General features: G+C 50.0%; 3 protein-coding genes across 3 annotated transcripts in view; all 3 read right to left on the reverse strand.

Moving 5' to 3' along the window:
• Positions 1–23,267: 23,267 nt before the first annotated feature.
• On the reverse strand, positions 23,268–31,195 carry LOC308657433 (keratin, type II cytoskeletal 71; the record flags this gene model as incomplete). Its single annotated transcript, XM_081309127.1, has 9 exons — positions 23,268–23,479; positions 24,235–24,269; positions 24,903–25,123; positions 26,206–26,331; positions 26,509–26,673; positions 27,006–27,101; positions 27,556–27,616; positions 28,263–28,477; positions 30,749–31,195. 9 exons carry the CDS (start codon positions 31,193–31,195, stop codon positions 23,268–23,270), a joined length of 1,578 nt encoding a protein of 525 aa, XP_081165253.1.
• A 10,697-nt stretch (positions 31,196–41,892) lies between these two features.
• LOC308657432 (keratin, type II cytoskeletal 74) lies at positions 41,893–49,619 on the reverse strand (the record flags this gene model as incomplete). The annotated part of the gene is made up of 9 exons (XM_081309126.1): positions 41,893–42,086; positions 42,548–42,582; positions 43,037–43,257; positions 44,858–44,983; positions 46,539–46,703; positions 47,197–47,292; positions 47,830–47,890; positions 48,287–48,501; positions 49,149–49,619. 9 exons carry the CDS (start codon positions 49,617–49,619, stop codon positions 41,893–41,895), a joined length of 1,584 nt encoding a protein of 527 aa, XP_081165252.1.
• A 12,194-nt stretch (positions 49,620–61,813) lies between these two features.
• LOC308657418 (keratin, type II cytoskeletal 72-like) overlaps positions 61,814–70,866 on the reverse strand; it is a gene marked incomplete at its 5' end in the record, with an annotated part of 12,477 nt that continues 3,424 nt past the window's right edge. The window contains 7 exons of the mRNA XM_081309109.1: positions 61,814–62,352; positions 63,072–63,106; positions 63,709–63,929; positions 65,913–66,038; positions 66,629–66,793; positions 67,509–67,604; positions 67,999–68,059. Coding sequence (XP_081165235.1) covers positions 62,162–62,352; positions 63,072–63,106; positions 63,709–63,929; positions 65,913–66,038; positions 66,629–66,793; positions 67,509–67,604; positions 67,999–68,059 — 895 coding nt within the window. The 3' untranslated portion in view covers positions 61,814–62,161. The remainder of the gene's footprint in view (positions 62,353–63,071; positions 63,107–63,708; positions 63,930–65,912; positions 66,039–66,628; positions 66,794–67,508; positions 67,605–67,998; positions 68,060–70,866) is intronic.

Consider the following 70,866-nt stretch of genomic DNA (forward strand, 5'->3'; position numbering starts at 1 on the left):
AAGCTAATTTCCAGAGAGTGATGGAGGACAGATGAGGCTGGACATCTGAGGAATTTTCAAGAGGCCAGTTTATTTAAGCTATAGCGGTTCAGAGAGGCGAATGCCTAAACATCTCGGATGATTGCATGATAGTGGGAGGAAACATATTATTTGTCCCATAGTCTTAGGCCAGACAGGGGTTTTACAAGTTTTTACCAAGAAAATAGAGGTAAAATCTTTTTGCACAACAACCTTGATGGCAGACTGTATCCCATCTTTTGTCTGCAAACCTGGCATTTACAAGAAAGAGGAAGCTTCAAACCACAGTGCTCTCTGCAGAAGTCCCCCTGATATTCTGTTGACATTTTTTTGTAAAAAAAAAAAAAATCTTTCTGACAAAAAGAGAAGCTTAATTATGGCAAGGGTCTTTTGGAAAGGGGCACCTGGTCTGCTTAAAGAGAGTAAGTAGCTGCTTAGTGACAAAGCTTTGGTGTGAACCCAGCAAGCGTGGCTCCAAAAGCCCTTGTTCTCACCATGGAGGACACACAGGTTGTTGGTGCATGACTGTAAAGAGGGCTGTTTCCGTGGAGGTTCTGGGTTCTGGCCAGCCTGTGAGGGCAGCAAACTCAGAGGGCCATAGCTGCCACTCAGCAGCCAGTGTGAGCCAGCTTCTTCCCGCAGCCCTGAGGAGAGGGACTGCTGTCTGAGAGTAGAGATAAGGGGAGACTTTTGGGAATCCCCCTCCCCTCTGCAACTGCCAGAACCCAGGGGGAGGCAGCAAAGCAGGGATAGGCCTTCAGGGGATTGGAGTCCTCCCGTAAAACACCCCTGGGCGTGAAGCTGGGGGTCACCTACTGCTCTGGCTCCAGACCTGGGGCCCAGGTCCAGATGCCTCCTAGAACATTCTCTTCCAGATAGCCAAGAAGTGACCCCAAGACCTCAGAAATGGTCCAACCCTTAGCCATCCCTTCCATTTCTCGACTCTCCAAATCCTACAACCACTTATGGCCAAGACACCCTCATAGGTCCTCCAGAACTTCCCTCAGAATGAGCAAAGGTATGAGATGGGATAACCCAGCACCTGGGTGTGACTTGGCATTTTTGGTCTTTGGAATCAAACACACCTCCCAGGGCCTCACAGAGACTCGCCAACTCCTTGCATGAGGCTGTCCCACTTAGAAAAGAAGCTAACCCCGTTTCATTCACATTTGCACACAAGACCTGAGTTCCTTCAGCCCTTTGAAGTGAATGGTTATGGAGTACTTACCTGTGCCTGGCTCAGATTTGACACACTTTGCCTTACTTACTACTCCACATTACCCATAGGAGACAAGTACCACTGCATTATTATCTCTTGTGAAGCTCAGAAGGGAATAGGCCTTATCTAAGACCACACATATATTAAGTGTCATGACTGGAATTGGAACCAAGGTATAGCTTCTTCCAGAGCCTGCTCTCAACCAGCACCTGGTGGGGATGTCAAGGGGACCTGGAGGAGCCCAATAACCCTATAATCTCCATCTGCAGCCCCAATACCAAAGCTGCCTCAAATGGCATCCCCCCTAAACAAAAATAGCACATCCTATGCAAACCAGCTTTGAGACACACTTGTGGGCCCACTGCCTCCTTCTAACCAGATCACCTCCTCGAAGCCCAAGCCCCACCATAAGGACCCCCAAACCACTGCGCCCCCTGCAAGATGAAAGACTCCCTAGATCTATGAGGCCCACTACACTCTACTTGCCTGTCTGCCTTCCCAGGCAGCGGCCCTGCCAAAGAGTGAACAAAAGCTTCATTCACGATGACCCTCCCACCCTACCTGCCCTGCTTCCCTGCTTAGCTGCCCGCCTCAGAGTCCCAACTGGTTTCAAAGTCTGCCTGAGGTCTTGTTCCACCCATCAGCCTCCTCATCCTCCAGGCCCTCCCAGAAGGGATAGCCTCAGTGTCCAGAGCTGGGCAGGCACTCAGCAGCCAGACGACATGACTTGTCCAGTCTTCTTGGGCAATCTCCAGCCGCCAGCTGACCTGGGCATCCCCGAGGGCTGGGCCCCCTCATTCTGGCGTCAACCATGGCCTGCTACAGGTTGGCACACTGCCCTCAGCAGAGAACAATAACACTTTATGGTCTGAAAGGCCTCAGACATAACATGGCTCCATTGTTTGGAGTCTGAAAAATGATCTCACGCTAACCCTGAGAACCAAGGTTATCCCCAGTCCCTTGGCAAGGTGGAGGCCTCCTTTGCTCAAGAACGTACAGTAGCTCCCACTGAGCCCAACTCCTCGTTCCTCTGGGCCCCCTTCCTTCCTATCCTTCCTTCCACCAATGATAGGAAGAATCGTGGCCCTCAAAGATGTCTGCATCCTTGTTCCTGCAACCTGTAGATATGTTAGGTCATATGGAAAAGGGGAATTAAAGCTGCAGGTGAAATTAAGGTTGTTGATTAGCTGAACTTTAAATAGGGAGATGATCCTGGAGTACCTGGGTGGGCCCAGTATAATCCCAAGGGGCCTTAAATGTTCAAGAGGGAAGCAAGAAAGGAGGCTGGAGTGTTGCCCTGTGGGAGGAACTTGACCTGCTGACTTTGAGGAAGGGAGGAAAGGCACATGGACCGAGGTCTCTGGGCAGCCTCTGGAAACTGGAAAAGGCCAGGAGGCAGATTCTCCCCTGGAGCCTCCAGGACCTCAGCCCTACCAATGCCTGACTTTAACCCAGAGAACCCTGTCCCAGACTCTGACCTCCAGATCTGTGACATAATAAAATTGTGTGGTTTTATCACTGACCCTGGGGTCATTTGTTCCAGAAGCAATGGGGAACCATCTCTAGATCCTTATGTCTCTCCAGATTCTGCTTCATCAGAGAGAGAGAGAGAGAGAGAGAGAGAGAGAGAGAGAGAGAGAGAGAGAGAGCGCGCGCCTGGTCTTTACCCTCCACACTCAAGTCACTTTCTTCCAGCTTCAAGGTCACTTCTTCTGCCCACCCCTGAATTCTTCTCCTCATGGCTCACTCCCGCCCCTGAATGCTACCCTCCTGCTAAGTTCTACTGCTGATCTCCCCAGGTGTCACAGGCCCCACTTTGTTCCACCAGGCCCTTGCCTAGGTCTAGGGAACAACAAGGAGCAGGCTACCCTTGCCATTTACGAGGCTCCTCAGCTGGATGTGTGTCTGCTGCCCTGGGGTCTCTATGCATTTGGTGCTTTCTCTGCTGGTCTCAGACTGAGAACCCCAAGTCTCCAGTCTGGTACTGACCTTCTCTCCACACCCCTCCAAGTTCCCTTATCTCAGGGGTCAGCAGCAGCTGTGCCCGAGCTGATGTACAGGCTCAGTTCTCCTTCTGTGTGAGGGTGAGGAACAGGGGCTGGAGGGGGACCCACCCTCTGCAACCTCTGATAGGAGTGAAGCATCCACCTGAGGTTTTGCCACTAGTGGTGGGTCCAGCCTCCTTGGTGAAAAGTGTCCCACTTTGCCAGTGTCCTCACTTTCCTTGAGGAAACTAGTCTCTTAGCAGCTTAGTAACCTCATTTTGTGACCAAGTGAGTGTCGATGACAGACTTTGTCCCCTCTATGTTCTCCTTCCATCATCTGCCACCACAGTTTCTCACCCTGGTGAGGCCAGGAAGGCAGGAGGTCTATTTGCAGGGACAAGTCTCTCCTGGAATATGATACCTGTCTGGCATCTCCCTGAGGATGTTGACCTGGTGGAGAGACGTAGGTGTTCCCAAGTGGAACTGCCCCTTGTGGGAGACAGTGGAAACCAACTCTGCCCCTCCTTACCCAAAGAGCCCCAGAGGGAATGGGCTCTATCCACCTTCCCAAGAACCATTACCTTCTTGTTGGCAGAGCATAGCCCGCTGCCCCCTCCCATGTTAGAATGTGCACAGTTTCCTCCTTGAGGAGAAAAGGGTCTTGCCTGATAAATTGGTGACTGTCAGCTGAGAGCACAAGATCATGAGCTGGAAATAGCTCATGAATCCCACCCTCCACTTGACTCTATACCCTCAGGAGGGTTCCCACACCTGCATCCTCTCCATAGGCCCGGGGGATGAACGTGGCCGATCTTGACTCTGCCCCTGCAGAGGATAGTCCCTGAGTGGAGTGATATCTTGAGTTTGCTCCCTGAGGACATCATCTAGCATGGATGTTCTAATACCCAAATATTAGGCTCAGATCAAATTGGGGCCCAGCTATGAATCAGCTGGGCAAGGCCTCTGAAGACCTGCAGCACCATGAATTCTCTGCCTCAGTCAGACACCTGGGGTTGTGTTCAGCCTTGGGTTGGGCTGCAGGCTGGTCACATAACTGGTCTTCTCAGGTCCAGCCTGCAGTTGTTTTCTATGCGTAGGAATCCTGAGCTGTCCTAGGCGCCATCGGCATCTAAAACTAACTCTCCTGAGGGCTAAGAGAAGGACACCTCCTACAAGGTTTCCTGGAGTCTGTACTCCGTACTCTCATTCATCCTGGTCCCAGACGCAGAACTTGCCCTTTGATTGGCTTCGTAAGTTTCTCCCATCAGGGGCAAAGCTGCCCTTCAGAGACAATAGCCAGCCAGTTACCTGGTCCCAGACCTCAGCATGGGGGTGAGAACAGTGGTTCTATCTCCTTCCCCTCCTCTTGCCATACTACCTGGGAGCAAGGGGGTTGGGAACCTGGCCCTAGTCTCTCTAGACACCAGCCGAGTGCTTCGTTATGAGCCCAAATCAGCCTCCTCCAACATCCACTTCTACATCATGGTTCTGCTCTGTGGGGCTATGCAAAAAGCAATTGGTCCTTCTTCCCCTTTGACACATATTTCAATGTTTGGGGACATTTCTTAGCCATCACCCTCAATTCCAAGGACAGTGATTCTGAGGGATGATAACATGGTCAGACTCCCAGCTACCTGCACTGCAGTGTCTGCCTTCCACCGCTCTCTCACAGCCCTCTGGAGCAGTGTGCCACCCTCCTAGCCAATACCCCTGGCCTGGGCCTGTTGGCCTCTCCAGAGGGTGCCCCTTTGGCTTCATCTAATATTTATATCATTCTTTAAATATTTCCAAAGCTACGTCATTTGAGTGCCACAATTAGTATTTGGCCCATATTTACAGACCACTTGTACTATTACTATCTTTTGTCGTTTCTCTTTAAATTAGCTATGTGTCTACCTAGTATAATTGTTTTGGAAGAAAACTTTGTTAACTACTGAATTACACCTTTCTTAAGGTAGATCAAAATAACTCCATGTGAAATAGTCTGTGACTCAGCCTGAGAAGATGTCATGTGCCCGCAGTGCTGTGTGTCCCCTTCCCGGAAACACTGCTTTACCATGTCTCCACTCACATCTTCCCCTCCCCAAGCCTTTGCCCCTGTCTCCTGCCCAGCAGGCTCAGGTTTCCTCTTTGGGGAGTCCCGAGGAAGAGGATCCTCTGTTTCCTGGGTCCTGTGTTCACTGTCCAGCCTTACGCTAAGATCTCAGCCTTCTCTCATCAAGCGAGGGTCCTCCTCTCCAGCACTCAGGAGAAGGGTGGCCTGTGGGGGAAGGGTCAGTGTCCAGGCTCCTTTATAGCCAGGAATATCCAGCTGCAAACTGGGATGGATGGTAGGTACCTCTGGCCCACGGTCAGGGAGGTGGCGTGTGTGCTTCTGTAATTATACGACCGAGTGTGTGAAAACCACAAATGAGCACCTAGAAAGTCGAATTACAGTCCTTAGAAGGTGAGAGAGTGAATGCAGCTAAGGCAGCCTCTGAGCAGGCAGTCAAAACAACCAGGCGGTAGAGGTGGGGGGTGGCCCAGGGGTGTGTCGGGAAGAGGATGGTGGCTGAGGAGCACCTACCCCACCTGCCGTAGGGAGCCCCTACTAGGGCTCTAGAAAGCACGCTCAGTGACCCTCGGCAAGACCCAGGAGAAACTCCTGGAAAGCACCTCACCTCAGGGCACGCACCTCTCCTAATTACTGAGCCCCACTTGGCCCCAGTGGGGCCCCAGTTCCTGCCCAGTACACAGTGCTGAGTCTAGATCACCCACCCTGCCCATCCCAGGCCCTTGTCATTGATCCCACACAGAGTCCCCAACTCCTCTGGGTGTCCTAAGGGCTCTCACTGCTCCAAGACTTGATTCTGTGACATTAGGTACCAGATGTGAGACCTAAGAGACAGAGAGGAAACTGTACTCTCTGCTCTCTTTACCACCAGGGTGGCAAAATGTAGGCTCCTGGCCGGAGATGCTAAGCATGTCTCATGGTCCCTCTGGCCCTTTATTTATGTAAGATGGGGATGCTCATAGGGTTCTTGAAGAGGATTTAATCAGGAAATATCTTTAATGGGCCTCGTCATGGTCTGACACAGAAGAAGCCACTGATAAGCGATAATTATTCTCATTTGCCCTACTTTCAGTTTCTCCCATTCCCATCTCCCTGATGGGTTCTGACCCTCTCCTTTCCTATGTCACCCTTCTGTCCTTTGACACTTAGAGCTTGGCCTAGGTGCCAAGTTCTTCTCTGGATGTTCTCTGTGAGTGTGGGTGCTATATCCACAGGGCCCTACCCCAGATCCTCCCAGATAGCCTCTACCCATGGAGTGAGCTGTCTTCAGGGTCACAGTTTACCTAGAGCTACACCCACTTCTAGAGCCCCTCAGTGAACTACAACCCCAGAATTCCCTCCCAGAGACCCCAGCCCAAGTCTAGGTCTGCATAGGCCTTGTTGGGTGTGTGGGAGACCTTGCATTTTGGTTTTATATCCCCCATGGGGTTTCTCCTGGCTGAAGTTAAGTTTCCGTCTCTCTCCAGAAAAGCATCATGGAATCCTTTACCCTTCCCACTCCTCTCCAAAGGGCACCAAGCCAAAGGGCGTCAAAGTCAAAAGTTTTCTCAACCAATCTCTGCAGGACACAGTGTCCACTCACCTATTCCTGAGTCCCCCTGCCAATCAGCACCCGCCACATCGCCAAAGCAACCCTTCTGAAGCCGAAGCTTGCAGGCTCAAGCTGCTGCTCTCTTCCTTTCCTTTTCTGTTCTCTCTCCTTTTCTTTGGGCAGCCCCCCAATAAAATCTCTTGGTTGAATTTCCCTCGCAGGTGAGTCACTCACCTCGCAGGCCTCATCCAGGTCTAATTCCATCTTAAGACCAGGAGCCATCTCGCATCACAAAGTCATGAAAAGTTAATTTCTGTTTTGCTATAAATTACTGGGATTTCTAAACTTGTTTGGAATTCCTTGAACTCACCCATGCCTGGCTTTCCCTGACCAGATGACAACCCTCTCTAAAACCTTAGTGGCGTCTCATAAATTCTGATGTTGGGATCTGAATTTACTCCCTACCTTGAAATATCATGCCAGGTAGATCATTAACCTGCTATCTGCCTTTGTATTATGCTTGTCAAAATCCTGTTAGCTGTAAGTTCTCAAGACATCCCCCTTTGCAAGTTTTTGTGCTCTAAATCCTTGTTCCTGGAAAGCTGGGGGAGGGGGCTGGTTTCTAGTGTTTGGAGAGACAGCCACTGATCAGCTCTCTTTGTGTACACAAATACAAGCTTACTTTAATTTGATTTAAAGTTGGAGTCGGTGGGTGGTCTTTTCTTTAGTCAGCGTTCAATACCTCCACAGAGCAGATGGCCTCCCTGGTGAGCACAGCTCTAGGCTATGTGCAGGCTCTGCTTAGAGCTTAGATGTCTAACCTGAGGACAAAGCCAGGGGCCGGCTTCCAGCTGAGAGCTGGGATCTCCATCTGTCCCGCTATGATCAGCCCTGGGAATGTGAGGAGCCCAAGAATAAGTACTCCATTAATGCCTGGACTGCCAGGTGGGCCTGTGGAGACCCAGAGCCTGGGCCCAGGAGGGACAGAAGCACCCCTGCCTGGAGACCTTTGGGAAGTGGAGCTTTGTCTCAGGGTACTGACGGGTGGAAGCAGCCTGGGGCTGCCTGGGGCTCTCGTTGCTGGGTTCTGCTTAGTGCTTCGGGCCCCTTGGCTTGAGGACTGAGATCCAGAGAAGAAGTCACTGGGCTGTCTCCCAAGGACACGTGAAGCAAAGCTGGGCCCAACTAGACCCTTTCTCAGAGGTAAATGGAAGCTAATTGTTCCTCGCCTTTCAGGCCTCATCCAGGTCTAATTCCATCTTAAGACCGGGAGCCATCTCACATCACAAAGTCATGAAAAGTTAATTTCTGTTTTACTATAAATTACTGTGATTTCTAAACTTGTTTGGAATTCCTGGAACTCACCCTTGCCTGGCTTTCCCTGACCAGATGACAACCCTCTCTTTTTTTTTTTTTTTTTTTTTTTGATGGTTTTTGTTGGTTTTGTTTACTTAGGATTTTCATGATATCCACCTCATAGTCCCTGAGTTTTCTCCGGATGCACTTTTAGAGTCCTGGGCCCAAACATCTTCATATAAGGTAAAAGACGTTAGGCTTGTTTTCATCAATGATTAGCCTAGATCCAAATATTAGAAACAGTTGCTGTCTGGTATAACCACATGAATGTGGGAATTTGGACATAAGGCACAAATGACACATATCCTTATCCATGTAGAGTCACATAGAACCACCCAGCTAGCTCTGTGGCCTTGGGAAGCTATTTTAACCTTTCTGAGCCAAGATTTCCCACCTGAGCTCCTGGCTTAGTAGATCTCTAAATATTTCCCACCCTTAAAACTGGTACATGTCCTCTTTACTCTTCCTCTTTCTGAAGTCACACCAGAATCTCTTCTTCCCCCAACTTTGCATGTTGTGGGTCCTTTGATTTTGCCTTCACCTTTTCTGATACTTGGAATTACCTTCTCCCACTGGTTTATCTCTTTAGAAGGCCATTCTTTAAAGTCCAGTTCAAATGTCACTTCATCTAGGAAGCCACCACCCTCACTCACCATACTGGAAGGTCCACCTTGGCTATAAGGGAGGCTGAAGCTTCACCAAACCCAACCCTCTCCTATAACAGACAAAGAAAATAGGCAGTGTTTTAGGGACAGAGCCAGATCTGGAACCCAAAGATCTTCTGATGTTGCTACCTTTGGGATCTGCAATCCTCAGGTCACCATTAGAACTTGTGAGCATCTACACCTCCTTTAGACCAAATTGAGGGCCAGAATCACACTGTGTTCATTTTCTCTCTCTCCTTTCTGCATCAATGCAGACCCTGTGTCAGATGGGACTGCAATAAATGTCTGTTAAGTTTATCAAAGATACATTCCATTTGATCCCTGCCCCAAACCCAGATGTCCCGTTTGAAGACCTGCCCATGTCTTTATCTCTGACCAGCGTTGTGATGGAACAAGGTCAACGAGCTTGTAAGAGCCCATTGTTAAATTACCAAGAATATTATGAGCTTGTTATTAGCCATAATTAAAATTAATTATACAACTACATGAAAAACAAAGAGAAGATATGCTTAAAACTTATCACTTTCTAATCTGACTACACTTTATTATCATCCACATTCCTGAGATAATTTACATCCATTAAATCTATTCAGTACAAATACTGTACAATAGAAATAATGTACAGTAGAAATGCTGCTCATCTCTTCCTATCTCTGTGATCAGTGACATCATATTGGTAGCTTGAAATCATCATTGTGAAAATATTTACACCAAAGGAAATTGGCAAATACTACGAATCAGAGCTTCGTATTTATGTTTGTTGATTATCGAGAGCTGCACTTGTCCATGTAGCAAGCAGAGCACTTGAAATGTGACTCATCCAAACTTAGATATGTAATAAATGTATATATATGCTAAATTTTGAAAACTTAATGTGGAAAAAAGAATGTAAAGTACATCATTACATTTTTATATTGATTATAGCTGAAATGATATTCTGTATGTATTGGGTCAAGTATTATCTATTGTTAGAATTAACTTCACCTGTTTCCTTAATGTGGCTATTAGAAGAAAATAATATCTACGGCTTGCATTGCATTTCTATTGGACAGCTCTGTCTAGATTTATTTCAGACATGGTGGAAGGTTAATAATGTAGATTAAATTTAAGTGTGTTTTGTCTGCCGCCATTACATTGTGATAGTCAAAAGGAGTTTTTGACAAAGTCGTCTTCCAATACACAAAAATGATTATCCCACTCAGCAAAGAAGTTATTCACATCATTGAGGAACAAAGCTAAGGTCCAACATTCACCTTCATTGCTGTACTTTCATCTTAATTGTTAAAATGAAAACATGAGCCAACCCCCATGTGGGAGCTGTACTCATTTGTCAGTTGCAACCACAGGCTGGCTGGGGATATAGGTTTGGCAGAAAAACAATTGAAAGTATTTCATGAGAATCACATGACTTTATAGAGTTTGCAATAGGGTGTATTAAATATTTTGTTTTCTGTAAATTTTTGTACATACATATGATTTTGTATATATGTACATATATATACACATACAGGTGCTCCTCTATTTATAATGGGGTTACATCCCATAAACTCACTATAAGTTTAAAATATTTTAAATAAAAAATGCATTTAATACACCTACCCTATCAAACGTCATAACTTGGCAGTGAAGTGCACCAAAGAGTATCAGCTCCTGGTCATGTGGCTGACTGGGAGCTGCAGCTCACTGTCACTACCCTGCATCACAAGAGGATCTATGTTAATCACCTTTCTATTGCTGTGACAAAATATCTAAGATAATCAACTTATAAGGAAGAAAGGTTTATTATGGCTCTCAGTTTGGGAGATTTCAGGCCATGGTTGGTTGGTTCCTTGGGGGGCCTATGACAAGGTGGGAATGTGTGATAGAGAAAGACTGTTCACCTCATGGCAGCAGGAAAGCAAGAGAAAGAGAGGAAGGGGCAGGAGTTTCAGTATCCCCTTCAAGGATGTCTCCTCAAGGTAATTATTCCTCCCAGTAACCTAACTTCCTCCAAGTGGTTCCCACCTCCAAAAGGTTCCACCACCCCCCAGTAGCACCACAGGCTGATGACCAGGCTATAACACATGCCCCTTTGGGGAATAGACAAGACCTAAACTACGGCAGCATTGCTATATTCACAGGCCTGTCACTAGGCTGTGAAAGGAGTAAAATTTAAAATTCAAATTATAGTTTCTACTGAGTGCACATTTCTTTCACACCACAATAGAGCCAAGTCAGGGACTACCTGTATATGGTTGGCAGTTTTCCAGGGAGCTGATTGTCGAGCTCACCAGCACTCTTGAGTTACCAGCACCACACTGTCCCCAGCCCTCCGGCTACCCCTCAGCTCACTCCCCAGGTGCTGCTCTTTGTGGCACTGGCAGACCAGCCCTCTGCATGCTTCACTCTCCCAGTCTGCAGGACCTCCAGATGTGGAGCCAAGGCCCCTCCCCCTCCCCCTCCCCTCCCCCTCCTGCCTTTGTTCCACTCAGGACACCTTTTACTAGTCTCCCTCACCTGCCCTGGCTCCTGTCCAGCTTCTAGTCACCCACCCTGGAAAGTCAGTTATGGTGCCACAGAGATTTTTTTCCTTGGGCTTGGCTCTTAGCCCAGTTCGCCTGCCTGCTCTTGCCACTGGGTCGTGACTGCTGCCTCACCTGCCCCCAGATGTCAGTTGGTGACTTCGTCCCCAGCCTGTCTGCCAGCCATTCTTAGCTCCATCAAAGATAGGCTTGAAGCAAGACAGAGGGGCATCCAAGCCACAGAGAGGGAACAAGGAGCCTGGGGGTGGGGTTCAGAGCAATGGGGACCTGGCTTTGAGGGTTTCTTGTTCTCACTGTCACTGCAAGCCCCTCATTTAACCTATAGCAGTTCTATCTGGACTTGGCACAGGAAAACACTTCCCCACCAGGTTGTGCCCACCAGGGACCTTGCGGGTGAAATACACACGCTGACCAAGACTACAACTAGCAATCTTGTTAAAGCAAATCACAAACTAGCAGCTGTCCACATCAGGAGCATGGAAAGGTTTTAGGGAGTAATCCAGGGGGTGGGTTCAGAGAGATGCAGAGGGGGAGTTGCGCTGTGATGGGGAGAGATGGAGAGGGAGACAATGGGCTGTAGAACTCTAGATCTGGGAAGGCAGTTTCTGAAACATGGGGCAAAATATATTAGTTTGGGGCACAAAACGAAGAGGAGATGAGCAAGCATCCTGGTTGCTGGGAAATGTACTTAGGACCAGGGTCCCCAGCGAACCCTAAAAATTACCGATAGTTCCCTGGATAGCTGTCATTGTATATAATAATATTATTATTATATTGTAACAATACATTATTCTAATATTATAATTATAATACAATTATAGTTATTAATATTTATATATTAATTAATTGTATAATTTTGCATTAATTATCATTATTATAATTATAGCTAGCATTTATCAAGCTCTGACTCTGTGACCGACATTCTTTGTCGTGACCACAGCAATGCCAGGAAGTGGTAATTATTCTTCTCACTGTTGTCACCATCCTCACTTTTACAGAGGAGGAAGAAGACACAGAAAGGTGGATGGATTGCTGAGAGTGGCAGCCCTTGGGGGTCAGGGGCCAGAGACCAAGCCCTCGCTACCCCCAACGCTGCCTCTGCAGGGTCAACCTGTCCACAGCCCCCACTGGTCTTGTCACTGCTGGCATTGGCCAGCTCATGTCTTTCTGTATTTTTTCCCTCCACTGTTCCTTTTGGTGATTTTCTGAACTTCATGAGTTGACAGTGTGGTCCTATTCCACTGCTGAGGCAGGGACACTGGGATGTAAAGATTCAACACAATAAAAGCTGAGACAGGGCCAGTCATGAATGTGTTGCCACTCATCTGGAGCAGTTGAGGGGACACAGAGTAATTCAGGTGGTTTTCAAGAGGGTAACTTGACCCTCCAAAGGACTGAACTCACTCAGAGAGCATGTATGTTTTTCCTACTGCCAAATTGTCCCTTCCTTTTATGAAATGATGAAGGTAGTCAGTGGAAATTGCTGCATTTTTAGTGTCCCATTTTGGAGAAAAAAAGACTGGCTTCCTCACCATCAGGTTTGAAACCTACTTGATGGTGGGCTCAGGGTCTGTCCCTAGTGGCCCAGTGCCCCCCTGGGGCTTGCTCAGCACGCTACCTGCATACCTGGATGGGCTGGGGCAGGTACTCAGGTGCATCCATGCTGCCTGAAGACTATGAAAGATGCTCAAAGGAAGTGGGCCAGCTGCCTCCCACTGAATTGGGAAGATGCCCTCCTACCTATGACTATGGATTAAGGGGCCCAGACCCGAGGTGATGTGGGGCTGGGCTGGACATTCCAGGGGAATGCAAAGGGGACATCCTATTCAGAACATGTGATGTGCTGGGCACTGTGACGCATGCCTGTAACCCCAGAGGCTTGGGAGGCTGAGGCAATTTAGCGAGGCCATAAAGCAACTCAGTGAAACCCTGTTTCTAAATAAAATATAAAAAAGGGACGGGGATGTGGCTCAGTGGTTAAGCGCCCCTGGGTTCATTCTGCAGTACCAAAAAAGAAAAAAGAAAAGATATGGTGTCTCCACCAACCTCTTTTCCAAACCTTCCTGAGCCCCCATGGGCCCCTCTCCCTAGTTCCCCTTCTTGCTTGGGGGGAAAATGGAACAAGAATCTTCCCACCACCCACCCTGTCTCATCCACCCTGGGGCTGTGGATGCTATGATTCATCCACCTTCTATTTGTTTGGGGAATTTTCCATGACAACACAGAGGTCCCTCTCTCCTGATTTGGCCAGTTCCCAAGACCATCAAAGGTCTATTCAAAGTCAGGATGGAGGGAGGGCCACTGGTTCCCAGAGGAAGCTTGTCTCCCAGTTCTCATGAATGCAAAGAGCCCTTGGGTCGTCTCTGCTCCTGAAATGTCTGTTCTGTGGCCCCCTCCTTCAGTCCTGGGTCCTCCCCTCTTCTACTAATACTGGCAATGAACCATAATCATATTCAAGTCTAGAATGGAGAGAACCAAAACATAGCTCAGAAAGAAAACTGGACTTGAAGAAGTCTTGTGTCCTTGAGCTACTGTTGTGAGGTCACACTGAATGGGGGGCCCTAGGGAACTGGGCTGCTGCAGTCAGGCTACAGGACCTGAGACTCTAGGCTTCTGGGAAGGCTCAGGAATGAAGGGTATGAGGCAGCTTTCGGCTGAATGAATGATAGGGTGCAAGGTCCTTATAGCTGGAGGGTGGAGGACAGACACAAGGCAGAACTTTCCTAAGGCCCAGATGTAAGTTGTCTTCAAGGAGATGCCTTCTGTCAAGGCATTGCAAAGCGGCCACACTTCAGCCTCCTCATGAGGTATAAAAAAAGAACAGCACCCAGAAGAGGTCATATGCTGGAGTCGCCTCCTTCCTGCTCCTCTGGCTCCTTCTCACTGGTCTTGGGTCTCATTTTGGCACTTCTCCTCTCAGAGCTCAGTTAAAATGCTCTGGCCAGCTTCAGCCCTTCTCTTTCCAAGAGCCCCCCCACCAGCCCCACTTTGCAGCCCACCACCATCCCCTCCTCCCAGCCTCCTTTGCGTCTCCCCTCCTGTTGGCTCCTGCTCAGGCCAGCGCTGCCTCCTCAGCCCTGACCACTTGGACCAGGGCTTCAAGGGGAGCAAAAGTGTAGCTGGGAGCCAGGCACTGCCCTGACATCCCCCATCACTGACAGGATGTGCCTCTATGCCCAGAAGTGGCAACTGGCCACAGCCTCTGCAGGCAGCCTGCAGTAGGAGACCCGGGGAAAAGTGTGCCCAGCCCAGTGCCCAGGACCTGGAGACAGAATATGCTAGAAGTTCTAACAGAAAATGGGCAGGGAGCCCACAGGGTGTCAGGGGAGGGTGAAATGGGAGCAGCTGGGTGGGCAGGAGCGGTCCTTTCCCATCCTGGAAGGCAAGTGGTGACGTGGAGAGGGTGTGGGTTTTGGAGAGACAGACCTCACTGATCCTGGCTCCACTTGTCTTGGGAATAGAACACCCACCTCAGAAAGATGACGCAGGTGCAGTGGGCCAGCCCCGGGAGGGCTCCACAACATCAACTCCAGCCCACTGGCTGGCACTCAGGGCCTGGGGTGCAGGGGGCGGCTGTGGGGACACGGCCTTACAGGTGCAGAAAGGAGGCGAGCAGCGTCCTTGAGAGAGACCTTCAGCGCCTCCTTTGTGGGACCTCTTTTGTTCTCTTCACCCCCCACAGGTGACCTGAGGGTGCCCACCTACATGTCTATGAGCACATGACACAGTCGCCCCAGTGGTCCCAGCTTGGCCGCTATGTCTTTCTGGGCCAGCTGTGGGCTGCCTGCCAGTGAGCTGTCCCTAGGGTTGGCTCTTATCAGTATCCACCATGACAGCCTGGAGTCAGAGCCCCGGAGGGAGGGGAGGGAGGGGAGGGAGGCCACCAGGCTGTGCTGGGTGCCATGGTGTGCCAGGCAGGAAACACAAAGGAGACAGCTCAGTCTCTGGCCACTGGTACTAGGAGAGCTGACTAAATGGACCAGACAAGTGAGATGGACAGAAGAGAACTCTCTGTAAGCAAAGGGTGCAGTGTCAAGCATCACAGCCCTTCACTATCTACTTGAGGAAGGGACTGTGCAGTGAACAAGCCAGAACCACTTTCCTCTTCTCTTCTCCTGTAGTCATGGCAACCACAGTCCCCTCTCGGATGCTTCTAGCCCTGCCCTTGCCCATCAGCCCCATTCCAGGCTTCCTTTTTCACAACCCATTCCTGCCCAATGGAGCCATCTGGCTGCTTCTAGCGTGTCTTGGACCAGTCTCTACCTCCAGCCCAAGAAACGCCCCAGCATCTCCATCACACCTAGTGGTTGACCTACTGACATTTCAGGTCCTCTCTGTTGCCAGAGATTGGGTGGAAGGTTCCAGGCTCATCCCAGGTATGGGAGCCTGTTTAAGTGACCCAGAGCCTAGCTCTGGCTCTTCGGGGTGGGACAGAGCTCTATGCCTGCAGCACCCTGAGGCTCCCATTCTGGATTTAGCTTCTGTGAGTGCCTCACATACTTCTTCCATTTGCACCAGTTTTTTCTCCATCTGTACCCTCCCAGAGTGGCTCCTCTTTCCTGTAGAACCAGAAACTTCCTGAAGGCAAGGACTATAATTCAACTTTCTCTTTCTCCTGTGCTCATTCGACAGAGCACAGCTTAGCAGGGAGGTGAGGAAGGCAGCACAGTGGGACGGACGTGGAGGTAGGACTTGAAGCCTGCCCATGACCTCTTACACCGCTGGGATCAGCTCCCTTCCCTGCCCCTCACTCTTCACCCTTCCATTCCTCACCACCAAGCACTGAGCACATGTCCATGCCTTTGACTCAGAAGTCGAGAGTTTTCTCAGTGCCCCACCCCATGTCCCTGTCAGAGTTCATCCTACCCTCAAAAATCCCTTGATCCCATCACTAGTCTCTTGCTACATTTGATAGCGTTCAACCTCCCTCTCTCCACCAATTCTGTTCAGTAGCCATGTTCTACATCCCATCACCCTTTACCTTCTACCCCTTCTTTCTCCTTCCCTTCATCTTCAGCCAACCTCATGCCATCCCATCCTCTGCCTTCTTGCTCAACTCCTACTTCAACCAACTCTCTCATGAGCTTTGGACAAAGGTTTTCTACCCATACCCATTGCTAAATCCAAAGCACTCTTTGCACCTTGCTTGAGTTTTCTGTAACGTGTCCCTTGTACATTTTCCTCTTGAACCTGAAAGGATAAAAGAAACTGAAGGTAAAATGTAAAGGACTAGGTATTATAAAGTTTCTGAACTGCACACAGAACCTGAAATTCCTGAGGCAGTTAAGACAATGCCCGGTACTGACCATTTAGTTGTTAAATAACCTTGACCCTCTGCAGTTTGGCACGTAGGCATTCAGGGCCTAAACCAATCAGTTTGAATGTACCCCCCTTCTTAGGACTGACCTATCACTCCCACCCGACCTGTTCCCGCCAATGAATGTACTAATCATGTTTGGGAATTGTTGTTTGATTTTCCCGAGGTGTATGGTGATTTGTTAAAGGAGACTGTGATGTATGTAAAGCCCCTGCCCTCCCTAAAAAGTGTACTTAAGCACTGCTCAACCCCTGCTTGGGGCTCTTGGGCGCTCTCCCTTCTTGAGTGAGCCTGGAGCCCCAGCGCGCTGGATTGGATCCTCAATAAACCCCTTTTGCTGTTGCATGAGCCGGTCTCTTGGTGGTCTCTTCCTCCGACGTTCGCCGGACCCTTACAAACCTTTTTTCCATTGTGGGTTCCCCAGTCCCCCTGCTGTTCTCTAGCTATTGCTCTGACCTCTCTGACTCAGTCTGCTTTGCTGGATGTTCTTTCTTCACCTGCCTGGGCCCCCAGGCTCTGCCTAGGCAACTGAATCACTTCACCTTGCGCATGCTTTATCCACAAATGTTGATGCCTCCCAAATCCAAACCCAGAACTCACTTATTTTTTTAAAACAATAAAAGTACTTGATTAAATCCCTAGAAGTCAAAATCATACCATGACAGCCTTGATATGAGTCAACCAGGGAGTGGAGTCAAGCCGTGTAGAGGGTAGGGATGGGCGACATGACAGATCAGAGCCAGGCCGGGCTGGTCACGGGACCCAGCCTCAGGGGTCATTGTGATAGGACACAGCTCCTGGCAACTCAAGCCAGCACTTGGCAAGCTCTGCAGCAGAGCACCTGGTGTCACCGAAGGCCTCCCACACTCTCCATGAAGCAGTTGAGTTTCTTTTAACTCAACCACATACTGAACACTTTTGTCTGACTGTGTTATAGCACTTGGACTCAGGATATCCCCCAAAATCATGGCCCTTCCACAGAAGCTGAACCTCCTCCTTGATTCCCCTTTACTATGAATGGTGTTGGTGTTCACCAGCCACCTAAGCTGGATGCTTCAGTGTCTTTCTCGATTCCTACCCCTTCACCACCCACGCGCACTGACATTTGTGCCCTTGTGTAGCTTCCACACACCGGGTAAGGCTGACTTGCATAACCAATGAGATATTGTAGAAATGACAGTGTGACTTCCAAAGGCCAGGTCATGAGAGTCATTGTGGCTCCCCCCTTGTTCTCTCTTGGGTCATTCACTCTGGACACTCCAAGAGCCCTATGGAGAGGCCCACATGTGAGGAGCCATCTTGAAAGAGGCCCCTCCAGCCTCTCAGGCCTTGGCATGAATGCAGCCCTGGTTAATGCTGGACAGCAACAGCATAAGGACTCTGAGACAGAACCACCCAGAAGGGCTGCTTCTGGATTCTTGGCCCAGAGAAACTCTGGTGTGGATAACGTAGACTATTATGCAGCACAGATAACCAGCGGTGTCTTCTACCCCTGTGGCTTCCCCCATAGCTCTTCTGTCCTCCTTTCCCCTGGTCCTGTCCCTCACAGTGGCAGTGTAGAATATGTCTCCTGGTGGTCTCAATCACTCTGTGGCTCCAGCCAGGCTTCTCACCTCTGTTCTCAGCCCCTCCAACTCACCCTTGAGGAAGAGTGAGATTTCTGAAAGATAGCTCTACTCCTGTTGAAAAGGATTCCCTCCCATCTCCGTTTTATAAATCAAGTTCAAACTTCTCACTGTGGAGCAGGCATCTGTGAACCTGCCCCATCTCTCTTCCCAGGTTCATTTCTACTGAAGGTCACTGTCAGTCATTCTGAGTCACTGCCAACTGCAGCTTCAGGTCACCTAGCCTTTGTTCCTGTTCTTTCCTCTGCCTGCTCACCTCTCCCTGAGCTGAGTCCCAGACTCATGAAAAATATTCAACTGCCCCAATGGGGTGGTCCAATGAAGCTTAAAGGAAAAGGAGACCCAAATCTGAAAACCCTGCTTCAGATGCAAATGGCCTTCATTTCCTCTACCCAGGGTTTGTCTCTCTTGGTGAAATCCCCTGCTGGGTCTTTGTAACTAATTTGGGGCAGAAATAGTTAAGTTATTGGAGTATTCCATGTTCTCAAGTTGGAAGGGAGCTTGGACATTATTATCATCGTGTCCTTTGCTACTCAAAGTGAGGTCCCTGGACCAGCAGCATCAACACCACCAGGGAGCCTGTGAGAAACATAGACTTAGGCCCCACCAGACCTGCTGAGCCAGAAAGGGCTTTGTCACAAAGAAGATTCATATGCAAGGTGACGATTAGGAAGCATTGATCTTGTCCAAACCCCCACCCACCTCTTGATCCCCTAAATATCTGTTGAGAAAAATTGATTCTGTTCTGAAACACTCCAGCATGGGCAGTGGCCTGTCTCCCAAAGCAGCCCATGCCACCTTGAGCATTGTCTATCAGGTCCCCCATTGCAAAGTTCCCCCATGTTACCCATGTCTCCAGCTTTTTCACTTCTCATCTCTGACTACTTCCCTATCATGCCTCTCAACACCTACAACCAGTACCCTCATAATCCACCCAGACCCAAATCCCATAGAAAGCCATTCAGAAGGTCAAGTGAGATCCCATTACTGTGAGTTTTTCTTAATCTCTGTTTGGTGTCTTTTAGGTCTGGATTTTAACACTCGCAGCATTTTCTTTTTCTTTTCCGTTTTTTTTTTTTTTTTTTTTTTTTTTTTTTTTTTTTTGGCACCAGGGATTGAAATCAGGGGAGGCACTTAACCACCAAGCCACATCCCCAGCCCTTTTCTTTCTTTCTTTTTTAAAATTTGTTTTAATTAGTTATACATGACAGTAGAATGCATTTTGACACATTGTACGCCAATGGAGCACAATTTCTCATTCCCAGCCCTTTTTTATATTTTATTAGAGACAGGGTCTTACTGAGTTGCTTAGGGCCTTGCTAAGTTGCTGAGGTTGAGTTTGAAATTATGATCCTCCTGCCTCAGCCTCCCTAGTCGCTGGGATTATAGGCGGGCACCACCATGCCCGGCACTTAGAGCTTTTTGACCTAGAGCTGTTGTAAGATAAAGGGAGCCCAACCAGAGAGTGCTACAGAGTGACCTTGGTCTTGTAGGTCTTGTAGGCCTTGGCCTCCTTCCCCTGGGCCATGTTCTCCCACTGGCATGGGCTTTCGATGAAGCAACCAGCTCAGAGAGCTAGTTGTTGTTCATGGACAGGAAGCTGGACATGTCTGAGGCCCAGGCCTGCAGTGTAGCACCTCCTGCAAGACAATGGGACACTCAGTCCTAACTGAGACTCTCCTAACTCCCTGCCTTAGAATGGCACTTTATACTTCAAGGCCTTTGCCTTGATGGTCCTCATACTAGCTGGGTTGGCTGGGCTGGCAGGAATTGTTGTGACAGAGGCCTAAACACAAGGCACGATGGCTTTAGGGTCAGAGAGTGGGCCGGGTTCCTTCGCATGCTCTTTCTGAGGTTCAGTTGTGGCACCTCTGAGTGGCAACAGAGCATAAGATTGCCCAGCCCCTGCACACGGTCCTGGAGGTAGAGGAGATGGATGCAGCAAGCATCAGAAGAAAACCAGGCCATGCCTGACTCAGAGAGCACCCTAAGTCCCGTGTCCTCCAGGGAGAGACCAGGACTGGCTCCACTGCAAGTCCAAGTCCCAAGGCCAACCCTGGTGGGCTTCTGGGAAGATGGTCCTATGTCTCCTCTAGGGCTGCTACTCCCCCCACCTCCCTGGGTTGCCCCCCTCACCTGCATTTCCCTCTCCACCCCACTGAACGCCCTGTGTGTTGGATAGCACCCAGCTCCCGAGAGGTTACCAGCCTCTACTCCTGAAGCTTCCAAGATCCCTGTGCGTCCCATCCAACCTGGGGACTTGATCCCCTCTCCCCTGAAGGGGCCCGGTGTGGTCCTAACAAGGGTGTGTTGAAAAAAGCACAGGGTGACTTTAGACAAAGGCCTTGAGTGTCTCTATGTCACAGTTGCTATCCTGGTGAAATAAACAGAGCAGTTCCTGCTGTGCATGACAGAGGCCACCGCACCTTGGAACCTCAGGGGAGTGCCAAGTCTCTTCCTCATTTACCCTGTGGTTGGTCTTCTGGAAGCTGCCAGGTGGGAGGGGCAGGCAGGTGGGAGCACTGCCTAGGACAAGCTCCTGTCCAGACTTGTGAGGGGAGCCGAGCCTGCTGCTCTCTTTCCTCCTCCCTGTCAAAGGCAGGCAATAGGCAGGGTACCTCAGGGGTCCCTCCAGCTGGGGTATTTGTTGATAGTCAGGGACTCTGACCCTCAATCTTTTATGTGTAAAATGGCAGTAGCAAGTCCGTCTGTCCCAGTGCCATTCTCAGATAATGGTGTGACAGTGCTTTGTAAGCTGCAAAGTGACAGGTAGGCACCCACCAAAGGACAAATTCACACTGTCACTTCCTCTACCAGTGACCATGCCGGGCACTCCTCATCTGGCACTCTGTTCTTTCCCTCTGGATCAAGACACAACCAAAGGATCCTTAAGGTCACAGAACCACTGCTCTTGGCAGCCACATTCAAGTGACCATGGAGATTTGCTAGATGTAACACAGTGGCCTCCCTGCCTTTGAGTCCCTGTCACTGTTCCTTTGCTGCAGTGCCCTGATTTGTTCCCCAAATTGTCACCAAATCCTGCCTGGTCTGTTAGCCAGCTGAGTACTCTCATTGGGGAACCTGCCACAGGCTCCATGGGGGCTCCTCACTGCCCCTTGCAGGAAGCTCCACTCAGTCTCTCTGGCTCTAGAAAACAGACTCAGATCCCAGGATCACTCTCTCCACCAAGAGAACCATGTGAGCTCTGGGATGGTGGGAGAATTCTTCATTCCCTGCCCAACTCTGGATGATAAACCAGACACATTCAGAGAAGCCTCTACCTCTAAATTTGAGAATCTAGCTATTTCTTAAAGCCTTTATTGATTGGAAAGTTCTTCCTGCTATCCCATTGCATTCCTTTCTATTGTAAAGGGAACAGGGGAGCAGAAGCAGTGAGGCATATATGAGGTCTCCACTGGGAAATGGCAAGGTCTGTGCCCACTGCTGGAAACACACATGCACATGCACACACATGTGCAAACACACGTGCACACACTCCTCACGCATCTTGCCAACTGAGGAAGCAAACTTGTCACTGCTTACCCTCCCCCACCTCCACCTGCTGGCACTGGCTTCCAGCTTGAGGCCAGCAGGGGGCTTTGGCTGATGGCTGCCTACTGGGTGGTAGGGATTTCGAGCCAGGCTCTGTGGACTTGCTCCAAGCCACAGTCACTACCTTGGATGTCCTAGCCACCAGCCCAGCCCATTTGGCCCTTCCTCTGAACCTCCACCTCCATGGGCAATTTGGCTTCCTCTTGCTGGTCTCTGTAACTGAAACCCTAACCCCTGCCCCAAACAGCCCCATTAGCATGGCTGCCCCGCAAATGGCTTCTTGCCCACTGGCTGTAGAGACTCTGGCTTCCCATCACCCACAGACTCCCTCCCCCTCCTCTCCCTCCACCTCTCTCTAACCAGAGACAGAGCAGACCTGGGGAATCTGTCTGTCCATCCTTCTTGCCCTCCTCCTCACAAGCAGGACTGGCCATCTTGTCAGTGGGTCAACAGGAGTGTGTCTGGGGAGGTGCCAGCTGCACAGTCACTAAAACTTGTAGCCTATCCTGACCCTTTCAACAGAAAGCCACCAACCAGGCTGCATGCACAGCCTTTCTGTACCTCGTCCTCCTTCTCTCCCAGCCCTCCTCTCAGACTGTATTCCACACTCCATTGCCTATTGCCTCAACCAGGCTCCCTCCCCTCTGTCACACACATGCTCAGTTTGTTTTGCTGCTGCTCTGCAGAGAAAATCAAACTACAAATACAGGCTGTGTAGGCAACACGGCAGTGCGCTTATGTGCCTGTGTTGCATGTATGCATGTGTGCATATATATGTGTGTGTGTGCATGTATGTGCACGCTCACGTGAGCATCTGAATTTTGGCACATATGTGCACTTTGAACACTCAGAGACCAAGCCTTCAGATTGTGCTGTTTATTGAGATGCAACAGGAAGGGTCTTAAAGAACACAGAAGGAAACCGTGTCTCCTCTTCTCTGTTTGTGAGTACAGTGAAGAAGGAGACCCAGAGTTGTGCTTGGTCCCATTCAGAATGAAGCATGGGACTGAGCGGGGAGGTAGGGACCTGGGCCACTCTTGGTCAGTTGTTCTCAGTCCTCTTTCTCTTGAACACAGAGCCACATCCTAGCGGAGGCAGGAGCCGAGACATAAGCCCAGCATGTGAGGGTGTTTCCATCTGAGGCCCAGGGTGGTGTTGAGACAGAGGCTGGCAGAGGAGGAGAGGCTGGAGCAGCTGGGGAATGGTGAGTCCGGGGGTGTGCTGGAAGGAATTGCACTGGGCTTGGCCGTCCAGACCTGTCCAGGCTCAGCAGGCTCAGGCAGAAGAAGTGAAGCAATTAGCCAAGGCCAGAAGCAGGGGTCAGGAGCAGGACCAGCAGGGTGGAGGAGGGGTTGATGGGGGTGGAGCACAGCGTGGAAGCCAGAGCTGGGGTCCTGGGTGATGGAGGGCATGGCTTGCCCTCTTTACCGACTGCCTTTCTTGGAGGGGGAGCTCAGGTTAGAGCCCTTCCCCAGGGTATCCTTGTAATCATTGGCACTGCTCCGGCTCCTGCTCTCCCCACCGCGGACACTGCACACTCCAGAGATGCAGCTGGTGCTGTTGGCAACATAGCCGCCGCTGACTGTGCTGGGACGGAAGCCGTAGCCTCCACTGCCACTGGTGCTGCTGATGATGGCTGCAGAGGGAGAGCCAGGCTCAGCACCCACTCAGGCAGGGCTGGGGTCTCCTCTCCCCTGGACACACAGGGTTCTTAGGGGCCTAGCTCACAGCTGGAAGAATATTCCAAAGGCACCTGACCCCACTTCCTGTCCTTAGCTTTCTCAGCTTATAACCAGTCTAGCTAAGTTTTGCCCTATTAATGCTCAGAGGCCCGTCTCCTCGGTCCAGGCACCTGTGTGCCCACCTGTCCTGAACACCCACTCACTGCCCCTCCTATTAACCTCTTTGCTAATCCTCCACTCTCCAAACTCTCTCCCCTACTAGGGAGAGACAGAAGATCTCCTATGTTCTGGTGTGACTCAAAGCCCTGCTGAGAAAACCAGAGATCCAATACTATCAGCTTGATCTCCAAGATCCCCGTTCTCTAATATCCCAGCCCAGGTCTACTTATAATTTGCAAACTCAGCTTACCAAGCCTCACACAGACCCATGCATCATAGAACAGTCCCCCCACCAACCCCGTCTTTGGCAATAGCCATCTCTTGCTGCCATCCCCTGGGAACAGAGAGTCAACATGATAAAGATGAAAGAGACCTGGGTAGGCAGTCAGGACACCTGATCTCTGGCCATGGGTCTACACTCTGGCTTTGGGAACTCAGCAAGCCTTTCCCTCTCTGGTTCTTAAGCGGCTTATCTGCACACATGAGGGGTGACTAAGGTCCTTCCCTGCCTGCACAGTCACAATTTAAAGTCAAGCACACAAGTACTTACAGATGCTGACAGGGGAAGGATATTCTCCTGACATCCTGTTAGGGAGAGAAGTGAAATAAGAGCATGTCATCCATTCCAGTCTTCAGAGCTGCTATCCCCCCTGGACTGATGTAGGTTTCTGAGCCCAATGGATACCTGTAGAAACTCCAGTGCTTCCTTGACACAAGCAGAACCTGAGAAGCTTTGGGGGTCATCCCTGAATCTTTAGAGTAGCCAGGCATGACCTCAGTCAAATAATAGTTTGCAAGAGGTGCCAGTGTCCAGCCCATACACAGAGCTTCCCTTTTCCCTAACTCACTGGGGAAGCTGGAGTGGCAGGCCAAGCACACCTCCAATGAGCTCAAGATGCACCTGGACAGGTGAGGAGGATGGAACAAGAAGAGCTAATAGAGGAATGGGCTTAAGGGGCAGCAGGATGTGCCCAGATAGACCCAGGGAAGTTGCAAGGATTGAATGAGCTAATCCACATAGCACTGCCAGGGATGGAATAAGAATGGTATGAGTGGATACAATATGGATGGTATTATTAATTACTATTGTTATTTCTATCACCCACCACTCCATCACTTCCTGAGAACTCAACTTTTCTGGATAAAGATCTTTTCGGTTTTTCTCCTTTGGTTCTTCCCAAACCCTCGGGGGCCTCCTGCTGGAGCATGTCCACCCACCTGCACTCCTCACTCTCCAGCAGCTTGCGGTAGGTGGCGATTTCCATGTCCAGGGCCAACTTCAGGCTCATGAGCTCCTGGTATTCACGCATCATCCGGGCCAGCTCCTCCTTGGCCTGGTGCAGGGCTCCCTCCAGCTCGTCCAGCTTGGCCCGGGCGTCCTTAAGGGCATTGTCCCCTCGCTGCTCAGCATCCGCAATGGCTGTTTCCAGGTTAGAAGCCTAAACAAAGAATTAGAGAAGTTAGGAAACTAGAAGGAGTCATCATCTCCATTCAAATCCTTCCCATTGTTTAAGATCTCAGGACAGAGATGCCCACCTCCACACCCCTGCTCTAGTTGGAGAAGGGTCGGAAGTCCTTCCTGAGATCTAGCTCCATGCCCTGAACTCAGATGTTTGTGGTGATGGAAAATCATGCATCCTGCCCACCTGGGATGGCAGCCATCTAAGCACCACTCAATTCAAAGACATTTAGAGCCATATTGTTTCCAGGACACAGAAGGAGTAAGAGGATTGACTTTCTGCTTTTGAGTTCTTCAAGGTCCCAGAGGAGAGTGGAAAGAGCATGGAATAGGAGGTCTAGTCTCCTGGTCAGGAGATCCTCATTAGAAGCACAGCTCTACCACTCACCAGCTGTGCAACCCTCTCAATCTCTCTGGGCTTCAGTTTCCCCATCTGTAACATCAGGGATGGTAACTAATGCCCCTCAGAGTCTTCATGAGAATTAAGTGTGAAAAAATGATAGATGCTGCTACTATTTTATTACAGGTGTGCATCTTTGTCTTTATCTGCTAATGCTGAGGCTCCTCCCATATTCCTGGGAGCCACCTGGGTAAATCCTCAGTGGGTGTTCCCTGAGACTATTTCTCCTTCTCGGTCATTAAAACAACAAATGTTTATTAAGTTGCTATTATGTGCAGACATGGTGCTGGAATCTGGGGAGGGACAAAGCAGCCAGCTCCCTGCCCACTTTCAGTGTAGTGGGGGTGGGAGGACAGGTGTCAGAAAACTCCAGAAGGTATGAACCCGGGCAGTGAAGCACAGACACCTGGAGAGCATGTGGCTGTTGGAGGAGGTCCCAGCCCAGCCTGGGGGAAAGGAGGCTTCTGGGGTGACAGAGCTTCAAAGCACAGGTGCTTGGAGTAAGAAAAGAAGTGCCCCAGAGACCCTCCAAGTGTTGGAGGCAGCAACCTCCTTGGTCTCCTCTCTTTGTGTGGCAGAGATTGGGAGGCCCCGGTTCTCAGTCAACTCACTTCTTACCCAGTTAGCTCACCTGCCCTTGACCAAGGGCCAGTGTCCCTTACCTGCTTCTTCGCATTATCAATCTCTGAGCGGAGTCTCTGGATGAACCGATTGAGCTCTGTGATTTCATTCTTGGTGTTTTTGAGGTCATCTCCGTGTCGGCCAGCTGCCAGCTGCAGCTCCTGGAACTAGGGCCCCAAAGCAGAGTTGCAGATGAATATGGGGAGCTTTTCCAGGTTGTGGATGACATGGGACCAGGGCACAATGGACTCTCACCTGGACACTGCCTCTGTTCTGGGCACCATTAGGCCCCACCCCCATGCCTGCTGGTGTTGCCCACCCAGCCCAGCCTCAGCCCCGCTCACCTTGGTCTGGTACAGGGCCTCAGCCTCAGCCTTGCTCTTCAGGGCGATCTCCTCATACTGGGCACGGACCTCGTCAATGATGCTGTCCAGGTCCAGGTTGCGGTTGTTGTCCATGGAGAGGATGACAGACATGTCACTGATGTGGGACTGGATCTGAGCCATCTCCTGCAGGGGAAAGAGTGGTCTCTCAGAAACAAGCTCGCCCAGGCAAGGTGAGCGAGTTGCCAGTGGTGCCAACTTGGAACCTGGAACCCATGTCTGTGGGCAAAGTCAGTTCCCTAGGGGTCCAAACAGATTCCCACCACCATGGAGGGAGGCTGGACTCCTCCCTCCCCCTGCAGAGGATGGAGGCTGAGGAGCTTCCCAGAGTTGAAGTGGGAGATAGATGACTATCTGGAGGTCTCCTGAGAGCTGGGCCTCTGCTACCCCAGCCCCCAGAGCAGAGTTGTACCCACTGGCTGCCCTCAGAAAGAAGTAAAGTGGAGAGACAGACTTACAGCCTCAAAGAGACACTTGGAGAACTTGATGTCCTGCTCCATGGAGTCCACCTTGGCCTGGAGCTCTACCTTGTTGGCATAAGCTGCATCCACATCCTACAAAATGCCCGATCATCTCTAGTCACCATGGAGCAGCTGGGAAGGAAATGGCCACCCCAACCCAGGGGCCCCCTTAGGGACATAGACGCCCTCCCCTCCTGGTGGCTTAGGGAGAAGGGGATAGAGGAGCCACGCCTCAGCACCCTACCCCAGGAGAACCCGCTCCACTGCAGGAATACAGGAAGGAAGCCCTAGCCAGGCTACTGTCTGAGGCACACCTGTGGCCTCTGGGCCAGGTGCCATGAAGCAGGGGAACTCCTTTGGTGTCAGGTCGTGTCATGGCGGCCCTCCCTGGCCCGCCCTGCTCTTCCTGGACAGTTTTTCATCACAGTCCCCTGCCTTCCCCTCACTATCTCTGCATCAGTTCATTCTGGGGCAGGTGGCAGAGCATGCTGCCAGCTCAGCATCCCTGGGACAGATCAGCCCCCAGATGCCGGCCACCTTCCCCTACCTTCTTGAGCAGCACAAACTCATTTTCCGCAGCCGTCCGCCTGTTGATCTCCTCTTCATACCTGCAAGAGGCCACAGCTCATTGGCTCATGCATTTCACAGAGAGCCCCTTGTTGTGCCCAGAGAAGACCCTGAGTGAGGAGCAGAGTGCCCGTTGGAGGGCGTAGGACTGGGAGGCCACAGAGGACTGGGCAGTGGGAACAGCTGGGCACAGAAGGCTTCCTGGATGAGGTGCATGCAATCAAGTTTGGAAGAAGAGGATCTTTGAAGATCCAGCTTAGGAAATGAGGAAGAAGCTTGTGGAGCAAAAGCCCTGTGGGAAATCTGAGAGGAAGCACCAAGCAAGCTGCTCCCCAAAATAAGGGCAAAGCATTACAAATGATGAAGGGCTCCTGGGAAGAGCTCTAGGGTTGCTCCTCAGAGCAGGCTGGGACCCCGCTCCTACTGATGAGGACCTAGGAGCTTGGAGAGAATGTTAGCGGTTGACCCAAGGTTTCCCTGACCACTGCCCAACTAACTGGACATTTGCCCTAAGTGCCAGGTCAGAGGCTGGGGGGCAGGGAGCATGTTTTTGGAGGGGGATTCTATTTGGTATGATCACAAGCTCTACCCCACTTTCAAAAACTTTAAGTTGGGGTGACCACCAAGGTCCCTTAGAGGGACAGGGGCTGGTGTCCAGGAAATGACAAAGGGTCCTTCCTCACTCACCTCTTCTTGTAGTCCTCCACCACATCTCGCACATTCCTCAGCTCCGAGTCCAGCCTCACCCTGTCCCCAGACAGGGTCTCCAGCTGCTTCCGCATGTTGCTGATGTGGCCCTCGAGGATGGGCTCCAGGTTGTTCTTGCAGTTGTTCAGGTCCAGCTGCTGCAGCAGCTCCCACTTGGTCTCCAGCACCTGGTTCTGCTGCTCCAGGAACCGCACCTGGAACACAAAGCCAATTACTGGGGAGGCCCCACAGAAAGAGTCACACCTGTCACTCAAGGACTTGGTACAAAGCACCCTTCCTGCATAGTCTCCTTCGCCTCTCACTACAGCCACATCAGGTGGGCGAATCACAGCTCTGCTCAATGGAGAGGAAACTGAGGCATGGAGAAGTCTCACCTCTTTCCATAGCCGCACAGCTTAATTTCTGGCAGAGTCCAGAATTGAACCCAGACACTATACACTATCCATCCAATCGCCCAGAGCCCACCATGACCAAACCAGTGCAGGGCATGGGTGTGCCTGGCAACAGTAGGACAGAGCAGGACATCTTTCTGAAAGGCTGAGCTTTCTGTAGAAGGGAGTCTCCTTTTCGTTTCATCACATGTCAAGGCTCAATGATGCTTCAGCCAAAGATATTTAAAGTTCCTCAGTCAGGCCCAAACTCCATCTTTCCTTCTAGCCTCTCTCTTCCCCCTTTGTCCACCTTCCCTAGAGCAAGCATGGCAAGTGGGACAAGATGGAGAGATGGAGCTGGGCCCCCACTGGGAGTCTGATCTATATTCACTCCTGTTGTATGATTTGGGGGATCCCGCTTTCAAAAGGATATTTATCTTGATCTGTTTACTGTCTAAATAAGGTTGTGTTCCCCCAAATCACAACACAGGACATGGGAACACTGCCTGGGATTCAGCGTTGAGATAGGACTATCCACCAGTTTGTCTCTAGAAGGTCTTCTAGCATTTGTTTTGGTTTAACCAATCCTGAATTCTTCGTGTATTTCCCCAAGACTGAACCACAGAGCGAACCCACGTATGTAGGACCCCAGAGTATACATGCACACCATGTACCCATCTGGGTTGCTGAGAGGATTTGCCCATCTTCTCTGGCAGCCTGAGGTGAAGGGATTGATCTCCTCCTGGGACTAAAATTACTCTGGAACTGTCCAGGCTTTGTGCCTCCTTCTCCATGGGAACAAGACTATCTTCCTGTCCACCTTTCTTTCAATATCTCCAGAAATTCCCCCTCCATAGGATTCAACTAGCCCAGCCAAGTGTCAGGCCATCAGACCTCAATCATCAGAACACCTTGATCTTCTAGATAAAGCTTGGAGGACTGAGAAGCTGCAGAGCCAGCCCTGGCACCTGAGGCTGAGCAGAGGGCAGGAGGGACCCTGCCAGGCTGGAAGGCAGGAGCAAGGTCAGCTCTAATGGCCACTTGGCCCAGACTTGGACTTGGGCTGCCCTGTCCTTGGTGCTTGACTGTCATGGAGCCGCCAGAGCCCTCTAGTCTCCTCCCCTGGATCTGGAGGTGGGAGGCTGAGGGTCCGGTCTTGCCTTTCCCATCCTCCAAATGGCCCTGGGCATGGCGTAACCTCCCTGCCTTTGTTGACTCATAAAAATCCAGGAGTCTTTCTGCACTGGAGGATCCCTTGAGGTCCTTCCAGATCTAGGATTCCTCTCCTGCCCCCCAGCACCCCTCCCTTAGCTTCTAGACATTAAAAAGATAGCAGTGATAACCACCATTTGGGGAGTATTTCGTATGTATCAGGCCTCGTGCCAAGATACTCACGTGTATTTTCTTTTCTAAACCCTACACAACCCCAAGAGGGAGGCCATCATCTCCACTTTAGAGATAAGGAGATGGAAGCTCAGAAAGGACATGCAACTTTCCAAAGCCACACAGCTGGTCACCAACGGGGCTGGGGCAAGGCCAGGCCTGACTCCAGAGACGATGGAAACCTCTTCCCCATGGTCCTGTTCTGCCTCTCAAGAGGGTCCTCAACTGAAATAAATGCCCATGACAGAGACATCCGTGAATGCAGAGGACCTGGAATGACCACACACCAATGCCTCTGGTCCACTGATCATGGGACTAAGGGACAAGGTCGGCATGGCACAGGAGGAGGACAGGCAGGTCCTCTACAATTGGCCTTTCCTGATCACAGCCTGAATGACCCTAGGCTTAGCACAGGCAGCAAGCTGGCCCTCAGGAGTAAGAACCTTCAGATCTCCTGCCAGTGCTCCCATCAGCCTCTGTCAGTAGAAATTGCCTCTGCCTCTGCTTTCTCTCTTAGAGGACAACACCGAGAATCTTAAGGTACTCTAACACAGGGACTCCAAAGTCACCCTGGTGCTGGAATATACCTGCCTTGTGCACAATAAGTGCCTCTTCTTATCTAACCTCAATCCTTCTGCTGTAACCAAATTTCATGTTCAAGAAGGGAAGAGCAGAACCATTCACAGATTCCCCAGGTCCTAGCAGACCCACCTTGTCGATGAAGGAGGCGAACTTGTTGTTCAGCGCCTTGATCTGCTCCCGCTCCTGGGCACGCACTTTCTGGATCTCGGGGTCCAGCTCCACGTTGAGGGGGGCCAGGAGGCTCTCATTGACGGTGACCTGGTGGATGCCTCCGGGTGGGCACACAGTTGGGCACATAGGCCCCAGGGCCACACTACCAAAGATGCTGCCAGCAAAGCCACTGGCCCGACCTCTGCCAAATCCAAAGCCTCCATTCTTCCCACTGCCACTGGCCACGTTGAGGGAAATGCTCCGGGTGCCTCCCAGGCTGTAGAGGCTCCGACTGCCAAAGCCCCCGCTGAGCCCTTTGCCCCCTGCCCTGTAGGAGGACGAGCTGCCCCCAGAAAGCACTGCCGAGCAGCCACTGAAACCCCCCTTGGAGGCAGCTCCAGACTTGCAGGTGAACTGGCGGCTCATGTTGCTGGTAGAGATGGAGCGAGGACGCAGGAGGGAGGAAGGCAGAATCCCGCTAAGGCGTTGCTGGCTGTGCTGAGGACCGGCAGGTGCCTTTATATATGCTTGGCACTGGGCTTGTGGATGGGCAGTCAGGGCTTAATTCGTGGGTTTGGCCTGCCTGGGAGCAAGAAGTCATTTTCTCTATGCTGAGCTAGAGATCAGGCCCTCCCTACCTCTGAAACAACACGAAACCTTCAAATTGCTGGGCTTGCAAGCCTTGCTCATGTAATTTGGGTCTTATCTAATTAACCTGCTGTTATAGGGTAATTTGCCCCAGGCCTCAGCCTCTCCAGGGGGGCGTCACCTGTACTTCACCATCTCTGTTCTGATTAATCTTCTCTGGATGGTTGGCTTCCTCCTGGAGGCTCAGGAAACAGAGAAGGGATGCACTTCCTTGAACAGGGCTGGCCACCTTGTGTCTGGGGGCTCCAACCATAGCTGTGTCCGGAAAGGGGAAGATCACTCAGGTGTTCTCCCTCCCCAGCATCCCGGAGACATAACCCACAGAGAGCAGCAACTGTCTCAGCTGGGGATGGGGTGGAGAGACCCTGTCCTTGCCACGTGACATGCGCAGCCCAGGTCAGAGCCAGCCGTGGGCACATGGCAGCCAGGAGCTTCTATACCAGATGTTCACACTTCTCCAACATGGCAGGTTGGGGGTTAGGGCAGGGGCAAGCCCTTCATGCACTGAACAATGAGGAAGAGGAGAGGAGGATGGAGCTGGGCTGAGACTCTGCTAGAAGGCAGACAGAGAAGTCAGCAGCCAGCCCGTGGCCTGGGGATTTCAAGGAAAGATTCCGGAATGGTCCATTCCACTGTTTCTGTCTCTCTTACAAAGTGTATCTGCTAATGAGGCTTGGAGCTACCTGTCCAGGTATCACCTGTCCTCAGCTGCTGTCAACATGAGCTCAAACACATGCTGCATGAGCTGAGAAGGAAGCCCCATGGGGCCCTCCCCATGGGTCCAAGCTTCAGAGAAGGCCCCAGCGGGGGTGACGCAGTGAGCGTGATGCCAACCTGCCAGGCAGTCCTATGGTGCCTGCCTGTAGGCTCTGCCTGCTGCCCCTCCATCCTGGGTTACCGGATCCTGTGATGGGTCTTAGTCCCCTCATGATCACCACAGTGGGCTCTGCCCCTGGAGATTGCCCTGGCTCAAAGATCCCTGCCGGGACCCCATGGTGGTGTGACACTCTTGGCTGGCTGGGACACAGTAGGGAGGAGGACCCAGAGACAGATTGGGTTGGGTCTCTCTCTCCCTTGTTTTGGGTAGGCCTGGAATCCATTTCCTTCCCCTCCTCTGCCTCTCTTCCTCATCCCCCCCGCCCGCCATCTTGCCTTCATCGTTCCTACTGAATCCATCAGCAAGTCTCTCTCCCTCTTTCCACCATCTCTCTCCATCCCTCTTTATTCGATCCTTTCCGTCTTCCATATCCATCCTTCCCTCTCACCCCATTTCCTGCTCTCCTCCCAGGTCTTCTGGGACTAGCATAGCCCAGGACTGAGCTCTGCTCACCTCCTCAGCCCTTAGCCTGTGCTTGGATGTGTGGAAGGACGGTGACTCTGTGCTCAGCTCCCATGATGTACCTCTAAGGCCACACCCCATGCCCATCTTACTTTTCCTCTGTAAGGATGGAGGAAGCTTCTCCAGACCAGAGCCCACCAAGTCTACTCCTCCCCCTCCCCCTCCCTCCCTCTCTCCCTTCGGCACACCTTCCCTTAGGACCCATGGTGTGCCCAGAATTATGCCCAATTCTGGCAGCACAGAAGTTTGTGGGATAATGCCTTAGGCCTCCTGGGCCATGATCCTGGCACGGTGTTCCTCTGTGCATGGTTTTGCTGGCTGTATGTTTCTGTGCCATGCATGGCAGCATCCCAGGCAGCCACCAATGCCCTGCAGCTGCTGCCCCTGCCCCATCGCACAGCCCCCTTCCTTGCTGCTCCCTGCCTGGCTAAGGACTCCTCACCTACTGGGCTCACCTTCACTTTGCCAACCTGCTCCTATCCAGCCCAGACCCCTTCTCTCACCGTCTCTTCTGACACAAATTCCTGGGCTCCTCTGAAATCCTGCTTAAAACCCTGAACTCTGTCCCACCCCCTCTCCTCTGCCCCGACTCCTCTGTCCATTGATACCTGCCTGTCAGAAACTGTGTTTGCTGGGGTCTGGGTGAGATCCCACGTACCCAGTGGTGCCTCCCCTCTCTGCTTCCCCTCAGAGTCCAGTCCCAGCCTCTGAGCATCCCACTCTGTTGGGGAAGCAGCCAAACAGAGATGGTTCACCTACATGGGAGCCCGGGCTCCAGGCACCTGAATTCCATGCCATCTCTCAGCAGAGGGGCTTGGCTTGGCCTCTCTGAGCCTCAGCTTCCCCAACTATCAATGGAGCAATGAATTCCAATGTGGTGGTTATAACGATGACATGTTAATCCACACCAAGTGCTCCCCGTGTATCTGGTGCCTACTTAATGTCCAATAACTTTTATCAATGACCAAAAATAGGAAATAAGGCAGCACTGGCCTGGCCTCTCCTCCCTCCTTCCTCTCCCAGGGGGCATCTGGATCAGCACATTCCCACACAGTGGCATCAGATGTTGAGGACAGGGAAGGAGTGGTGTCCCCACAGGCCCCAGGCTCTCCACTCAGACCATTCCTGACACCGGATAATGCACCATAAGAAACCATAACAAGAGCCACTGTCTAGTAAGTGCTTGCCAAGCACAAAGCTCAATAGGAAGTTCCCCATAGACACACCTCACGTCCATTAGTATTGATCCATTTATCAGATTCTTACCAAGCACCTATCAAGTACAAAAGAGGGCAATCCAAATCTCCTGCCCCCAAAGAATTTAGTCTCTGTGACCCTTCCAATGCAGATGTCCCTGGGAGAAGCAGCTCATCTGACTATTAACAAGTCATTAACACTCTAGTATGAATTAGTTATCAGCACTGGCCATTAGGAAAGAACCACCCCGAGTTGTTGATGAGGAAGATGATAGAGGATGGAGCAGGAGAGTACGGGCCACCCACAGGAAGGGTGGACCTGGCCTAGGGTTCCTGGGATGCTTATGTTTTGCTGGAGGGAAAAGGGAGGGAGGCAAGAAAACCAGGATAGGCCCCATTTCACCAAGGTTACAAAGGTCCTGCCTCAGCCCCTGTTTTAATTTAGAGCTAGAAATATTGGGGACAGGAGGTGACAGAGTCCCTGCTTTGGGAAGCCTCCTGACCTGGTGGAGACAACACGTGAGCTACCATGTCGCAGCTTCCTGTCCCTCCTGCCCTTCACAGATGGCTATGTGAGAATGGAATTCTGAGCAATTTCTGACCCAGTATGGACACGTTTGAGCCCCAGTTTTACTCTGTAAATAGGTCACAGATGGAGTGTCAATTAGAGAATCAAAGCCAAGATCTGTAATTTTGTGTCTCTGTACCTGTGATGGCGGCCACTTGGACACATTTGTTTATGATCCTTTGGTTCTGATTGGCATGTCTGCTCTACCTGCTCCATGTTCCCGGATCCCATAAGCCTCCAGGAGAGGCCCTTAGAGAAAGAAGGGCAAAAGGGCAAGAGAACCCAGTACCACACAAGAGGGGAATTGCTCGGGAAAGATGAAAGCACAGAGAAGAGGCAAGCCTTGGGGACAACAAACCCTCCAGGGCTGCCTGGAGGAGGGGATTCGGATTCCAGCCTTTTAAGGGATGAGGCTTGGATGGACGGGAAGTGAGAAATAGGAAAGCAGCTCGGGCCGTCAGGAGACAGGTCATTTATGAGGAAAAATCCCACCAGACTGTAGCAATCATGAGTGAAGGGTGACCTTGAGTGACCCCATATCCCAACTGTTCATGTGACAGGGTGAGGGACGGGGAGCCACTGAGGGCTATGGAGCCGGTGGAAACCTAAGCAGTCCATGTTTGAGAAAGCAGAATCTCACTGGCATGTGGGTAGGACTGGTGGGTGGGCAGAGGCTGGAGGCACTGGGAGAGAAGCAGCTGGTTCTCTGAGCAAAATAATCGTCCCCAAAACTAGAGAATGAGCTGAGCTATTTGAATGACACAGCCCAGGTCCCACCAGCCCTCCTCAGCACGTGGACCCAGGACACGGCATGTTGTCTACAATTCCTCCCGAAATCCACCCACCCCCGCACCCCCACATCCTCCTGAAGTTTCAGGTAGAAGCACCCATAGCCCAAGCCAGTTGGGGGGACTGCAGTTCCTGGGGGACTTGGCCACCGTCGGAGCCACTCATCTGGGGCAGGACAGCTGCTCGGCAGCAGGTTTGCTCCTGACAAGGCCAAAGGTGAGCTCATCCACGGAAGCTGGGGTGTAAGGTCAGGGGAGTGTCCCGCCAGACACTCAGCTCCATGCCCATTCTGCTGCATCTGCCTGCCTTGGGGGCAGCCCTTGCTTCTGCCTTGTTTAGCTTGGTGGCCAGGAGCACTTCCTTTGCTCTTGGCCAGTCATCTCCTTCCTCCCCACCCGACCTCTGTTGAAGGGTATAGACTTGGGACCCGAGAACCAGGTTTTGGTCCCGCCTCAGTCACTCAGGAACCGTGTGACCATGGCAGGTCTGCTACCTTCCCAAGCCTGTTTCCACATCTCTAAGAAGGGGGCACCAACCCCTGCTCCACCTACTTCCCGAGGAGGATGGGAGGTGCTTTATAAATAACCATAATGACACTGTGGCTGCTGGTAGCAGCTACCACTGGGCAGTGTTCACTCTGCCCTTCACGTAGACTAATTCATTTAATCCTCACAACAGCCTAGGAGGTGGGTACCATTATTATCCCCACTTTACAGATGAAGATACTGAGGCCCAAGGAAGTTAAGCAATGTACTCAAGGTTGCACAGCTAGTGCTTGACCCAGGGTTCAGACCCAGGCAGTCTGGCTGTGGGCTGTTTCTTGGCCACCAACTGTCCTAGCTGTCCTGACTTCCTGGTGCATAAACATAGAGTGCCGGTGCCTGCCACAGTCCAGGTGCACACGTCCACCTGTCCTTCCACAGCCTCTGAATTCTGTTCTCTAATGTCCCTCTGGCACCTGAACCATAGTGGAAAAAACTGAGCTTTTTACTCTCTATTCTAAATGGGCTCCCACCCTCTAGTGCCCGTGCCCCCCACTCCTGGTTGTCCCATTTTCATTAGATTCTTTTTCAATACTTGCCGTGGTGGGTAGGGAACACAGTGACTCCAGCTAGGGACAAGCGAGGGAGTTATTCATTCATTCACTGTCCCTGACGCCATGAAAGCAGGAGAGGTTGTGACTAGTTGGGATGGGGGCACATCCCTTCTCTAAGGCAGGAGGATGGAAAAGGTGACTTCTCAAGGTCACAAAGGATCATTTTAATTTTTTATCTTTTATATTTGTGCTTTTTAGATATACATGACAGTAGAATGTATAATGACATATTATACCTACATGGAGTACGACTTATTCTAATTAGGATCCCAGTCTTGTGGTTGGGCATGATGTGGAGTTACACTGGTCGTGTATTCACATATGAACACAGGAAAGCTACATCCGATTCATTCTACTGTCTCCTCTTCCTATTCGCCCTCCCTTCCCTTCATTCCCCTTTGTCTAATCTGATGAACTTCTCTTCTTCCCTCTCCCCATTTATTGTGTGTTAGCATCCGCATATCAGAGAGAACATTCAGGCTTTGTTTTTTTTTGTTGTTGTTTGTTTGATTTTGTTTTGGGGGGGTTTGGGGTTTTGTTGTTGTTGTTGTTTTGGCTTACTTCACTTAGCATGATAGTCTCCAGTTTCACTCATTTATTAGCAAATACCATAATTTTATTCTTCTTTATGGCTGGGTAATATTCCATTGTGTGTGTCTATACACATTTTCTTTAACAAAAGAAAGTCAATGAGACTTTCTCCACCAACAAATTCAGATACTCAGTTAAAGCCTCCTGCTACCCTAAGTTTGAAACATGGAGAATATTTGTAAGATCAGAAAAATGGGAAGATCATGGCCGAGGGGGAGGCACAGGGAGAAGCTGCAAGAAGCTCTTGCTGAGCTGAATTCTGTGCCAGTACCTGCTGCATACAGGGACAGGGGAAGGCACAGGCTGCCTTCAAGGATTTCTCCATGATTAGAGGTCTGCCATTGCTGAAACTTGTAGCTTTTGTTCAATCCCAGGTGGAGAGAAGGTTCCAGAAACATTTGGGTTTTGTGCCCACTTTAGCTACAAGGCAAGATAGAGTGGGGTTGGGATCTTCAGCAAGATAGAAATTCAAAATCCTGGTCCAAGCAATGCAGAGGCCAGGGCCTTGGGAGTTGAAGGGAAGGGATATTGCCAGTCCTTGGGCTTCAATTGCTTCAACTCAACAACATCCATCAAGGGCGATGATGGACACACAGGGCTGTGAATGGTTCTCCATGACCAAAGCCTGAGACACAGCAGTTAATTAAACAAGCATTTCATTTGCTGGCAGAGCCTCTGGCTGCACTTATCTAGGCCACACAGAGGTGTCCAGAGGGATGGGCAGCCCTTGGCCATTAGAAGTCCAGCTCCCCAGAGGCCTCCAAGTTGCCCAGGATTGTCCTGGGTCAGTTAAATAGAGGCTAGGTTGTCTCTGTCCCTTTCTGGCTCTGGATGGCTCTACCTATCCTTATACCAGGTTTTCACGTGCCATATAGGAAAGGCTGGGGGCACAGTCCAGGGACATGGCTTCTCTGGCCTCTTCTCTGCTATCCTTCCAAATTTTATTTTTATTTTTTATTTAGGTGAGATTTATATAAAATGAACTATTTAAATTGAATATTTCAGTGTCATTTGGTATAGTCACAACATTTTCCCAGTACCTCTGTCTAGTTCCAGAACATATCCATTACCCCCAAAGGGAATTCTACACCCATTGGTAACCCCCACACACACCTGCCCCTTTGCCTGCCTCTTCAACCACCAACCTACAATCTGTCTGTGTGACTTTGTCTCAGCTGGACATTTCATATGAATGGATCATACAATATGTGATCTTTTTTTGCCTGACTTCTTTCAATTAGCATAATAGTTTTGAGTTTTATCAATGTAGAACGCATCAATATGGCATTCTTTTGATGGCTAAGTAATATTCCATTGTGTGTGTGTGTTTGTGTGTGTGTGTATGTATATGTGTATATATATATAAACTGTATCACAATTTTCCTGCCATTCACTCATTGACTGACATTTGGGCTGCTTCCTTCCCAAGCCTGTTTCCACATCTCTAAGAAGGGGGCACCAACCCCTGCTCCACCTACTTCCCGAGGAGGATGGGAGGTGCTTTATAAATAACCATAATGACACTGTGGCTGCTGGTAGCTGCTTCCACCTTTGGCAATGATGAGTAGTGTTTTTCTGAACCTGTGTGTGTTTATTGTTTGAACACCCGGTTTTAATTCTTTTGGATATATCTCTAGGAGTGGCACTGCTGGGTCATGTGGCAATTCTGAGGACCTGCTAAACTACTTCCCACAGAGGCTGATCATTTGATATTCCAACCAGCAACATAAAGGGGTTCCAACTTCTCCACGTCCTCACCAATATTGTTTATCTTTTATTTTTTGATTATCATTATAGTTAACCGAGTGGGTGTAAATTGATACCTTGTTGTGGATTTCAGTTCCACCTCCTTATTGACTAATCACCTTGAACATCTTTTCCTGTGCTCATGGGCCATAGCGTCTATTGAAGTTCTTCCCCCATTCTTTAACTGGCTTGTTTCCTCTTGTTGAATTCTAAGATTTCCTCATATATTCTGGAGAGACCTTTATTAGATAAATAATTTGCAATATTTTTCCATTCTATAGGTTGTCTTTTCACTTTCTGGACACTGACCTTTCATGTACAAGGTGTTTAACTTTCACGAAGTCCAATGTATCCATTTTATCTTTTGTGACTAAACTTTTGTATCACATCTAATAATTCATTGTCAAATCCAAAGTCATGAAGATTTACTCCTGTATTTTCTTCTAAGAGCTTTATGGTTTTAGCTCTTATATTTAAATTGTCAATCCATTGTGACTCATTTTTGTATGTGATGTGAAGTAAGGACACAACATGGTTTTTTGGCACATGGATACCCAATTGTCCCAGGACCATTTATTAAAGAATCTTTGTCCCTTCGAATAGTCTTTGCATCCTTGTCAAAATAGCCATGTGTTTTTAATTGAAGTCAACATTCACCTCTGGTCCTGCCTCATGATTTCTCCTCCTGACATTCAGGGAAATATCCAAGCTGGGTCCTTAAGCAGGAACACAGTCACTCTATACCTCTCAGGACCTTAATTAAGCCCAGATGTTGAAGAGTGTCCATTTCGCAGGTAGTTTAGGTGGGCCCAGGAGGCAGCCCCTCTGTCCTCCTCAACCCAAGAGAGCACGCAGGGCATCACATCTACTTAGCCCTGGCCCTTCCCCTGTGCACCGGATGTAGCCCTCCAGCCTCACAGCCACACCAGGGCAGGTGCATCCAGCAGTCTGAGGCACACCTGCCTCAAGACTTAGAAGAGATGACCTGATCAAGGAAGTGACTTTACCGATGGCTTGTGTATTCCTCTAAAAGCTATTTCAGGTTGTGAGTCCCATTCACAACCCCTGCTACTATAGCCCCTCTTACTGGGTCACTCACTGGGAATTTGGTCTTTTGGAAAGTCCGAGTGTCAGTCCTGTAAAGACCCTAGGGGTATCTGGTCCTGAGACTCTTATCCTGGGGTGCAGGACTCAAGGAGGCCACAGATAGGCCTCGGGAGTCTATGAACCTCTGAACATGCAGACACGATTCACTACACTCTGAGCTTTCATTAGTCTCAAAGGGGCCCCTGACCCACAAGGTTAAGAACCCCTGAGGTGACCAGCTAGTGGCAGAGCTGGATGGAACTCCCATAGTCCCTAAGGCACTAGTCTAGTACCCACAGTGATAACAGTAGTGACATCAAAGAGAGGCACTTGGGCAGAAAGCCCACCAGATTCCTGTGCTCTGTGCCCTCAGGGATTCCTAAATATGCCAAGGCCCAAGGAGGTGAATGGAGGCCTCTTCTTGGGCCCAGAAAACCCCCGCCTCTCACTCCCGCACCATCATCCATCCAGAGGCCTCTGAGCATTCTTGTAACACAGACTGATGAGAAAGCTGACTAGGAAGCTAAATCCTGCCAGCCAAAGCTGAGAGATTTGGAAACACACCCAGCCCCACCACTGATTTCAGAAAATCTGAGACTTCCCAGCCCTCAGCAAATAAGCATATGAAACCCACGACCAGGCCTGCAGTGATGGCATGCTTGAAAAGCTCCTCCAAGAGTCTAGGGCCATCTTTCCGATGAACCGATGGATCTCTCCTCTTCCAGAAAACTTCCTTGCTTAGCCTCTCCTTTTGGACACTTCTTAGCACTGTGGCACTAAGCCACCTTTCTCTGATTTGTACAGTGCACCTGTTTCTCCCAGCAGCCTGAGGTCACCTACTGAGTAACTCGGAACCTGGGCAGGAGGAACCATCATCAGAGAGGGTGGGACATTTGGAGAGACTGACGAGCTGACAGGAGTGCACCTCTGACATCACTCAAGGGCAGTTTATTGAATACACAGCAGAAATTCAGAGTCCTTAATTCAAACACAGTGGGACTAGGTGATGCCATTCTTAGCAATATTAATGTCACACACCACGACTTCTGGCTGGGTGGTACCACCTAGAGACAAGATCAAGTCCACTCACTAGACTCATGGCAATAGGAAGTGAGAGTCAGAAGCCACCATAGGACCCAGCCCAAGAGGAAGAACCAAAGATCGATCACATCCCACAGTCCTGACAAAAGGCAGCGTGGTTTTGTAGCCCTGATCAGAACCATGAACTTGACTCTCTCTCTGTTAAAAGAGGCAGTGACATCCTATGGAAAGAGCATGGACCCCTGAGTCAGCCAGGCCTGAGCCGGCAAGTAGGTGGGTAACTGGGACAAATTCTACAGCCCTCAGAGGATCAGGCCCCTGTCTGCCCCAAGGATGTTGACTGTGCCTTCCCCAAGGATGGGCTGACTAGAGGCAGCGCATGGAGGGTGCCTGGTGCACAGTAGGTGCTGTTGTGGACGTAACCATGGATTAAAAGGGTGGTGAGTGGCTCAGGGACACAGGGGTGGAAAATCCCCAGATCTCCTTCGCTTGGCTTTGTGAATAGGGGTGCACCTTGAGGTCTGAGAATGTATACATTTTTTACTAAATAATAGTCATGCCATAAAGACCTTTCCAGAAGGGCAGGGACTGGAAGGCTGTCTTACTTCTCACCTTCTGGTTGCACAGCTCGGGGTTCACCCCACCATGCTGGCAGGGGTAGCAAAACCTCTTGGACAATGGAGAACTTGACCTAAGCGCAGAAGAAAATCTATCTTCCTCCCTCCCCCCACCCCCTGCATGACCATTCCTTCCTTGGGCTGATCATGACTTGGGCTTCCAAAGCCTCCTGCCAGCTGAAGGCAGTGGGGAAAGTGAGAAGTCCCAGCTCTGCACAGGACCTACTGACACACGAGGGTGACCATTGATAAGCACTTGAAAGTAAGATGAGGTGTGATGTGGGTAGCTGAGTGAACTATAGACAGTCCTAGAATTCGGAGACAGAGGATTCAGGTGTGACAGGCATCTTTGGCTCTGGCCAAGGCATCCTTTCTTCCAGGCGCTGAGGTGAGCAGGGCAGTGGGCTTATCGGGTGGTCTTCCTGGCTGGGGTGCTGGCTGGGGCACTCTTGCCCTGGGACTCCTTGAGGTCTCCCGCTCGTGCCCCTTGGGTCTTGGTCTGGCTGCTTCTAGTGCTGCTGGCACCACCGGCCCCAAGGTCAGCACTCACAGAGCTAGGTTGGTAACCATAGTAACCGTAATTGCTGCTACTGATGACAGCTGAGGAGGAAGGGCCAAGAGCAGGGGAGGGGTGAGCAGGTGTCAGTTAACCAAGGATGGTTACAGTAACTGCTGTCTCCTCTGAGGACTCCCTGTTTCATCCCATGACAGTGGTCTTCAGTCAAGACACACAACAATGACTGAGAGCCTGTCACCTGCTAGATGTAAAGGGAGGACACATAGGATAGACAAGGACCCTGCCCTCTTGGACATCCCTATTCCCACCCTTTCCCCTAGATGACAGTGCCACAGGGAGGAGCCAGCAGGGAGGGGTAGACATGATTTCAGTCACTGCTGTCAGGGGACAAGAGGGAATAGGCCTCCTCTGAAGCCAGAGAAACTTCACAAGGCAGTAACAGAAACTTCCAGAAGAAGTGAGACAACAAGCAAAGGTGGCATCACCTCTGGGTCTCAGGGTCCCTGGCTTTCCCAGCTCAACCCCTTTTCCCAAGGATACTCACAGATGCTAACAGAGGATGGATTCTCCCCAGACATCCTGCAAGACAGAAAAATAAAGGATAAAACCTCAGGGTCTAGATTCAGCTATGCCTTAATGGGCTCTTGCTCTTATGTGTAATCATTTTAATCCATCCTTATAACAACTCGGATGGAGATTAGAATCTCTATCTTACAGATGAGAAAATGGAGACAGGGCAGGACTTACCAGGATCAGACAGCTGGCATGTGGCACAGCCAGTCACCGCCCCCAGGCCTGACTGACCCCAGGGGCTCTGTTCAGGCACCACAACCACCTACCTGCACACTTGACCCACATCTGACACCCCGGCAGGACCCTGTAGCTGAGTCCACCTGCAATCCCCCCCTCACAATTGCGATGTCACAAGCACTATTGTTTCTCATTTTCTAGCTCCCAGCAGCCCGTCAGCCAGATGGAGAGTCCACAGCCCCCCCCCCCCCTCGGGACCAGAGTGCTGTCCTGTGCCCCTTACCTGCACTCCTCGCCCTCCAGCAGCTTGCGGTAGGTGGCGATCTCAATGTCCAGGGACAGCTTCAGGCTCATGAGCTCCTGGTATTCACGCATCATCCGGGCCAGCTCCTCCTTGGCCTGGTGCAGGGCTCCCTCCAGCTCGTCCAGCTTGGCCCGGGCATCCTTAAGGGCATTGTCCCCTCGCTGCTCAGCATCCGCAATGGCTGTTTCCAGGTTAGAGCACTGAGGGGCAGAGGAAGAGGAGATCAGCATAAAACAACGCTGAGATCACACGGGTTAAGGAGCCGGACTCCCTCATTTTACAGATGAGGCCCAAGGTGACAGCTAGGAAGAGCCACAGAGTCAACACCAGAACATGGGGTCCTCTTGTGTGTGTGTTGGGGGCAGGGTACTGAGGATTGAGCCCAAGGCACTTTACCACTGAGCCACATCCCCAGCCCTTTTTATTTTTTATTTTGAGACAGGGTCCCACTAAGTTGTCCAGGCTCGCCTTGAACTTGCCAAGTCTGCCTTGGAGCCTGCAATCTTCTTGCCTCAGCTCCTGAGTCACTGGGATTATAGGTGCGTGCCGCTGCTCCCAGTTTCCTCTACTTTTTATTGTGGATGAATGTTTAAAGGAGCTGTCCTGGGAAGCCACAGGAGCAGGTGCATTTCAGGAGGACAGGAAGAAAACTCAGTGCTTGAAAAAACTGTCTAATTCCAGAGATTGAAGCCTACCAATGCTATAGGTTCAAGGACAACAGATGAGGAGAATCATGCCTGAGTCTCCAAGTAGCTCACCCCTAATGATAGGCAGCATGCCCAGGGGCCCCACTGTGGCTGGACCCCTCCTTCCTGTTAGCTGCAAGAGTGTGTCTGGATTCCTCCGGCACTCTGCAGGGAGGGTCTGCCTAACTGCTCCTGCATGTGACCTGAATGGGGGAGGTCACTTTCCCTTAGAACAGCAGACCCTAACTTACAGCCAAAACCTCAAAAGCTGGTCTCTGCCAAGCACCCGGGGGGCACTGTAATGCCAGGTACTAGCAGGGGAGGAGGAGCAGTCCTCATGGAGTGAACCAGCCAGCTGTGGGCCGTCCCTGAGCCCCCTACATTGCATGCATGTTGTGGGGCACAGGGAGGAAAATGGTCTCTAGCCTGTTGGCTAACTGTCACTTGCCAGCTGACCTGGCCTCTTCTGGAGGTCCCAAGAAGCATCTTTCTGCCTCTAAAGTCATCAGCCTATGAAATAGCATTTAGGATTTGCTACTCTCATATAAGACAGAGTCCCCCAGGGTAAAATGGAAATGGTCCCGTGGACAGGGAAGGGGATCCAGGAGGGATTCATTTGTTGCCATGACCCTCCTTCACCAGGACCATGCCCTGCCCTGAGGGCAGGAACTTGACATGGCCACAGAGGGCCCTGATGTCCCATACTCCCCACCCATGTTCCATGCCCAGTGGAAGCAGGAGGCGCACAGGAAACTCCTAGAGGGACATACCTGAGCACTCGTGGGCAGGTGTGTTAGCACAGAGAAATTCTGAGCAAGGGGACACGTGGACCTGAATCCTGACCCCAATACTGACTAGCTGGGGCCCATGGCAATTCAATTCCTCCAGTCCCTCTTGACTCATCTGTAAACTGGGGGAGTGGGAGAATAGGCTCAAATCCTCCCAATCCTGATGACAGCGACATAAGGCGGGGTGGGGGAGAGGAACCGTAATGTCCCAGGGGCTCCTAAGCCCAGGAGAGGGAACTTGCTTTTTCTTAAAGGTTGACCCCAGTACCTCCATCACAGAAAGGAAACTCAGTCTCAGTGGTCTTTGCAGGGTAGTAGCTGCCCACCTGCTTCTTCACGTTGGTAATGTCACAGCGGATCCTCTGGATGAGTCGGTTTAGCTCTGACATCTCGTTCCTGGTGTGTTTGAGGTCATCTCCATGCCTGCCAGCTGCCAGCTGCAGCTCCTGAATCTAGTGTTCCAGAAATGGGAGGGGAGTGATGAGACAGGCAGGGAGGGGTCCTGGGCAAACACCCCCTCTACCAAGCTGAGCCAGGGTGACTCTAGAGCAGGTGCTAAAGGAGCTAGCACCTGGGCATCCTTACAGCTCTGACCCAGAAGTCCACCCTGTTCTCTAAGCAGAACCTATCTGCAGTCCCTGCCCCTGTATTGTCACCTGCCCTGCAGTCCTTCCTGGGCTAGGTAAGGAGAAGATGCAGCTCACATTTATTAAGCACTTCCCAGTGTGAAAAGAGCCCTGGCCCTTGCTTTCTCTCATTTATCACATAGTCCTACAGGCATTTTCTTAAAGGCCAGCTTCTGTCGCAGGTACCCAGCAGTGAGTGGGACAGGTAAGGTCCCCATCCTCCTAAGTCTTGCATTCTCCTGTGGCATTTTCTTGGTCATGGGGGCAGAGAGGAGGGAAGCCCAGGATTCCATGCACCCTTGAGTGGGTCACAGTGCAGGATGGGTGGAATTAGTGGCTTCACTCTTCCCTGTGCCCAGTCCTCTGGGAAACAGGGAATGGCATGGCCATGGACAGGACTAGAGACAAGATAAGACAGTGCAGATAGCTGACACCCCCATTTTTGCTGTGAGTTGTGCTATAGTTTAGATCTGGAATGTCCCCAAAGGCCCAAGAGGCTTTGTCCTCAGCTTGGTGCTACTGAGGTATGGAAGAGTTAGAAGGTGGGGCCTAGTGGAAGGAAGTTAGGTCTTTGGGGTGTGCCTTTGGGCAGGATATGGAGACCCTGGTCCCCCTCCTCTCTGTGCTTTCTTCCATGAGCAGCCTCCTTGCCATATCTACCACCAGCCCCCACCCCCCGCCCAGTGTACTGTGTCACCACAGGCCCAAAGCAATAGGGCCAAGTAACTAAAACTTCTGAAATCATGAGCCAAAATAAACTTTTCCCCTTTTTGTAAGTTGATTTTCTCAGGCATTTTGTTACAGAGAAGGAAAGCTGACTAGCAGAGGTGGGATCTAATGGTTGTGTGAATAGGAGCATGAGAGCAGAGGCCCTGGAGGAGATTCCGGGAAAGGATTTTCCCATAAGACAGCCCCAAAGAGTCTTACCTAGCACATAATTTCATTATTTGGAACACTCCTAGAATTTCACTTGCTCTTGAACATCTTCCCACACCCATCAGAAAAGAGCTCAGGGCCTCCGCTGCTCTCACTCCCCACCCAACCTCAGCTTGCCTATAGCTACTCTGTGTTTGTGACTCTCCTTCTGCTCTATGGCAGATGCCCCCAACCCTGAAAATGTATTTGTTTTACAATAAGAACACCTCGTTCTCTCCTCTTTTGAGGATTGCTTGTCCGTCTCTAGTGAGTACGTCCATCCATACCAGTTTCCTGATTTATCTTTGATGATACTGTCTGCTGAGACTTTTCAGCATTGAACCACTGGCTATAACCCTTCTTCATTGAATCTACAGTGTCCTGGGAAGGCCACCTCTCACATTCACAGGTGGAGATCACTTGCTCTTGAACATCTTGAACATCTCCCGACCCACCCAGTGCCCACCTTGGTCTGGTACAGAGCCTCGGCCTCAGCCTTGCTCTTCAGGGCGATGTCCTCATAGTGGGCGCGGACCTCGGCAATGATGCTGTCCAGGTCCAGGTCCCGGTTGTTGTCCATGGACAGGATGACAGAGGTCTCACTAGCATGAGTCTGGATCTGGGCGATTTCCTAGAATGAGAGACGAGGACAGAGTCAAGGCCCCAGCTCCCTTCCTGTGTCCCATGAGACTTCTAGGCCTGTGTTCCCTGAAGAATGGGTCACTGGGTTCCACAGGGACAAAGTGGGGTAGTGTCTGCTGAAGATGTCTGAAGAGCCAAAGGACAACAGCTCACAGCAGCAGGCAGCAGGAGGAAGAATGAATTCCCTATAGTTCCACCCAACCTAAGAAGCTGTGCATTAGTAGGACCTCACAGGGTCATTTCTCCTGCCTGCAGGCAAGACCACTACCATGGCCCAGATCAACGGCCTCCTATGTGCACAGCCTCCGTGTGCACGGCCTCCAGGGACAGGACGCTGTACTTTCATGGTCAACTAGTGCAGGAATTTGCACCTTGCCACCAAAACATCCCTCCCTATTGTGACCCCCTTCCTCTCCTGGAAGAGTCAGGGGAAGCCCTCAGCTGCAAGGAGACAGAGCAGAGCTGGGGAGGGGCATCCTCACCGCGTCATACAGACACTTCAGGAACTTGATGTCTTTGTCCAGAGAGTCCACTTTGGCCTGAAGCTCCACTTTGACCGTGTAGGCTGCGTCTGCATCCTGCCGAGGGACAGCCACAGCCACGGATCAATACAACCCTAACTCTAACCTAAGTTGCTCTTCCCCTGACCCTGTCCCCAAAGCCACCTGACATTATTATTATTATTATTATTATTATTATTATTATTATTATTATTATTATTATTTGCCCACAGGGAAGCACGTTGATGAACAGAGTCACTCAGCATCAGTTTCTTCTCAGACTCACTGCATCTTTGGGAACTGGCAAAGCGGGTGGGGACTGCACTTCCTCTGTTGCATATGGAGATCACTAAGCCCAGAGAGGTGCTGAGTGCCCTCAGGTCACACAGAAGGGCACGCTGAACCAGGGCTTCCTGTTCCCATCCCAGAATTCTCTCCCTTCTGTCCCTATCTTGTCTCCTGTGTGTGTCCTTCCTCTCTAATTTTCTGGAGGCCAGAACTAGGACCCTAACCATGTTCAGACACCAGCCCCCTCTCCAGGTGGCCTGGGCTGAAGCCCTGAGCGGAGTTGCTTAAGACAGGGGCAGAAGAGACCACAGGCTCCTCTCTCCTCACCTTCTTGAGCACCACAAACTCATTCTCCGCTGCAGTGCGCCGGTTAATCTCCACCTCATACCTGTGGGCAGGGAGAGAAGATGGCAGAAGCCTCAGCCCTCTCAGCCAAGTAGTCTCTTCTTCTGCTGGCCAGGTTAAGTGCCCAGGCTGCAGAGTCCCCTGGGATGAGCACTGAGGCTAGTGGTAGGTGTAAGAATCCCCTGGATTATCTGACCTCTGTGCTTCTGCTGCACCCTAGGAAAATACCCAGGTGCCCATGGGGCTTTCCAAACTATTGGGTCAATAAGCATAGGCCCCTCTATCCACCAGCTAGGGCCTTCTCACCAAACAGGGTGGGGCTTTCCCCCATAACAGAGAAGGGACATGCTCCTGGATCCTGGAGCTGACTCCCTCACCTCCAAAAAAGTGGTTCAGAGATTAGGTACATGACCCCTGACCTTTGGCAGGGCCTGCTCACCTCTTCTTGTAGTCCTCCACCACGTCCCGCATGTTCCGCAGCTCCGAGTCCAGCCTCACCCTGTCCCCAGACAGGGTCTCCAGCTGCTTCCGCAGGCTGCTGATGTGGCCCTCATAAATGGGCTCCAGGTTCTTCCTACAGTTGTTCAGGTCCAGCTGCTGCAGCAGCTCCCACTTGGTCTCCAGCACCTGGTTCTGCTGCTCCAGAAACCGCACCTGGAACCCAGATCAATGGCCACCTGGAACCACACGGATGCTCTCAGGCTCCCTGAGAACCATTGACTCTCCAGGCTAAGGGGATTTTTGTAAAGTCATTTGTCTCCAGTTCTGACTCACTGACCTTGGCATCAGCTGCAAAAACGACCCTTTACAGGTCCTCGCTCCCTCACCTCTGGACTACCAGTCCCTGAAAACTCAAAGGCGCCACAGCTTTCTTCTGTTGCCTACCCTGGTCCCAAGAGATATTTTTTCATATCTCAGCTAAGTGTTTCTTCCTGTGCTCTGAGTTCTGCCTTCTGAACAGCGTTTGATTCTCTTAGCCCTTCATGTTCTTCGGAGAGCTGGAGACCTACCCAGCTGTCCCCAGGAGCCCACCACTGCTTTCTCAAGGTAGGGCTACCCTTTACCCAATTTCTCACTCTTCTCTGTATAATCCCCAAAGAAGTCAGCTCATTCATTCATTCCTTTGTTCTACCTGCCTTGCAAATCTGACGAATCTGTTCTCTGTCCCTTATGATGAGGGAGCCCCTCCTGAGGCCCAGCTGCACCCTTCCATCCATCCATGTTGCCCAGCCCTTTCCCAGGCATTAAGGAAATTTCTCCTACCTCATTGAACCGCCTTCTCCTCCTGCTGTTAGACCCACCTTGTCAATGAAGGAAGCAAACTTGTCATTCAGAGCCTTGATCTGTTCCCGCTCCTGGGCGCGCACTTTCTGAATTTCAGGGTCCAGCTCCACGTTGAGGGGGGCCAGGAGGTTCTTGTTGACAGTGACCTGGTGGATGCCCCCAGGCAGGCACACAGAGGCACACGAGGGCCCCAAGGCCACACTGCCAAACATACTTCCAGCAAAGCCACTGGCCCGGCCCCCTCCATACCCAGAGCCATGCCCAAAGCTGTACCCTCCAGCCCGGACACCACTACCAGCCACATTGAAAGAAATATGCCGATTCCCTCCGAGACTGTAGAGGCTCCGGCTGCCAAAGCCAGCCCCAGCCCCTTGGCCAACGGTGCGGTAAGAGGCCAAGTTGCCCACTGTCTTCCTTGGCACCACTGCAGAATGCACGCTGAAGCTGCCCTTGTCACCGCCAGACCTGAAGTTCAGTTGCCGACTCATGGTGGGGAGGAGGAAGCCGACCGAGTGGGAGAAACGCAGTTGCCAGGGGCTAGACAGCACGAGGCTGGGGCAGCCAGAGCGCTGCCTCCTTTTATCCCTGCCGAGCCCAGGCCCCCGGAACAGGGCGGCTCTGTGCCATCTCCCCTGCCCCTGCCGAAGGGCCGGGGGCCATGGGCAATTTGCAGAACAAAGATCTCCAAGCCCTTGGCAGCAACAAAGCCCTTCTGATAGCAAGTGGAACATGCTGCCCTTGCACACTGGAGTGGTCTAATTTGGAGTTTATCTGTGCTCCCTAATTAGGGGCCTGGAGAGTTATCCCCTCCCGAGATCTCCCAGTTCTGTTTTGCCAGCGCTGCCTCCTTCTTGCTTATCTATCATCAAGGAGCAGGAGGAAAGCGTGTCTTTATCCAGAGAGGGCTCATCTGGACACTCCAGGTTTGTTCCCAAAGGAAACCATCTTCCTGGTATCCGTTCTTGCTGAGGAGCTGAGGTGCTTAAGCCAGAGAAAAGGAGAGTTGAAAAGGAGACTCTTCTTGGAAAGGTATCCTTAAAGATCTAGAAAGAAGCTCTGCAGAGCCACTCTCAGGGTCATGCTAAGGATCACAGCTGTCTGGCAATGGAATGGACTTGAGAAAGAGGGTAGAAAGGAGCAGGTAGCAGCTGCCTCAGCCCCTGCAGAGATGTTGTCTGGGGATTTCTGTATTAAGCAGGGACAGTCTGGCTTGTAGTGACCTCAAAGTTGCTTTTTCAACAGTGAGAAGCTTTTCAGACAGCCAGCATTTCCTCCAGTGGAATTTTCTTTCTTGGATAAGCTTATCAGTCCTATCCTGGAAAGCCAGGCAGGGGCTGGACATCAGCTCATCTCTCCCTGTGTAGAACGCCCCCTATGGGAAGCCCTAAGTTCCACTGTTGGAATCAGGGTGGGCTGCTCTGCCAATGTCCTGATCACTGCCAGGAGCCACTCAATTTAAAACAGGAAATATCAGCTCTTTATAGCTCAGGTAGTCCTGATGGAGTGGTATGTTTAAAAATTATTTCAAACCTAGGTATGTGGTAGCTGCCCTACTGCAGGACACTGACCACGGCCTATAACTCTATCAGGAGCCTTGACTGTTGGCATCAGGCAGAAGATAGCAGACAGCTGCTCCCACTGTTGGGGTGCAAATGGGGAAGGATGAGCAAGGCAGGGAGATATGGCGGCTGGAACCTGCCTCAGAGGACTTCCCCTTCAGTCCCTGAAGCAGAAGTGGACCTGCCTCCCAGCATTCCTGGCAGGGCCTGACCCTCGGGCCAGGGAGGGCACAATTGGAATGGTGGCTTGGGGTTTCCTAAGCCTGATTGAGGGTCCACAGTTGAATGTGTGCTTCCTGCTGGGCAGATGCTAGCTTCGCCTCCTTTCTGGTGTGAGAATGTCAACAAATCATGTAAATTCCTTGTGGGGGGGGGGGTTAGTGACTGACATATGGTCCCAGTCCGTAAGGAGCCTGCAGACCAATGAGGGGGATCTGCACCAAGAACTTAAACCAGAGCCAAACCTCCAGAGTAACAGAAGGGCACTCTGAATTGTGAAACAGAGGCTGCAGAGGAGGAGTGGCTACTTTTGATGGGGTTTTAGGAGCCTCCTGAAAGCTGGGCTTAGTATCCCCCAAGGTGCTCATCACAGGGGCTGCCTTAAAGGAGCAGGGGTTACAGAATGACTTCCAGCGATAGTAGCAGTGGGGGCAGCCGTAAGATGATCTCAGTAATAATGTTAACAGGGGAGCGAAGGCCTACGGTTCACTTCATTTCCACGCCAGGATTCTGCCAGGCGATATGTGGATCTATAATTCAGCCCTCACTTTGCTAAATTTATTTACAGTTGAGGAAACTGGCATTTAGTGCCATTAAGGAGCTTGCCCAAGGTCACTCAGCCATTCAATCAGAGCTGAGACTGGAGTTCAAGTATACCTGGTGTCAAAGCCCATGTTCCTAACCACATGCTATGTGACAGAGGCAAAGAGGCAGAGGCTTCCTGGTGCATGCAGCCGGCATGGCAGTGTGGGCTGAGTCCTTTTTGATAATGTTTTTCTTTTCTTTGAATTTTGATACCTGGGATTGAACCCAGGGATGCTTAACCACCGAGCCACATGCCCAGCCCTTTTTAAAAATATTTTATTTAGAGACAGGGTCTCACTGAGTTGCTTAGGGCCTTGCTTAGTTGCCAAGGCTGGCTTTTGAATTCATAATCCTCCTGCCTCAACCTCCTGAGCCGCTGGGGTTAAAGGCGTGTGCCACTGCACCCAGCTCTTATGTTTTTGAGTCAAGTGTGATGTGAGGGGAAAGGGAGGCTGCCACAGAACCAGGGGCCTGTGTCAGGTGGTTGCTTAAGATTAGACATCACTCCAGAGTCCTGAGACAAATTTAGCCAAAATAGGGATGGGTAGAGGGAAGGAAAAAAGTTTCTCCTTCCTGAAGGGCTGTCTTATTCTAGAAGCCCCAGTAGCTGGCCCTTCACCCCAGGATCCCCAAAGGAAAGAAACCTGGTTCTGATTATGGCAGTGTCCTGGGCTCACTTTTGCACCCCATCTGCCTGGCAGAGAGTGAGCCCCAATGTGCGGGAGAGCTAAGCCTCTTACTGAGGACTCATAACAGAGCTTTTACAAAGTAGGAAAGTCTGGATCCTCAAATTGGGAAAGACTTAGGATAAACCCAAGGCAGATTTCCAGGTGCCCATGAAGATGCCAGAGCATGAACTAAACCCAGCCATGCTCAGAAACCAGGGGCTGGAGGCAGTTACTGAGTGCCCCCCTCCCCTCCGTAGGCCAGGCCCTGTGCTGGGGAGTGTCAGCAAGGACGTAATGATGGTGATGGAGATGACACTGATGGTGGTGGTGACAGAGAAGGACTAGGCAGAGGTGGAGGGGATTTCCCCACAGCAGTGGTGTGATCATGGCCACACAGAAATGCCCTCTCTAACAGGTGCCCAGGGGGCACAATTGCAGGGAACTGCCTTTGGCCCAGGCAGGAAGATCTCCACAGTTCCAGCCCTCTCCGTGTTGGCTACCCTTTCATCACTCACCACATGCCACACCTCGCTCTTGGAGTTCATTGGACTAATTTGTGTCCATGGCCTGAAGAAATTGATTCATTCAATAGGGAGGAAACCAATCACCTACTACGTGTTCAGTTCTATGCTAGACATGGAGAGAGATGTCTAAGATACTGTCTTTCTCCTCTAGGAAGTTAACCAAACTGAAGAGACAAAATATAAGCACATTAAAATTGTTCCATTGTAATTGTTATCGTTTTCATTCTGCATAGCTGTGCTGGATTATAGACAAAAACGAGTAACTCTGATGAGCTATTACTGAAATTCTGATTCTTAAAAAAAAAATCTCCTAAAATGTGCTTTTTGATTATCCTAAGTCATCACTAGCCTAAACAAACAAACAAAACCAGAACAAGACAGATGTGTGTCTGTTTGGAGTGAGGGGTGGGAGGTAGGCCAACCTGGGCAGGTACGTGGAGCATCCCTGAAGCAGTGGGAGCCCAGGTGGGCTGTGGGTGGTTCCCTTCTCCTGCAGAGAGTGTAGAATCAGGTGAGGGTCCCCAGGGGAAGCAACGGCACAGAGCCTGTGCAGTGTGGGAAACAAGTCTCCAGGGAGCCTGAGGAAGCTGTGTCCACTGTGCCATAATCCCCTTTTTTTGGTTTAGAAAAGTCCCAGAGGGCAAGAATCACATTCCACAAAACACATCGTACCAGAGGTAAATAGAAAGCAGCCCCAGATGGGTCATTGTGACAATGCCAAATGGACATGGGTCAGGAAGTCTTGGTGTGAAGATGGATAAGAAAGGTCATTTTTTCTCTGGCGGTTTGGCCTTCTGACTGCCCCTGACACAGGACAACCATTGAAGGACCAGAATCTGTAAGCAAAAGGTCATTCATAAACAAGAGAAGCAGCTGGAAGGATTCTTGAGCTAACTTTGGGGCAACACAATCCAGGGATGAACCACAGGACCTTAGCAATGACCTAGAATTCTCTGCTTTCCCTTAGAAAAGGAGCTCAGTGCAGAAATCGGACCCACTGCCTGTCCAAGACCAGCCAGCAGGTGTGAGAGGAGGTTCCCTCCTCACCCAGAGTTAGCTAGCTCACACAACCCTGTCCAACTGCCTTCCTCCCTGTCCTCTCTGTGTCCCTCCCCAAACTCTCCATCTTCCTTAACTGAACCACGCAGGCTCCAGGGGTATTCAGCCCCATGGCAGAGAGGAAATGCACCAGGGAGCGGGTACAACTGCTGCCATCTGATCCGGGGCATTGGAGAGGAAGGGCAGGGAAGGGATGCGTGCGAGGAGGCACCCTATCCCCATTTAAAAATAAAAATATTTCTTTTTTGGTACTGGAAATTGCACCCAGGGGTACTTTACCACTGAACTAAATCCCCAGTTCTTTGTTGTTGTTGTTGTTTGCTTGTTTGTTTAATTTTGAGACAGAGGCTTGCTAATTCACTGAGGGGATCCAAGCCACTGGGATTACAGGACTGTGTCACCATGCCAGGCTCAGCATCAATTTAAATTTACTTCCACTCACACCTCCTAGGTGCCTACTCTGTTATGGATACTGTGCTGAATGACATCCCAGACAGGCAGTCACCAAGGTCAAAATTCCCACATGAGCATCTATGTATGACAAATGAAGCAAATCGTGGTCAGGGACCTGGAACCTGGCAGCTGTCCCCTCATGACTACTGGTCTCATGGACCTTTCTACAGCACCACTGGGTTACGCATGGGGAGCTGCCTCTCTGCAGATACCCTTCTCTGGGTCAAGGGCTTCCCCTACCCAGCATCAGCCTCTCGGTCCTCCTCTGTGTCAGCCCAGCTCAGGACAGGCACATGCCTCTCTTCTCATTCAGTGCCTTGGTGCCAATGAAATAAAAGGTGCCCCTTTGCGGGGTGCATGGCTGGGTCACAGCCCCCACTTGCCCTTCACCATGCCCTGGTGCTGGGCACAACCTGCAAGTCGCCTCCAGAGCAGCCTTGCGGAATCTCCAGAACAGGCTCATGTTGCACAGGTGAGTGGAGCCTCTGGTCAGAATTCTCCCTCCTGCCCAAAGAGGGTCCTCAGAGTTCCCTGAATCCCCAAGCTCCCCAAGCTTCTGCAGGGAAGCCTGAGCTCTCTCTTTCTTACCCCTGTCTTCTCCTCTTTGGGACCCCAGAGGAAAGTGACGGTCCCCAGCCTATTAGGGCTCTGTCACCCAAGTCCTGCTCTGCCTGGCTTGCCTCTGGCTTAGGGGGTCTGAGAACCAGTTTTCATTTTTCCCAGTCTGAGTGTCCTTTGTCTTCAGTAAGTCCTGGCCTGGTCCCTGCCAAGCTCCTCTGGGCCCGTTTCTCCCTGTTTCTCCCCACAGCACTTCTACACAGAAGGCCTTTACCCCAGGCCAGGCCTCTAGCTTCACTATGTAGACCAAGTCCTCTTGAGCCCTCTTTCTCTCTTCTGTTTTTTGTTTTGTTTTGTTTAAACAAAGAAAGAAAAGAAAAAAGGAAATCTCTCTGAACTCTCTACAGCTCCACCCACCCTGCCCAGTCATAGCTCCCCCCCCCCACCCCCCAGCAGGAACGCACACAGGTATGTCCAGGCAAGCACCGTCTTGCTCAGAGAAAGATGAGATTTCTTCCCTTCCCTCCTTTCAAAATACCACCCGGCCCCTGTTGGAATATTATTTCGATCATCTCCATATCTTGGGCTCTTCCAGCCCCTCCATTTCTAGAAACCGTTTTTGTAAGGTATTTTCTGACTCCCAAGCCCGCTCATGGTCTGATTCCTTTCTGAAAGAGAACAAAGGGACTGGGGAAAATGCCTTAATCTTTTGATCGTGACTGTGAAGTTTGATGCTTGATCTGCCTCTTCCTCTGCCCATTTACAAAGTAAACAAGCCAGACTGCATAGCGGGCTGTAATTAAGCCACCTCATCACTAATGACATGCTCTCCATCTCCTATCATCCCTGTCCAAACAGGAAGGAGAAGCCCAGCCCCACCCCATCCCTAGGGAGGTGCCAGAGTAATGGGCCAGGCCTGGGGTGGCACCTACCTAGGCTGTGGGGAATGGACAGCCTCTCCCTGGGTCCACACTATAACTGAGCCTGCTGGGCCCTCGGGAGTGCAGTTAGGAAGGGGACAAGGGAAGGGGAGGCACCCTTGGGCAAGGCAGAGGCACTAGGGGCCCCAATAACACAGACAGGGTGGGAGTTGGGAGGATAAAACATAAAAGCAGGATGTCAAGAAAGAAATAGAAGAAACAAGAAGTGGGTATTAAGGGAAGGAGAAGCTTATAAAGCCTGGGTGGGTGAGGAGGATAGTCTGGGGGAAGGAACAATAAACAGAGAGCGGAGATGCACCCTGTTGCTGGAGGCAGGGGGCGAACTGAGCCCTCCAGAGTTCATGAAAGACATCTCCACGCAGCCTGGCATGGAAGGGGTGGCTACCCACTGACCACAGGGAATGTCTTTGCTATGGAGACGTTCCCTGCCCTTCGCCCCACCCTCAGGGAAGCAAACCTGCTGCGCAATTAGAGGTTGGGGCAGTTGGGTTCCAAGGGGCCCTTGACACTGGCACCTGGGCTCAGGTCAGAGTGTGAGCTCCTCCCACCCAAGCTGAGACCACAGCTGAGCCCCTCCCCTGTAGAGAAGGAGGCAGGAGACAGTGTGGTGGGTTCCCAAGGGGGCAAGCCGGGGTTTATGGCTGGGCTACAAGCTGCGACACCAGCTGTGAGGTCAGGAGGATGGTTGGGAAATGAGCCAGGAGCCTGCAGAGCAGAGAAGGGGTGACAAATACGAGAGAACAAGTGGCCTGGAAGTAAGAACCACTGATCGCGAGGACTGGGCTGCCCGGGTGGCGTGAAGCGAAGCTGGGTGATCCATGTCCTGATAGGGAGCCAAGGACGGGGCTCAGAGGACCCAGCAGCCATGGAGGAGAACCTTCCAGAGGGCCAAGGAGAATGCAGTGGGACTGGAATGGAGCCGGGAGCCAGCCTGGCAGGTTCTCACTGCATGTAATAGAGCCGTTGTTCGCCCAGAGTCTGCTGTGTGCTGGTCGCCGGCTGAGCTCTGTTCACGTTTTAACTCACTTCATCCTTGAGTCAGTCCCTTGAGGAAAACACTCATATTTTTCCCATTTTCCAAATGAGGAGGCGGAGTTGCCCAAGTTCATTGTAAATAGCAAAAGAAACAAACTAACCAAAGATTCAGCCCCCACCTGGCCTACTGCAAAGTGTTGTGTCCTTGCACACTGGGATGAGTGCTACTGTCCCTTCCAGCCCTGGACCCACCCGGCCCTGAGCTGGTGGCACCTTTGCTCTAGAACTTGCTGTTTCATGTGGAGTTCCAGCAAGAAGCCTCTGGAATCCCTGAGAGCTGGGTCTAGTAGGAACAGGCCAGCCCTCCTGGGGGAATGGAGGGATTAGAAGCAAGAAGGAAGGTGTAGACGTGAGCCTCCTAGAGGGAGGCAGTGTGGACACCTCACCAGGGGGAGTGATGGGACAAAGTGATGAAGGTGATTTGTAGAAATGAGACCCTCGGCCCTCTGGAACACTTGCCAAATGTGAATGTTAAGGACTTAGGGTTTGCAAAATGATTGTCCTTTATACAACAGTCACCCTGCAGGTGGCTGAAGTGATGGAACTCTGGAAGGAAAAGTACAGACAGCTGGGAAAGGGCACTTCAAGCCTCAAAACAGCTGCCCAGTGAGACCTACAAAATTTTAGGAAGTTCCCTGTAAGTCATGTGCCTTTTACCTCCTCCTCTAGGAAGTCTTCCTAGATTGTGTTCAGTTCTGATGCCTCCCTCCTCTATAGCTCCTTGGTTGTGCCTTTCCAATGCCTCCGTATCTAGCTTATCTACCACATGAAACAGAAAGAGTTCTTTGAGGGCTCCCCATGCAGCCAGTGTCCGAGGCCTTGGGAGACATGTGTTGCTGAGTGACAGGGCTCTCACTACTGGGACCTCTAGAGCAGCACCAAGATTCTCAGGCAGCCACTGAGGAAGTGCTACTTGAAGACCCTGAGCTCTCTAACTAAAGGTGAGAAGGTTCAGGGGGCAGCAGCCCCAGCAGCCCCTGCCCACCTCCCACCTGTGGAAGGAGAAGAGGGAAACAAGAGCCAGGGCCCGGGCAATAGGGAGGCCAGGGCCAGCCTGGGCATGCTGGGGAGCCAAACAGCATCTCTTTCAGCTGGCTGCTCTGCACTCTGCATGTGAAGGAACCTGCCCAGGATACCTTCCCCCCATCCCCCCACAAAGATGGAAGGTGCAGTACCTGGAGCTTCCAGCAGAGGGCAGGATATACATAAGATAGAGGCATCCCTCAGGATTTGTCCTTGCTGCGATGAACAGCAGCTGGTGGCTAGATGGAAATATGCTTCAGTGACCCTGGCCCCCACTTAGCACAGCTTCACTGGGCCTCTGGGCAAGTCCTGCTGCTAATCTCAGGCATAAGCCAGTACTTAGCCAGCAAACACAAAGAGAAAGCCCTGCTAATACACATTAATAACTGGGGCTGGGGATGTGGTTCAGTGGTGAAGAGCTTGCCTAGCATTTTCAGGGCCCTGGGTTCAATTCCCAGTAACAAAAATAAGTAATAATAATAACAACAACAAATATAGCCATGTACTATGTATCATTTTTGGTGAACAGCAGGTAATATATACTGCAGTGGAACCAAAAGATTCCAATGGAGCTAAAAATTTCCTACCTCCTTGTAACTGATAGTGGTCACAGCATAAGGTATTGATCAGGTGTTTATGGTGATGCTGGTGTAAAGAACCTACTGCAATGCACAATTGCAGAACACACATATTGCATACATGTGATGGTGTCCAGTGCAGAGTGCTTGATGATGGTCATAAACACTATGTTACTAGATTCTCTATCTGCTATACTATGCCTTCCACCATTTTTTTAGAATGTGCCACTTACACTTATTAAAAAACACTGGAACAGCATGCCACAGTCCCCTGGCAGCCTCCTTGTTCAGCTCATGCTTGCTGCACCTCTTATTGTGCCAAGAGACCACATTGAGTGACAGACCTAGGCCATCTAGAAGGGGGTGGGGGGTGCACTCTGATTTTGCATGACTACAAAATCAGCTAATGACACTCTTCTCTGGAAGTGTCCCCATCATTGTGTAAGGCACAACTGTAACCAAAATAGCAGTGGACATGTGTGTATTGTATTCCTGGTACTAATTTTCAAGTTCACAGATGTCCTCTCTGGTGAGTTCTTTGACAGTAAATAAGTGTCCAAGCAGGGAGTCCAGACTCCAGGATCGGGCTGGGCTTCACCTTCCTCCTCTGCCATTTCCTCACAGCCTGATCCCAGAGAACTATGGCTAACCCTCTGAGAATTAGCCGAGCTGCCAAACAAGTACTTAGGTGATATGAGGGGAGTTCCTGGCATATAGAAAGCACTCAACAAAGGCCAGCGGGATCCTGCTTTACAAGGCCGCCATCTTGTACCAGCTAGTAGAAGAATCAAACTTTGAAGTCATATGTACAACTCTTCAGGCAAAATGCCAGACCCAGGAGTCTTGTTGTCTGACAGACTGACTTTGCCTGTTGTCCAAGAATCCAGCTTAGCATCTGTCCAGGACAAAAGGGCCCCAGTTTGGGTGATAAATTATACATACTGCAGACACACAAGTGGATATAAAACAGCAATTTATGAACATAGGTGTGTGTCTCATCATTTGCATGCCAAGACATCAAGACACCAGGCACACACTGATCTCTTACTTCCCAGTGAAGGTGATGTTATGGTTTGGATGTGAGGTGTCCCCCAAAAGCTCATGTGTGAGACCATGCAAGAAGGTTTAGAGGAGAAATGAGTGGGTTATGAGAGTCTTAAGTATATATTTTGTGAGTGGAGTCCCTCTCTGATTCCTGATCATCATGTGAACTGCTTCCCTCCACCACACTCTACCACCATGATATTCTTCTGCCTCACCTTGAGTCCTGAGGAATAGAGCCAGCTCTCTATGGACTGAGACCTGAAACTGTGAGCCCCTAAATAAACTCTTCCTCCTATAACATTGTCCTTAGCTGTTTTTAGTCACAGCAGCGAAGAAGCTGACTAAAACATGTGGGCTACACCCAGCCACTCATTCCTGCAGCAAATGGACATTGACTGCTACTAACTGTGAGTCAATCAGAGGATCCTGGAACTAGGGGACATGAGGAGATGGATGAGGAGACAGAAATAGGGTTGCTGCCATGATCCCAGGTAAACAAGCACCAACTGTAACACAGGTTAGGGACAGTGCTGCCACGTGCAGCTATCAGTCCAGACCCTGGTGCACCCGGGGCTGTGAACACATCATTCAGCCCTTGGGGTCTCAGTTTTCTCACCTAGAGAATTGGAGGATAGAGGGAACTGTTGGACCAGAAACTTGAATGTTGCTTCTCATTTCATGCTAAATGGCTTGATGGATTTCACCTAGAGGAACCAGGCATCATGTGATCAGGGGAGGTGACATTTCGCCTGTTCACAAAGTATAAGCAGCCTTCTGATAAGTGGACACCCATCATGGAGGAATCATTATTTCCAGAGGCCCACAGGTGAGAAATGCATGGCTTTTTAAGGAAAGGCTAGAATGTTAAGATAGGGAAAGAGAAGGCATCGTGGGTACCCCAAATGCAACCCTCCAGTGAGGCTCCTCCTTGAAAGATGAGCTGTCACTTAAGAACTTTCTTCAAGTCAACAGTGCTAACTGGCTGGAAGACAAATGATCTCACGGAAACACACATTTCTAAAAAGACACCCTTGAGTCTCTCTGCTTCTTACTTTGCTTAACTTTTCTTCATAGCAGTTCACACACTTGACATCCTATCACATGTCCCTTGGTTAGTTGTATCTTTTTCCAATCCCCACTAGACTGTGAGTTCTATGCCAATTTTGTTGATTCTAATGTCCCGAGTGCCTGAACCATGCCTGCATCACCAAGTAGTTGTTAAATGAGCCACTGTCGGATATCTACAGTAGATGCAGATGCATCCATAGCGTCTAGACACACAGGCCTCACGCTTGAGGGTGAAAAAGAACTTGCCTAGGGAAAAGGAAAGCAGGGCCCCTGTGGGGGAAACAGGACTGGGAGTGGGTGGGGGAGAGGAAGGAAAAAGAATGAAGACTACTCTGGCAACTCCAGGCAGTGAGTGTGGAGACTGCGGGGCCTTCAAACCCGAGTGATAAGCCACATCGAAGTTTCAACTTCTTTCTTTGGATTAGACAAAGGGGAATGAAGGGAAGGGAGGGGGCTGGCAATAGGGAGGACAGTAGAATAAAGCAGACATAACCTTTCTATGTTCATATATGATACATGAGCAGTGGAACTCTGCATCATTCACAACCAGAAGAATGGGAAGTTGTACTCCATGTCTGTATAATATGTCAAAACATTCGAGTGCCATGTATAACTAAAAAAGAACAAATTTTAAAAAGAATAACATAAATGAATTTTTTTAGAAAAGTTCCAACTTCTGACACAGTCTCAACATGTCTTTCTGTAGCAGGTGCCATCACCTGTCTCACAGGGCCATTATGTAGACTAGGTGACACAGTGCCTAGGGACCACTGAACCTACCCAGTGTATTTCAACCATATACAGGATCAGGTATCGCCCAATACCTACCTGGTTAAAACCAGAGAGCAAAGATCCACAGGAGGCCAGGGACTCAGAGGGAAGCAAGAGTCAGACCAAGAAAAACTAGGGCGATGCAGAGGCCAACATCCCAGGTTACAGAGTCCACTTGGAAAACCAGCTAGCACTAGGGCTTGGGTAGGGTGTGTCCCCACCAACACCCATGTTGAAATTTGATGCCCAATATGGTAGCAGCTTTGGGAGGTGGGGTCTTTGGAATGTGACTAGATCAAGAGAGCACCACCCTCACGAATGGATCAGTTCTCTCTAGAGCAGGCTGTTGTGAAGCAAGCCTGGCATCTCCCCTCAGTCTCTCTCACCCAAGTGCTCCATCTACACATGTCACTTCCCCTTTCCACTTGGCTGCCATAGGGAAGCAGCGTGAGGCCCTCACCAGAAGCCAAACAGATGTTGAGACCATTCTCTTGGCCCTCCGGAACCATAAGTCAAAACAAATCTCTGTGTTTTTTTAATAAATTACCCAGACTCAGGCATTCTGTGATAGCAATAGAAAACAGACTTTATTGCAGGAGAAGTATAGAACAGACATAATCCCAGTCAGGGGAAAAAGAGAGCTTCTTGGCAGTGACAGCCCAAGACAAGCCACTTGAAAAGGGTTTGCACTTGAAAGAGGCTGGCTGCAGACCAGCCTCCCAGGTGTGTGCACTATCTCTGCAGTTAAGCAATGAAAAGCGACCAGGACAGAGGGAACTAGCCTCCCCACATCAGAGTATGGCTCCAAGGACAACAGGGGAGAAGATAGGACTGGGATTATGGTGACAGGCGAAGCATTTCCTGAGTTGGAAAGGGGACTCTGGGATGGAGGGGGAGGAGGTGAATGGCTTCTGCAGCCTTCGGCACAGAGCCACCACCTGCCCATCATCTGGAAGCCTTTTTGGTTGCACAGCTACTGCTCGAAGTTTTGGCAAGGGGATCCTTGAGCTCGCCACCACAGCTACCTTTGGTCTTGACCTCCATAGCCACAGGTTTGTAGCTGTAACTGCTCGAGGTGCCAAAGCCCACATTGAAGCCAGCCCCTCCTGCGCCTGCATTGGTGCTGCTGATGACAGCTGTAAGGGCAGAGAGAAGACCCCAGCCCAGTCAGCCCTGTGCCCTGGACTACTCCTTCAGCATGCTTTCTCTCTTTTTCACTCTCTTACTAAGAGATTTTCATGAGCTCTGATATGTGGCTTCATTTTTCATGTACTCAGCCCCATATAATCAAGCTTTTTCTAGTGGTCTGTGAAAATTTATCAATATCAGAATTTCAGCTCTTAGCAGCCAGGACTCTTCTCAGGAACTTCCCCACAGACAGGACCAAATGATGACAGGCCCTTCACCGAGGGAGGCCTTTTGATCGTTGCTGATGTCGAAACGGGCTGCTGGCAGTATCCCTGCCTCTCCGAATGCAGCACCTCCCCACCTCTCCCCAGGGTTTAAGCCTGGAGTGGGTCATTTCAGCTGCTCTTTTTCATTATTCAGCTTTCAGATCCCACTTAACTCCTTTTCCTGAAATCTGGGACTTCTACATTGGCCTGACCTCAACAGGAAAAGAAGGTCGTCATTAAGCATTATTCTTATAGTCAACAGTTAGAGTAGACACTGTTGGGTATCACTGAATTTTTCGGTAGACTGCACTTTCTGTATTTCATAATATTGTTATTCTCCATCCATCATTTCCCTTTGGTTACTAAAGCCAGTTCCCTGATTTCTGTTTTATATCATGGGATTAAAAGGCCAGACTTCTGGTAAGGTGATGAAGGGTAGCACTGAGATGTAAGGTACTTACAGATGCTCACGGAATTTGGGTATTCACCAGACATCCTGCAAAGGGAGAAGAAAACAGGTAAATCTTTCTTAAACAATTGCCCCACTTGTGAATTAACCTCTCCTCTCAGAACGTGCTCTCCAAGCCCATCCCATCCTCTTCCCATATCCCAGGGGGACCTCTCAAGAAACAGAGTGAACGCTCCTCCTTGTAGGGAGTCATTCTCCACCACAGGCATCAGAATTCTCTCTTCTGTGAGACAGCTTTGCCTCCAGTCGTCTATAGTTATGCCATTAGACTTAGACAATTAAGAAGGAGCCCACATCCTTACTGAGCCCCAGGCTTCTCCAAAGTGACCTTGAACTTGAATGACCCTTGAAGACATTCTTGTCCCTCCTCTCCAAGCCAGGTGAAGGGCCAGAGGATGTTCTGTTTCTCAAACACTGCTGACATTGATACTCCCTGTCCCATGACCTCTTTGGGACTTTTACAACTCAGTCCTTCTTGCTGTCTAACTTTAGCCTTCTCTACCACGTGGCAAGCCCATGTGCTGTAGGATTTATTCAGTTGGACCTTAACAGAACTAACCCCTTTGCCTTTGGGCTGCCTACTAAAGAAGAGAGACCACTGCCCCAGGCAGAAGGTATCTGCCCGTCACCTGCTCTCCTCGCCCTCCAGCAGCTTGCGGTAGGTGGCGATCTCCACGTCCAGGGCCAGCTTCACGCTCAGGAGCTCCTGGTAATCGCGCATCATCCGGGCCAGCTCCTCCTTGGCCTGCTGCAGGGCGCCCTCCAGCTCATCCAGCTTGGCCCGGGCATCCTTAAGGGCACAGTCACCCCTCTGCTCCGCGTCAGCGATGGCCGTCTCTAGACTGGAGCACTGGTGGCAAGCAGATTTAGCACTTTATGTCAGAGCCCAGTTCTGACATCTTGCTTGGACATCGCCCCCTCCTGTGGCCCTGACTAATAGCAAATGCTTTGAGATCCTCCAGGTTGATCACTAGAGGTGAATCCATCCTTCCCCTGACTCACCCCAGTTGATGCCTCCACATCTGAAGATGGAAGTACTGTTTTTAACAGGACAAACTCCTGCTGTTAGGTAAAATCAGGTGACCTGCCAGAGGACACTGCAGATGGGGCTGTGTGCTTGCTTGCATGTAAAAGCCTCCGGGGACTTCTTGAGTCTTTTAGTAAGGACATGTTCTGGTCACTCAGCTAATGTTTGGTGGGATCTAAGGACCAGGCTTCTTTGTGGAGTGTCCCCTTGCTGTGGAGGCAAGTTTACTTCATGTCCAGAAAAACAGCAACTGAACCAGAGGACAAATGGATTTCTAGAATGCCACCTTCTTCTGTTAGGCAGCCCCCAGAATGCCATCTCCCATGGCATTTTGGGTGAGTAGCTCACAGCCTGAGGAGATGCCCAGGACCCAGTTGCCTAATCACAGAAAACCATGTCTCATCCTTGGAACTGTGAAGGTCTAGTGATTTGGGGGATGGTAATAAATTCTGTCATTTGAATTCAAACTGTCCTCTGCTCTTTTATGTTGACCAAGAACCCCAGAATGAACCCAGGGCACATCAAAAGCTTAGGTCTTGTGAATGCAGTGTTGTGAAATCTTGACATTCTTTGATACAAATGCTACATTTGTTACTCTGAGCTTCTTTGAGCAGGGCAGGAAAGATCCTTGACTGAAGGCCCTCAAAGAGAGACTTGATGAGGACCAAGTGTCACAAAGGATACTCATATGTTTACTACAGAGACATCTTCCCTGACCCCCAGAACACAGTGACATTCTGATCTTAAAAAGTCACTTTCTGGTAATAAGTGCACCCAACTGTGAGCACACAACATTTTATCAGCTAGATACCATCATCAAATGCCAAGGGAGCTTCAACGTCACATTTTTTTCTTGCATTTACAAATATCTTGATTAAGCAAAGAACTTAAATAAGTTCTTACTTAATTCTAAGTTCTTATTTCTTCTTCCCAGCGTTATGAGCCTTCTACACAGAGGAATAGTAGTGTGGTGTGTGTGTGTGTGTGTGTGTGTGTGTGTGTGTGTGTTCACACGTTTGCACATACATGTGCACAGGCACAGGATGAGGGGTGAGGGATGAAGTGAAGGGCAAGGAAATGGGACAACTGGTCTCCACAGAACCACAGGTGAGGTGGCACATGTATGGTTGCAATCATGCTGTCCCAGAGAGAGGGAACTGAGTGCAGTGCCCGCCACATGTAACCACTGTGGGGAAGGCCCCCACCAGGGGCCTAGGCTGAGTCTAGGATGGGAGGCTATTTCTTCACCATTTTGTTCTAAAATCAACTGCAGATTCTCCTTTCTCCAACAAGAAATGACCATGTCAAACCTTAAAAGGCTTCCTTGTACCTATGGCATCAGGCCTAAACCCACTGCCTGACTTAGAAGGTGTCCAGAATCCGCCTACCCCTACCACGTGGTCTCCTCTACTCCAGGCCACCTTGTTGCATTACCTGCCTTCTGCCCCAGCGAAGCAGCCCTCCTCCCTGCACACGCGCCATGCACATGCCTGCCTCCGTCTATGGCTCCTTCGGGGGCACATCTCTCGGTCTTCCCTTTGCCTCCCATCCCGGTGCAATCCCAGCCCCTGCAGACAGCTTCCCTTGCGTCCTCACTCATCTCCAGCCCCTCTGCATTCCCATGGCATCTACAGTGCATGCTGCGCTGTGTAGAAGGCGCTATTGTCCCCACGCGCTTGATCCTCCCCTCCCTATGAGTTGTAAATACCTCCGGAGGGGACCACGTCTTACCCTTTATTCATATTCTGTCTTGTCCAGATGGGTGCCCAATCAACCCCATTCACGGACTCATTTCATAGAACCCACCTGCTTCTTCACATTTCCTATTTCCGAATGGATCCTCTGAACCAGCCGGTTGAGCTCCAAGATCTCAGTCTTGGTGAGCTTGAGGTCGTCCCCATGCTGGCCTGCTGCAACCTGTAGTTCCTGGATCTGAGGTTGGATGGCAAGAGAGAAGGTGCACAGATCACATAGAAGTCACCTGCTGAGGGGTGCTCAGCACAGGAATGGTGTCCCCATGTATTCTCATTATTGAAGCAATATGAGCGCAAGAGAAGGAGTTGGGAGGTAAGGGGGCAGGAAACAATGCTTTTCTCCTGGAGACGAAGGGCCCTACCCTAATTCAATAGGATTCTTGGGTTCTCAAACATGAGAGCCTTGGCAGAGTTTGAATTTTCTGTCCTCTTTTTGCCTAAGTTGGAGAGAAGAAGAAAACCTGAGATATGTGGGTTATTCATAGACACGCTATCAAAGTTCTATCAGGGTTGTGGCTGTCATGGCCTCAGAGTTCAGTCCAGGGCCAGGGCAGGGGAAGGGCTAAGCCCCATGTGCATTCCTAACACATGCCAAGACTGTGGGTGATCTCCCTGGGCCATGGAGAGGCATTTCCACACACATGCACGTACACATCAAATGCACACACAAGCACATACATACACACACATGCCACGTGTGCACATAAGCATGCAAATGCAGTCCCAGCTGTAGTTACTGGGCTTTGGCGCATCTGGCACCCAGCTCACCTTGCCCTGGTACAGGGCCTCAGCCTCAGCCTTGCTCTTCTGGGTGGTCTCCTCATACTGGGCACGGACCTCATCAATGATGCTGTCCAGGTCCAGCTGCCGGTTATTATCCATGGACAGGACAACAGATGTGTCACTGATATGGGACTGCATCTGAGCAATCTCCTGGAGGACAGTGAGGGGAAGGGAGCCAGTTAGGGGGTCCCTGTGAGGGAACCACTTCTCCTGACCCTCCCTGGGCACATGTCTTGCTATCCTCAATGTGGAGCTCTGCCTCAGTGTCACCGGTTGTCTGGCATGAGAGTGGGTCCTTGAGCTTCAGACCCAGGTGATGGGACCGCTGTCTACCATGCCCTCAGGACTCTCCCACCCCTCTCCACTCTTCCTCAAAATCTAGCAAGGCCCCCCTTGCCCCATAGAATCAAGCCACTCTTCATGTGGCACTTGCAGGCCTCAAGGGAATGATTGCCACCTTTCCCCTCTCCAGGCCTCTGTTTCCTCCCACACCCCTGGAGCTTTGACAGCAGGCTTCTGGATCACCACTTCTTCTGCCCCTTCAGGCAGGAACACCAGGCCCTTCCCAGCACCCACTGAACTCTTCCTCCTTCTCCAGGCTCTAGGATGGCCCAGGTGGGATTCTCCCTGCTTGCCTCTGCTCTCTCAAAGCTCCTCTGCATGTTGGTTTTCATGCCTGGCCATGAACTCCTGGGGGACAGGGATCATTCCCTCTCCCTCAAAGCCTTAGTCATTGCTGAGCACCCAGTAAGGTCTTGGCAAATGTCAGCTGCACCAAGTTAAAGACTTCTTCCTCCCACCCCTTGGCCACAAATCCTTGGTCAAGGGCAGCATCCCATAACACAGAGGACAGCAAAGTCCTTACCCCTTCATAGAGATCCTTGATGAATTTGATCTCCTCTGTCAAGGAGTCCACCTTGGCCTGGAGCTCTACCTTGTTCATGTAGGCAGCGTCCACATCCTGGGGTACATAAGACAGTCAGGCTGCCCTAGATGGGCAGCTGCCTTCCCTGCCCTGCCCTCCCTGCCACAAAAAGCCACAGCTCCCTGGTGCTCTCAACCTCCCTGACCTCATGTTTTGGGAATGACCCAATTCCTGAAAGCAAAACCACTCAAGTGCAGTACAATAGCCACACTAGAAGCACAGCAGAATGCCTGGATTTAAGCTGGCACACGCTAGGAGTAGCCACATCCCAGGAAGGGACTTGGTGCAAGGAGCTGGAGTTAGAATTCCAGTCACCCCTGACCAAAGAACTGAGTGGCCCAGAGAGTCCCTTTCCTCATCTTGCGAACACCACTGGGCCAGGCGGTCAGGACCCCTCAGGCATCTTCCAGCCGTGCCTGGGCCCTCTCACCTTCTTCAGCATCACAAACTCATTCTCGGCAGCAGTTCGTCTGTTAATCTCCACCTCGTACCTGTTGGGATAATGCAGCTGTGAAAACCTCCCCAAGCAATCAGTGGTCCCCTCTATGCCACAAGTGGGGTGGGGACCAGGAACTTTTGGCACACATGACAGTCCCAAAGGGCATGGGGACAAGGACAGGCTCAAAGTCCATTTCTAGCTCCTCAGCTCTTAGGCAGTCTTCCCTAAAATGGTTCACCTGAGAAAGCACCAGTGGGGTGGAGAGTCCCTCAGATCTACCTTCCCACCTTCCTCTCGCAACTGGCCGCTTCTGTGTCACAGCAGAAAGGCACACACCTTCATGTGCTGCTATGGCCCAGGGTGCCAACGCCTCCCAGGCACAGAACAAATGCTGTATGTTGTATCTGTTTTTAAACATTTTTTTCTGTTCCAGGTGAAGTGAGGTCTTAGAAACTGTTTGAATGGGACTGGGATGTTCTTCACATAGACATATTACAAATTGGGGAGGGCAGATTATGGATCATTGTATTTAAACAGACCACCTCTTCCATCCCTTGCTATTATCAAAAAATTTATTACAGGATATTTGTTAGAACAAGAACTTGAGCATTGGTAAAAATAATAAAATAATAATACTAACAATAATAATGATAATATAGAATTTCAGATATACATACAAGGAAGAATTCAGCCTTATAAAGAAAGTCTGCAATATGGTATGATATGAATGAACTTTGAGGACATTATGCTAAGTGAAATAAGCAGTCACAAAAGGTGAATATATATCATTCCATTTATATGAGGTTCTTAAAGTAATAAATCATAGAGATGGGAAATAGTATGATGGTTGCCAGGGACTAGAAGGAGGAAATGCTTTCTGGAAATTTGGAAGATAAGTGACTTTATCAACTAGGAAGAACATCCTTTTTAGCAAGTCAGATGGTTTTCAATTTTTAAAAAAAAAAGAGAGAGAAGGGAGGAAGAATAGGAAAGACAGTAGAATGAATTGGACATAACTTCTCTATGTTCATATATGAATATATGACTAGTGTATGTCCACAACATGTACAATCACATTCATAATTAGAATAAGTTCTACTCCATGTATGTATGATATGTCAAAATACACTCTAATTGGAATAAGTTCTACTCCATGTATGTAGGATATGTCAAAATACACTCTATTGTCATGGATATGTAAAGAGAACAAAATAACTGAGAACAAAATAACTGTGAAGGACAAAAAAAAAAAGAAAGAAAAGCCTACATTGTCAGCTGTGGATCATTTAAAATGATTTATAATGATGAGTCATTAATGTGGTTTTAACATGTGATCATTCACCTAAGAATTATATGTTTAACGTGGGGTATTTTGCAGGAAGTTGGGATCAGTGAGCAAAACAAACTCCTTCCTTTAAGAAGCAGAGTAATACAAACAAACAATAAATAAATTATATAGAATACTGGAAAATGATAAGTGCTATGGAAGAAAGAAAAAACAACCAAAAAAAACTGGGAACACATCCAGAAAACTGAATAACACTACTCTCACAAAACTCTTTACAATCTATTTGTATGAATAGTTTTCCAGAACTTGAAGAGGAATGAAGATAATATTAGACTAGAATCCTATAATTCTAACAAGAATAAACATCCTCCATGGATAACTAAGCCAATGAAAGAAAATCAGCTCTGTTCAACTCATTAAGAAATCTGTTTCCACTGGGGAATGATATTGGCCAAATTATATTATATTGTGTGCACGTATGATATATTGTGTGCATGTACGAATAAGTAACAACAAGTCCCTCCATTATAATTATCATGCACCAATAAAAATACAGAAAAAATAAAAATAAATTTTTAAAATAAAAATTTAAAACTTTCTTTTTGAAAACTTTTTTTTTATGTCTTATACTTGTTTAACAAAATTAACAACACATTTTGTTATTTGAATAACTCAACCCAGAATAAATCTTAAACATTTAAAAACTCATGGTAATTAAGAAATAAACTTTCTAAAATTTCAAGTTACAGGTGTATCTCATGAGCAAGGTCAATAAAAGACATAAAGGTATAAAAATATATTACATTGTAATCAAATGATATGGGGAAAGTGGCTTGAAATTTTCAGTTCCAATGGGACAAAGGTCAGGTTGAGTTTATAATTTTTAAAGCAGAACTTTTTATTAACTTTTTGATGAAAGATGGTAGGTATTAAACTGCAGTGGCACCTAGATGCAAGTGAATATATTTAAATGATGATGTAGCCAATATAATTCTAGATGGCAATATACATAATATGCTTGAAATGACAGCCTTTACAACTACTTAAATTCATAAGAATTTTTAGGAGTCAAATTTTTAAAATAAATTGTGAGAATGTTTTTAAATGGTGAGTTTTTAAAAATTATTTTAGGGAATCTATGAGAAAAACCTCATGGTATAGAATGATGCTAAAGACACACACTATCTTTTAGAAACTCATAGTTTAATGGGAAGGTAAATGCACTAAAGCTGTTAATTCAAGGATGGTTTATGATTAGGAGCTTCTATGCAATGTCACAGCAGGTACACACATAAAAAAAGACCCACAGATGGAGGAGATTAGTGATAAAATTAAATTTAAAATAAGCATAATAAATGCAAGTAATATTTATTTAACTACCTTTCTTCATGCTAAACATCATGCTAAGCTTTTCAGTATTTCTTTTAATTCCCACAACAGTCCTATGAGGTCAGTTCTATCCCAAGTTTACAAATGATGCTAAAGACATTAAGAGACTTGGCCAAGGTTATACTGGTAGTTTATAGTGAAGTTAGGACTCAAATCTAGGACTTTAACATCAGGGAAACAAT

The sequence above is a fragment of the Spermophilus citellus genome (genome assembly GCF_964194105.1).
Source record: "Spermophilus citellus genome assembly, chromosome: 10".
NCBI lineage: Eukaryota > Metazoa > Chordata > Mammalia > Rodentia > Sciuridae > Spermophilus > Spermophilus citellus.